Raw genomic sequence first — 71598 nt, forward strand, 5'->3', positions numbered from 1 at the left:
CAATGTGAAATCTGCATGTCCGCTAATTCGTACTGAGTTTCTGTCAAACCTCCGGAGATGCAGGGCATACTCAGCCATAATGAAGCCTAGCACTAAGGGAAGTACCAAATAGAAAGAATTAGTACAGCAAATAAGTAGTTGATAGGACAAATGCACCGCTAAAGATAGAAAGAATTAGCACAATATCAACTCGCTACAACTCGGACGAAAACTTCACAATGTGAAATCTGCATGTCCGCTAATTCGGCTGAATTATATACCTAGATGAATCCACGAACATGCCCAAATTCACCTTTTAGGAACATGCATGTTATATACTCATGGTAGTCAACCCCAAGACTATATAACTATCAACTCCATTACGCATAGTGTGGACTACATACTACGACACCCCCACTAACGTCATCAGTGCCCAATAATGGATGTAGAACTCTGTATCAAGATATGCTCTCACACACGCACTCCACACACACACACACACACACACACAGACACATAAGAGCATATATTCACACAAAGCTCTTCATACCGAGTTTCTGTCAAATCTCTGGAGATGCAAGGCAGACTCAAATAATGAAGCCTAGCACTAAGGGAAGTAGCAAATAAAAGAATTAGTACAGCAAATAAGTAGTTGATAGGGCAAATGCACCGTTAAAGATAGAAAGAATTAGCACAATATCAACTGTTGCATCATGTTTGCAAAAACTCAAAACCCTAAACCACAAAATAAAAAACCAATTCAAGGCATGTGTCACTCGCATCTGTTGTGCAAGTGCCTGTTAGCATTCATGCTACGAGGATGGAGCATGTGCAAAGAGAGATTAGGGTTTGCTGAAAAGGCTATGGTGGATGGAGGATAGCCATGGTGAGTGTGTGTGGTGAGAGAGAGAGAGAGAGAGAGAGAGAGAGAGATGTCACAAAGCTTAAGAGAGAAAGATTGCACAACTCAAATGATACTCCATGTTATTAGAACCTCCCAAGTACATGCCTTTATAGGCATCAAGCCTTATCTTTTGACCAAAACCTAATACGGGTTGTTCACACCCAAAGAGGGTGTTCACACAAACTAACTTCAAAACACCCAACAAACCCCCCTTCGGAGCGATGGAGCTGATGCCTCACAAACCTCCATTAGTCATGGTGATATTGTCTCTAAACTGCAATCACATGACACAAAAAAACACATAGATGCCAAAACCCAAACTCTCATGCCGAGCCTGATATAAGAGCTTGACCACTAGATGACAGCCTAAATCAGTCTATCAAGACAAACCCCCTTCCTCTAAGTAGGGGTAAAAAGGGAGTGATGGAGCATTACAAAAGGAAATACACAAAATATTTGATTCAAATTTTCGGAGACTTCCTGGGCAAAGAACCCTTGACTCGAACATAATAAGAAAAAGATAATTTGGAAGTTTTAAAACTTCCCCTTGAACGCATGTTGATGAAGAGTAGTCTCTTTCAACAACGTTTCCATGCCAATGTCAATGCAAATTTTGTTGCGGGAGGCAAGAAGGCCCTAATTCACATGCTTAGAACTTCCATGGCACAGTAGAAGCTCCAATTTGATGTAGAAGGCTTGATTTTGAAAAAAAGCCCAAACTTACGCGGATGAAGAGGCTTCAATTCAATGATTTTCTCCATATTTAAGAAAAGCCCTTTGTCCCCTTTCACATGATGCCTATTGCTGTAGATGAATGTAGGAAGTGACTTCGGGCACTACAAACCTAATTGTATTCTGACCAAGATGCATTCAGAAGATAGTGTGGAGGATTGATTTGCAAGCCGATCGGGTCCTCCTGGCAACTCCTGAGCCTTGCGTTTTTTCTCCTACACAAGCTAAGATGATGTGCATTTTTTCATAAACGTTGTGGTGGGACCTGATTCTTCTGCTAAGCGTTTTGCTGCCCAAAGCAGGCCGCCCTAGTGCACTAAAGATGGGCTGCGTTTTTGCTCTGTTGGTTGCCTTAATGATGTGCGTTAATCTTGGCCCTTTGCTTGCTGATCAGGTCACCTCCTTATGCAATGCTTTTACCTCCCTCCCTTGCTTAGGCCGAGAGGTATACGTCAAAATGGGCAGCGGAAATGGAAGTGTGATGGAAGTATGGGCAAGGCTGTGGGCAGTCTATGTACATCAATTCAGTTCCCATTGACCAATTCATGAAGGGCAATGCCTGTCTGGTTAAAGGCACCCAAGCAAAAAGAGGAAAAAAAGCAATTAATGATTTATCTTCCCTCTTTTCCATAGTCAATCATCTCAAGCATATTCGGCCCCACGGCAAGTCACAGAAGAAAAACGCAAGCATCTAGAGGTCTTGCAGGCATCATCATTTTTCAATCCTCTATGAGAAGAGGAAAACACAGATCTCCTTCAAGTCAAGAAAGAAAGGTGATTCTCTGCGGGAAACCCTGATTTCAGGTTAGTCTGGAGTCACCAGTGGGGGCAGATTCAGCCCATTCATTGTACTCATTCAATTGCAGCAGTACAAGCAAATACTCTCTTCGGAGGGGAGGCACGCAAGTGGGTCCCAATCGAGTGTACTATGTGCTCTCTCTCTCTCTCTCTCACCATAATCAGCAATTAAAACATCACCAACCAAAAAGAATTCTGCTCTGCCGCATGTAACAGTATATTTGAGCTCTCAAGTGCTCTTCCAAACCGTAATAATTATACTTGAAAACCATTCAGGCCATATGATGGTTATGGCAAAGCCCTTGAGCTTAGAAGGAGCTTCGAGCGCAACATTTTATACTTCCAATCTCAAGCATCTAGAAGAGCTTAACAGGGCATCGAATACCTCGCAGCATTGGCATCCCATACCTTATGGGCCAACAAAAAAAAAAACCACATCAAAACCCTTACCTTGAAAGGCAAAAACTTTGGACAATGACACACAGAAAGAACTATCCTCTACATCATGTGTGCAAAAAATCTAAACCCTAAACCAATGAAGAAAAGGCAAGACTTGAAGGTACTTGTGACTCCCAACAAGTGCTCTAAAACTCTGCCAAACCATAATAAACATCAATACCCTAAGCTTAGAAGGACAAAACCCTAGAAACCGTCACCTTAAAGCATGAAGGCATATCATGCCTAATGATGCTGCATAAACCCCGCCAAAACCCCACAGGAAGGTATGGCATCCCAACTCCGCCGAAACCCTAAAAACCTTCAGCTTTAAAAAATAAAAGCCGTTCATCCTAGTGTTTCTGCGATTCTCCGCCAAAACCCTAAACAGAATTCTTGAAGACAGGAGAAAAACCCTAGAAAAAGCAGAGAGAGAAGGCATATGGTCACCAAAACCCTAAAAAGATGAATGTTTCAAAACCATAATCGAAACTGGTATCAGGAACACACGCATAGAAGACTCTTACCTCATGGTGACCTAATTCGGAAGCTGCTGCGAGAGGAGGTCCAACACGGTTTTACAAGAAACTCGCACTATTAAAATACAAGGATGCCCAAAAGAACTTGGCTTCACTTTGATTAACCTATAGCCTAGGTACAACTTAAAAATACATCACTTGAGGATCCAAGTGGGAGGATTACTTGAGGGGTGGTAGAAATTGGACCACTACGAAACATGGGAGAAGGTTTCTAAAGCCACATTCACAAATCGAACTCACCCAGAGGGTTCCATAACCCACCAAATCCAAGTGGGAGGATTACTTGAGGGGTGGTAGAAATTGGACCACTACAAAACATGGGAGAAGGTGTCTAAAGCCACACTCACAAATCGAACAAAATGTACCATCCATAACAAAGCTTGTCCGTAGCAATAACTGTGCAGTTATTCTTTAAACACCAAAGTTGATAGAATTACAAGTCTCAAGTAGTCAAATACTATGACAAGCGTAAAGTTATGGATAGTAGAGGAGCTCGCTTTAGCATAAGTGAATCCAAAGAGCAAAAAATGGCTAAAGTTTGAGCAACCTCCAAGGAAAGCAAGTACGTAGCCTTTCGCAATGGAATGGCCCTCATCTAGGATTTCCTCAAACTTCCAAGGTAAGCAACTCCCAAGTTTGAGCAACTTCCAAGCTAGGCAAGTGTGCAACCTTCTAGGATTTCTTGAAACACAACGCAAAAGACCCTCAATATTTAACTGATATATCTCTCGACCATGAAGTCTCGCAAGCAAACTTGTATGACTCTTTCTCCTCTTTTAAGTGTTACCAACTTTCAGGTCACATTGGCCTCAACCTCTCTCTCTCTCTCTCTCTCTCTCTCTCTCTCTCTCACACACACACACACACAAACATGGCGAGGGCAACCCTCATTTTGAAATTAAAGACCACGAATTGCATATTTCCTCAAGCAAAGGTGTTGGTTTATGACGTTAGAGAGCTTAGGGTGGATAGAAATGATGATTAGTATGATGGTTAAGGATGGTACATGCACTAAGCAAAATGAGTAACACCAATTAGAAATGATTAAGACTAATGACTCAAATGATAGCATAGCAAAGAGAACTTCATTCACTGATTCATGGTCTTAAATAGGCTCCAAGTACAAGCCACTATGGCTAATGATCCACAAGTTTTTAAGGATGGTACATGCACTTAGCAAAATGAGTAACACCAATGAGAAATGATTAAGACTAATGACTCAAATGATTAGCATAACAAAGAGAACTTCATTCATTAATTCACAGCCTTAAATAGGCTCCAAGTACATACTGGAAGCTCAGGGTTGGCTCTTTATAAAAATAAACTTGAAAGGAATACTCAAAGCTCAAAATAGATGAAAAACTCATGCACGCGACACAAGAATGGGTTAAATCTCCCCCCCATGGGAGTGGCTCACGTCCTCTTCATGGTGTATTTAAATATATTTCCTTGTACAAAAAGCAAGAGCCAAAATATACAAGTAGCCAAAAATATGGATCTCCAATTTGGAGGTTCACTCATGAAATAGAACTAATGTATATCAAAATGTTGCACACTAATGTGCACATAAAATATCACTGCCATTGTCAATAATAAATAATCGTAACGTGCCATGCGTCAATAAATTTTCGTCAAAGCAAGCCCATTGGATCCATGCACATCTAGCACTGCTACTACTGATCTACACTGACATGCACAATATAAGCTCAAAATATGTGACGATTTAGAGGTGATCAATCTCGCTTGCACATAAAATAAATGTCCATAAATGTCAAATAATTCTAATAATTCCACCATTCCTCCCTGCTCTGATAAGCAACTGTCCTCAATTGCTTAACATGCAATACCTCAAAGTCGGTACCTTTGTGTATTTAGATAACTACGTGCAATACCTCAATTCGGTGACCTTTGCACGAAAGAAAAGGTCAAGTTCAAAATATCCATCAAAGAAAATTTGATTCCGCAATACTAAAACCTCGTGTAATACCTCCATTCAATGACCTTTGCATGGAAAAATAACCATGTGTTATACCTCAAATCGGTGACCTTCCCACATACCAATGCCAAATATCAAAATAAACTGCCAATCATGTGATACCTCAAATCGATGACCTTCACACGACTACATCAGTCTCAATACCAAGTGTAAAATTCACTGCAGCTGTCTATGAAAGGAGTCAATCAGGGTAGAGTGTGTCGCAAGGGCATGATCTGGAATCCACTGAGATTCTTTGACAGGATGATTCTTTTACTTAACCAAATATCTGACATAAATATTACCATTGTGAGTTGTAGTTTGCTCACAATCAAGAATTACTTCAGAAACTACAATTTATGTATCAGCCTCTAAGAGAGGTGGGTCATCATAAACGGGGGTAGAAGTGGTGTACCTTTGAAGAGTCTAAGTAGACTAATGTGAAAGGAATTATAAATATTCCAATGGTCAGGAAGGGACAAACGATAGTCATTGTAATTCTAAAGGGCCCATAAAATCGTGGAGATAATTTAATGGCTGGATGTTTCTCAACAGACTTTAATCTGTGCTTTTCTATGCAAAGTCAAACTAAATCATTTTGCGCTCCTCCAAAGTAGGGGCAGGAAGAGGTGACACATTCGAGAGTGTTGGTAGTTGAGTGCCATCATCGGAATCCATGGCTGAAGATGCTTTGAAGAAATCGGAGATGTTGAACCAAACAAAGATTTGAAAGATCTTTGAAAAAAAAGACCCCTTCAAAAAGATGAAAGATATATATATATATATATATATATATTTTCTTCTTCTTCTCTTTCCCTCTTCTCTTCTCTCTCTCTTTCTTCTTCTTCTTCTCTCTTCTTCTTCTTCTTCTCTTCTTTCTTCTTCTCTTTTTCTCTCCTTCTTCTTCTTCTCTCACGGCCTCACCAGAGGCTACCACGCATATGCCCGATTATCCCATATAGCATGGAGGATACTAGGTGAGCAGGGTATAAAGAGGAGACGAGACATGAGTTTACCCTTGTCTCTTAGGAGACATCCACCCTTGAGTTGTGGGGGAGGTGAGGTACGCTGGTCCGTTCCGTTCGTTATCTATGCTTATTGCCGATTCGTCCCCTTATGCTTGCCAATGTGCTGGCGGTTCTGCATGTGCTTGCTAGTCAGCGCGTTGGCGGCCAGTGTGTTTTCTTCTACTCGGGTGGCGCTCTGACAAATTACTGTCTCACTGGGTTTCGTGCTAGTGTTCCTCACCTTCACGCAATGGACAATAGTCCCGGGCCATCTAAGTGCCCAATTCACGAACCTTTTTTTATACAAGAAGGCACGACAGCTAAAGTACAACAATTCTCCCTGATCCTAGCTCTAGCTCTGATACTAATGCTGGAAGCTCACGGTGGTCCTCCATAAAAATAAACTTGAAAGGAATACTCAAAGCTCAAAATAGATGAAAAACTCATGCACGCGACATAAGAATGGGTTAAATCTCCCCCCCATGAGAGTGGCTCACATCCTCTCATGGTGTATTTAAAAATATTTCCTTGTACAAAAAGCAAGAGCCAAAAATACATGTAGCCAAAAATATGGATCTCGACTTTGGGCTTGCATAAGCCTAAATACAAAAGTGTGAACACTCCAAGGTTCACTTATGAAATAGAACTAATGTTGCACACTAATGTGCACATAAAATATTACTGCCATTGCCAATCATAAATAATCGCCAGGCGCCATGCGTCAATAAATTTTTGTCGAAGCAAGCCCAATGGATCCATGCACATCCCGCACACTAACCCTGCCCACTGATCTACATTGACATTCACAATATAATCTCAAAATATGTGAAGTTAGAGGTGATCAATCTCGCTTGCACATAAAATAAATATCCATCAAATAAATCCATGAATGCTAAATAATTCTAATAATTCCAACAGTACAAGCCACTACAACTGAGAATCCATAAGTTTTTGAGTAGCTAAGAATCAATTCAAATGATCCCCATTCCCTCCATAATCATCTCCTTGAATATAGAGAATAAGGTGGTTATCCTTGGCATGAATGTAACTAGGGAAAACTTGAACAACCTATTTGCTCACTCTAATGATGTGATGGATGATTATTTGCTTCTTCCAATATTAATTATCCACTTCACTTTGGACATGTGTGGACTTACTAAGCTCTACTAGGCTTTAGTTTCACCACCTTGGCCTAGACATGTTTGGATTTACCAAGCTCTTTTTGGCTTTGGCTTCACCATCTTAGTCTAGTGAGGTTTTTACAAAAGAACAATGATATTTTGTTGAGTGTCTTTGGATCAAGGAGGCTTTAGAAAGCCAAATCATTTTCAAGTACAAGGTTATGGCCTCTTCTTTGGAAGCCTATTCTTTATTGCTTGTTGCAAGATGTGTTGAGGATGCTCTTTTTTGAAGATGCAATCCTTTTCTTCATGGTTCATTTTCCCACAAAAGGTACATTTCTTTTTGAAGTAGCAATATTTTTCTTCATCGTTAGGTTCACCAAAAGTTGCATTTTTAAAACCCTTAGCCTTGGATGACCCTTTGGAAAGACCTTTCTTGGAGAAGAAATATTGGTCACCTCTTTCTTTGTTCTTCTTTTTTTCTCCTTAGAGGGAAGTGATGATCCCTTCAAGTGTTGGAGAAAGAATGTTCTTGAGAAGAAGTAGTGACTAGATATCTTTACGCCTCACTTGGCATGCTCTTTAGGAGTACTGCCACCACTGAATCATCATCATCCCATGGTGCTCCAATAACTGAGAGTTTAGTCACGAGACTCTTCATGTGATTAACATGGGTAGCAAATGACTCGTGAGGGTTTGGCTCAAAGAACTCAATCTTTAATGCAATTTTAGAATTTCTATCCTTTACCCCAAGCAGTTGCTCTAGCTTATCACATGCTTTTAGAGATGACTCCATGTTAGAGATATGATAAATGTAGTTGTCACTGAGCGGCAATACAATGATGGAAAAATATTTATCATCTCTAGTGACCCATGTAAGCTCAACATATCTAACGGTAGGATTCTTTTCTTCCCCATTGACTAACACTTCAAATGCTTTCCTTCAAAAGATGGTACTTAACCTTCTTTTCTTTCCCATTAACTAACACTCCAAATGCTCTCCTTTATAAGATGGTACTTAACCTTCTTTTCTTTTCCATTAACTACACTCCAAATGCTCTCCTTCATAAGATGGTACTTAACCTTCTTTTCTTTCCCATTAGCTATACTCCAAAATGCTCTCCTTCATAAGATGGTACTTAACCTTCATTTGCTAGCAGGTATGGAAGCCTTGACCATCAAACTTGTCTAAATGCATGGAATGGGATGCCATTTTTAATGAGTAGGAAGGTCTTACATTTTAATGAGTAGGAAGGTCTTACCTTTTAATGTTTCATAGTAAGACAATGTCTAATCTTTAACAATAGAGATTAGGTGCTTAATGGCGTTGCTTTAATGATAATTAGTGTAATGCTCCCCTTGAATGACAATTTGTAATGACCATTAGTACAATGCTCCCCCTTAATGACATAGGCAAAAATCGAGTGCGTCCCCACAGATATTACAGGACCTTTTCTCCAAGTACAAGATTTCAACAAGTTTTACAAATCACTTTAAATAAGTTAACTACAAGTTAATACATCAACCTTAGAAGAAGAATTAAATGAAAAACTTAAATGAAAAAATATTTATGAACACAAGAAAAAAGCATTAGGTCCAATCTGCCCCCCCCCATATGTAAGACCCATGGTCTCACATTTGAGTATTTCAATGATTTATTAGGTATGAAGTAATTTGATACAATCATACATCTTCTCATCAGAGGAGAAAAGAGAACATAGAAAGAAAAGAGAGCCTCATCCAAGGAACCTGCAATTCTTACAAACCATGTTTAATCTCTCTCTCTCTCTCTCTCTCTCTCTCTCTCTCTCTCTCTCTCTCTCTCTCATGAAATAATTAAACCATATAAGGAAAACAATAAGAGAATTAAGTTTGCATGTCTCAGCCTGTCTTGACTCCCTGTGTACAAGTACAGACCTACAACTTGCAGCCACTGTATCTCTCTGGTTTTTCGTCTTAGAATATAGTCGATTTGGTACTTAAAATTATGAAAATAGGCATGGTCTACAACTGTGCATGGGCCATTTTACTAAATTCAATCATATGCAAAAATCGACCTACTTTTTGAAGATCTTTATCATAAATATGCTATTTTTATCATAAATTTATTTTCTTTATATTTCTCTAATTGTTTATAGATATTCATGTACTCTCATCTTTAACTATAATTTTTATTGAATAAATATAATTAAATTCTCAAGAAAGTTCATTTACATAACAATGTAATAGTGATATCAGAGCTACAGGCCAAGTACAAGATCTTTTCACATCCTTAGGGAAAGAAAATCAAAGATGTGGGTTATGGACTAACCTATTAATAATTGGACTATAGTGCTTTTGCTATTTTGTAGAACATCATTGCAATCAAATCTATGTAAGGTGCTACCTTTCTACTCTTAACTCAATCTTATAATTGCCAAGTTTCATATTTATTATTCAAGTTTATTTTAACTTCAAATAGGAATTAATCTTTTCATCATTATCTCCTTTGACATTAAGGTAAGCACATATATTTAGACTTGTTGATTTGAGCCATTTCAAACCTAAGGATTGCTTTCCTCAAATTTGAGAGATTCTTCTTATAAATATCTTATAAAGGTATTTATACAAGCCTCATTGAAATTATGCCTTACATTTTGTATAAGTTTATTTTGTTCGGCTTAATTTGACCTATCTTTCTCTTTATGTCTTGAACTTTGTTATTTTTCATTCATAAGAGTGAGTTATTATTAAATAGTTAAATTCAAGTTTTCATTTTATTAATCAAGATTGTAAGAATTGTTGCTACTCATTCATATTTATATTTGTATTTAAACTTTCAATGTATTGAAAAGTCATTTCTATCTATTGTTTATTTATAATCTCACATTCTCTTAGATAACTTTTCAACACTCAAGATTAGTATCTATTATCTTGTATCGATCATCAATTTATTTTTCATTGTTATGATGTTAAGTTTCTCATGAATTATGTTCAAGAATTTTATATGCTTATTCATAGAAACCATAACGATCCACATCTCTTAGAGTGTTAAATTATTTTGACAGATAATTTCAATCACACCACAACAATGGAAAACAATTATAATACTCTATTTGTTAATTCTTAAATGGATACCTGAACGGTTTTGTCCCACCTATCCCAACCTCACCCAATCTTACTTTCAAACACGGGCCAGTTGATATGATGCAACTGAGGACAGTTGCTATCCAGGGCAGGAGGGATGTCACGGTTTGTCCATCCATCTTTCTGTGGTTAATTGTTGGGGACGCCTAATTACCACTATGTTTGTAGCATGGCACTTGGGTGATTCCAAATATTCCACGTGTAGGACATATGAAATTAGGGATAGCTGGAACTAAGTATTGGATTTATTACTTATGTGCTGTCGTGGACTTTTAGCATGTGTTGCTAATTTGTAGTGTGTTTGAATGGACAACCTTGTGTAGGTTGGTGAGATTGACGAGCTTTGTGCTCGTAAGCTGGAATGGCTGGGACACATGATGGTGGTGATATGGTGTGAGTAATTACCGAGAAGGGTTTTCTCAGCCACACACTGGACCACAGTTAGTTTCTTAGGAAAGAGGCACTAATCTGATGTGTTTGATTACCCTCTGGGGTCATTGGAGATACCCATGGCTTAGAGAAAATTGGACTTGATTACGGGTTAGTACTCATGATTGCTGTTGATGTATGTAGTTGTGAGCTGCTAACATTGTGTGATGGTGGACAACTAGTATAGTTAGAGAGAGTGTGAGCATGTGTTGCTCATTAACCAGGGTGAATATGGCATGAATATAAGATAATGGGTGGTTGATATCTTAACAACAATATCGGGCTTTTGGTATGACGAGTATGCTTCTTATCAACTGTTATTATTTTTTTGAAGAAAAAAAGAAATAAATTTAATAACATGCATAGTTTGTTATTGATGGTTTTGGTAGGACTTGCCAAACACATTTTATTGGTAATGTATGATCTAATGTACCATGTGTACAACCCTGCTGGTTTATTGTACTTTTCTTTTGTCAAATTTCTAGGCCAGGTTTTACAAGCTACGCAACTAAGGACAGTTGATTTCTTAACCGGGAGGATAGTTATGTGAGTGAACTTTCTTGAGAATTTAATTATATTTATTCAAAAAAATTATAGTTAGAGATGAGAGTACATGAATATCTCTAAACAATTAGATAAATATAAAGAAAATAAATTTATTATAAAAATAGCATATTTATGATAAAGATCTCCGAAAAGAAGGTCGGTTTTTGCATACGGTTGAATTTAGCGAAACAACCTGCACAAAATTGTAGACTAGGCCTATTCTCGTAATTTTAAGTACCAACTCGACTATATTCTAACGAAAAATCAGAGAGATACAGTGGCTGCAAGTTGTAGGTCTGTACTTGTATACAGGGAGTCAAGACAGGCTGAGACAGCAAACCGTCTATAGGGAGTATTAATTCTCTTATTGTTTTCCTTATATGGTTTAATTATTTCATGACAAGTGAGAGAGAGAGATGAAACATGGTTTGTAAGAATTGCAAGTTTCTTGGATGAAGCTCTCTTTTCTTTCTATGTTCTCTTTTCTCCTCTGATGAGAAGATGTATGATTGTATCAAATTACTTCATACCTTAATAAATCATTGAAATACTCATATGTGAGACCGAAGGTCCTACATATGGGGGGTAGATTGGACCCAATGCTTTTGTCTTGTGTTCATAAATATTTTTTCATTTAAGTTTTCTATTTAATTCTTCTTCTAAGGTTGATGCATTAACTTATAGTTAACTTATTTAAAGTAATTTGTAAAATTTGTTAAAATCTTGTACTTGGAGAAAAGGTCCTGTAGTAACAGAGCGACCCGAGAGTAGCAAGCCGAAAGCAAAAATCACACATATAGCAAAAATATTAGTTTCTTAGAGCGAGCAGATATGCTCGGGATGTCTTGATGGGCGAGCAATGTGAGAAAAATACATTTAACGTGGTTATAACCAAATCTAAAAAGTGCCCTCAAATTCATTAAAATTTTAATATTTGACTAGCTAGGATTTCTAGCTTGGTAATATTAAAATGTCTCACAACTTGAAATGAAAATTTCTAAAGGGCAAGCTTGGACTGTACCCATAAAGTTATAATATTAATAGTTGACTACAACTTATAACTTTCTATAACAATTTCAAATCAGATATAACTTTTTGCCCTATAAAAAGGCTGAAAGCTGCTTGATATCTCCACAAAAACTAGCAAGAATGGGCAAAAACAAGAGTACTTGTCCTTTTTTCTATGAGTAAGTGTTTCTCTCTTAGTCTCTCTATCTCCTTGTCTCTCTCTATTAAACATAATAGAGATTTTTTTTTCTATTAGCAACTGTTTCTCCCTATCTCTATGTCTCTTTGTTAAACAGACTATTAAGCAAACATTTTGTATGCAAAGACTCTTAATTGAAGATAAAACAAAAAACTCTCTGTTAAACAGACATGCAAATAGTTGAATGAAGAAACTTGAAATATTACTAATCTTCGTTAAACAAACTGTTAAACAAACATGCAAAGACTGTTGTTAACAAAATTTCTCAATGAGTGACATTGGTAAGCAAACTATAATGATTTACTAATTTCGCCTTCATGAAATACAAAAAGCTGAAGCTTATCGAGATTCTCAAAACATTTTGAGAGGTGGCTCTCTAAAGTACAAAAAATATGAGATTCTCAAAACATTCTAAGAGATGTCTATAACTACTGTGGGTGGCTCTCTAACATACAAAAATATGAGATTCTCAAAACATTCTAAGAGATGCCTATAATTACTGTGGGTGGCTCCTCTGAGATTTTGTGAGCATCTCTTTCACTCAGAATATAATTGGGGATCTTAGCTTGATGGATATGCATATTGTTGTTCACATCTTGCCCAAGAACCATTAAGAAAACAAAGTAGATGTGTTTGCACGCAAGATATGGCCTTCTTTTTACCAACCTGTCTCATCGAAATCTACACATGAACATCGTGGGTGGTTTTGTACGGTTACTTCAACTGGCAGTACTTCTTCATTACATATTTCCTTCACATTGAATACTTCCTTGTTTCCTTCCTTCTGCACATGTCCCCCCATAATTTTTGCATTCATATCTAGTGCAGCAGTAATTTGAGCATGTGCAGCTTTCGATATACCTTTTCGCTTCCTCAACACTTTTTTTTCTTATTTTCCTCAACACTTTTTTGCTTATCTTCCTCACAGTCTTTCTGCAAAATATTCTAAAGCTGTATACCAATCTCAAATCTAGCTTTTATCAAATTGCAAGCTTCCCCGACTTTCAATTGTGTACCTCTTACTATTAGCCAAACATCTGGAACACTTGCAAGTGGATGTAAGATTGTCTTTGTAATCTTCCAAGTATGTCGTACATCAGTATTGCAGAAATAGCAATACTTTTCCTTCCTCCAAGAAGATAACTCACAATCACTCCAGAAACATGGTGCCACTTCTCTCCCTCGTAGCTTTATGCTGCATTTTTTTACTCCTACCCAATGGTTACATTCTACCCTGTTGACAATTGGTATCCTGTGTAATGCCCACTTCGTCTCATGAATATCTGTCTCTAATGATTGAAGTGCCGCATCACCTTCTTCTGGTATTACTGATCCTTGCCCTTTCTCATGCTTGTCCATGGTCACATACACAAACTCTGGCTAATGGCTAGAGCTTCCTACATTCCCCTCTTGGACTTCGTGAAGTGGACGTTTAGCTCAAATAGTCTTTTTCTCACCCTTGAAATTTATCCTGTTAGTAAACATTGGGGTGCCCATCATTGCATCATCAATTGCCCTTGAAGTAGCAAAATTGGAGAAGGGCCTGAAGTCTGTCTGGAAAGAGCTCCCTCAATCAATATCTCTAGGTCAAGCCCTCCACCTATATATTTACCTTTCATAAAAGAAATTTGACAAGCACACTAGAAGTAGGCATTGATGAGATCTGACACACATGCATCGTACAAACTAATTTTATTTTTATATCCTTCTCCTGCAAGCCAACTAGCATGCTTGACTTCAGAGAGGTTTGTTTGTGGTACCAAAGCATTGACAATAGGCTCACCATCCTGTTCATTGAAGACCATAATATAATTGATTGTATCCAAAAACTCATTGCATAAAGACAAACTAGTAGGATTTCAACTGCTATTTAATTAAGTATCTTAAAAATACAATGACCATAACATACCTTGATAATAAAATGACCCCGACTTGATCTATAGTGCCATCAACTTAGACAGCTATCTAGCTTGGGTATGTTTTTGTTTGTTGCCTCTCCTATTGCCCACCATACACGTATCTTGCGAAATTGCACTAGGGCATCCTCTTTGGTCGGTGTTGTCCTCCACCTCTCACACATTTCATTGTGTTTTTCCATATACTGGCATAGATATACTTTTGTGTATGGATTCGAAGATTGTCCTTCCAATGAAAAAGACAGGATCTCTCCTTTCCTACCATCTCGTTTCCATTGTTATATACTGACCTAACAGCATTCCAGTTTGCACCAGCTTCATCGGCCCTATGAAGCTAAAAAAGTTTACTGCTTTCCTAGTATGCTCGATCATAACCGCATTTAAATTCTCCCAGAACATGATATGTGCTTGCTCATCCTCCTCTCTAAACTCACAAGTTGCAATTGTCAATAGCTCTCCAATCCTGCCATAAGTATTTGGAAGATTATTATACTGTTATTATAACAACTTAGGCAATCACTTCATTTTAAAAAGTGTTGAAAATACAAGTGAATAGGGTGTGTGTGGGAACAAGCTCTCGGATAGAGTCTGTAAAAGAGGAGATGTAATTGTGAAAGAACCTGTGAAAAGGTGAGAAGAATCTACTGGGAGAGAATAAAGGGTAGCATGAGAGAATTTAGGAGTGTGGAGTTATTCTGGGAGATATTCAGGGAAAAGAGAAGAGGTGGAGAGAATCAGGCAAGAGGTGGAGATATTCTGGCAGTGAATCATGGAGAAATCAATGGGATTTGATGCTTGATGTGAACTCTATAAATTGAGGCATAGCCCTAATGAGAATTTGCTGGTTTTTGAGTATCCATGCCTGTAACATTAATCTATTTGCTAATTATTCTCACTAATTATGTCTTAATCATTTGCTAATCACTTTGTTAATGATGTTGATTCTAGTGTTTGATCCACCATAGCTCATCATTATGCTCAAATTTCAACATGGTATCAGAGCCATGCCTAGAATCAATTAGGTTTATGAGCCCATTAGTTAATTAATTAGGATTAGTAGATAAAAAAATCAAATTTTTTAGTGAGTTTTTCACTTCCCCCTTTACCCCCAGCCAGTGGAGGATTCCATTCTCCTTGCACACATAACATTAGGCTAAGCCCTTTTAGGTACTCATAGTAGACTCATAGGGCTACACACACCTCAAAGCATGTGGGCCAATTCAGCGCAGAACTGCCGATTTTCGCTAATTACTGGGCACCGTTTTTCTGAAGCAGATTGGAGATTTCTCCTTCATCAAGTCAAATCCTTCTAATTCCTCTTAGCCCAAGGTGTAATCAAGCATGCTCTACAAGCTGGTGAAGACAGAATTGAGTTTCATCAAGTCTACAGTGAGATCCAAGCTCTTCATCAAATCTGCAGGTGACTTTGGTAAAACAGAGATTAAGCTTTCAATATTTGGTCAAATCTTGTGTTTCTTGGCTTAATACTCTACTAGAATCATTGCTATTGATGCCTTTGAAAGCATTTGAGCTCATTTGAAGTGGAAGGCACCAGATCTGGACTCCCCACATACTCTGTTTTTTGCACACAAAACAGAGCATTAATTTGCTAATCAGTGATTAATCAGTGCTAATCACTGTATTTTGGTACAATTGAGGGTTCAAATTAACCATTAGGTATCTGATACAGATCCCTATAACTTCAGATTGTAATTCGGAGTTGGTTTGATACTCCAACCATCCCGTACAAATTGGCTACCCTCGATTTAATGTAATTTCTGGTAAAATTATGCTGATAAAATTGTGATAATCATCATTTTGCATTTAACCCTTAGTTAATGCCTGTAAATTTCACTCAAATTCAGGATTATTCACAGCCAGAGTTGCATTTGGAATGTGCATGAGAATGAATGCTATACGCATTATGTATTGGGCACATTACATCAGTGTAAAAATGGGAACAGACACTGCCCTTGTCCAGAATAAGGCAAGAGGTAAGACCTCCCGCATAAGTTTGGGTTTGCATTGCATAATGATACAAAATAAACATAAAAAGCCCAAAGGAACTCTCAGCAAAACATTGAAACATGTTACTCACATGGAGCAAAAAGACCTGACGGACAAGCTCATGGCCCCAACCATGAAAGAAGAAGAATATCTCTTCCCAAGAAGAGGATCCACACCAAGAAGAAAAGCTGAAGGAAGACATGGACACGAGAAGAGAAGCTACCACGAGAAGAGAAGCTGCCCCGAGAAGACTGAAAGAAGAGACGGACGCGTGGAGAGAAGCTGCCACGAGAAGAAGACTGAAGACAAGAGAAGATGTGAGGCTCCAAAGAGTGAGGAGCCATGTGAAAATCTCAGAGAGAGAGAGAGAGAGAGAGAGAGACCCCACAACCCAATGTAACCTGCCCCAATAAAGTAAAACCACCTCTGAGCCACCGATGATGTAGGCCACGTGGTAGATGTATGTGTGAGCACTTTAGTCAAGGTCATGGGCACTTATAGTAGCCTTGGACACATAGAGAGAGAGAGTGTCAAGGACTATGGAGTTTAGGGGAGGAGTAGACACTGGTCACGGACTACCAAGTAAGGGGAGGCAAACTTGGTATAGGGTCTAGGTGTACTAGGAGTATTCACTTGAGGGGAGGTGTTGAAAATACAAGTGAATAGGGTGTGTGTGGGAACAAGCTCTTGGATAGAGGCTGTAAAAGAGGAGATGTAATTGTGAAAGAACCTGTGAAAAGGTGAGAAGAATCTACTGGGAGAGAATAAAGGGTAGCATGAGAGAATTTAGGAGTGTGGAGTTATTCTGGGAGATATTCAGGGAAAAGAGAAGAGGTGGAGAGAATCAAGCAAGAGGTGGAGATATTCTGGGAGTGAATCATGGAGAAATCAATGGGATTTGATGCTTGATGTAAACTCTATAAATTGAGGCATAGTCCTAATGAGAATTTGCTGGTTTTTGAGTATCCATGCCTGTAACATTAATCTATTTGCTAATTATTCACTAATTATGTCTTAATCATTTGCTAATCACTTTGTTAATGATGTTGATTCTAGTGTTTGATCCACCATAGCTCATCATTATGCTCAAATTTCAACAAAAAGAGCATAAAAATTAAAACATACATGTGATCATACACATGTGCACCCATAGTATGCCAATCATTCTCTACTCAGTGGACATGATCAAAACAAACCCATGAATGTCGGAGGTCTCCATCACCCACGCAGCATCCATTCTATGGATAATATCAACCCCAGAGAGCCAGGGCCAGTTGTTGACATCTTGAACACATAGCACCTCTCGTCACTTTTGTTTGCTTGCAAGGGAAACCTTGACCCATGGAAGAACTAAAAGTGACATTTTCTCTTGAGCTCTAGGATAGCCTCAAATCCATCACCTAGTGGTCAACTTGTCTTTCGACTTTGCATTACCATCTGCTTCACCTTGCATAAGCAAGTTTGGTTAGGAAATTGCATACAGATATCACCTACCATCTAGAAAAGAACTTACTTTGAATTGAAAAGAACTTACTTTTTGTTGTTTATTAGAGATATTAGCTCTTGAGACATCTCTTGCAATTCCCTCTCAGACATAAACTCTCCAGGGGACTTATCTTCATCAGTGAAAGCCTTTAACACTAGCTCCCTGGCAAGAATCATTTGCACCTTTCGTGGATGTGCATTATGGTCCATTTGAACTACACGAGCCACCAAAGCTTTAATGTTTCACATAGATGCTCGACACATGCCTGTAGGAACTATGTGTGTATGTTTTTCATGGGGTGAAGAAACAATTGATTGTGGGAGGGCTCTTTAGCCATAAAATAATAGGTAGACACTGGACACTGGACATGTTTGTAAGCACAATTGATTGTGGGAGGGCTCTTTAGCCATAAAATAATAGGTAGACACTGGACATGTTTGTAAGCACATTGGAAAACATGCTTACAAAAAAAACACTCTAGGTTTCCATAACTCCCCATTGCCAAACACCCGTCTTTTGGGGCTTTTAATAATTGGGCATTCCAATGGAGCTTATTAGGTGCATTTTTTCACAATTTATAAGTGCATCTCTCATTCATGCACTGGAAGGTATCCCCCACCAAAACTCTTCCTCAAAATAAAGGATTTAATATTTCTTGTCTATGTCTAGGGTTTTGTCCATGGGTTTCCCTCATACTTGTGCTCCATACCTTCCATGCCCTTCCCATCTATAAGCTCATAAATACAATTTTCACTGTACACCTTAGGAAGCTCCTTTACTTTACCCTTGTATGTGTAATCATTTATAATTTTGTGCAAGATGTCATTGGGTGGCAATGTACAAACAATTTGGAAGGCAGAGACAACATTTTCAAATGTAGGCTCAATTTCAATTATATTATCTTTATGCACCAAATTTACCATGTCCTCTAACTTTGTATCATCGTCCAAGTCACTGGAAACAAAAAGTCAACACTTGAAAGTCAACAATTTAAATCTAAATGCCAAAAGATCTCTATTTTACATACATTAAAAAGGTAAAAAGTGACTCACATAGGTGAGGTTTTGCTGCTAGAGAGCCAGATGGAATATCTCCTCGGTGGTTATTGGTGTTGAGAGGATAGCTTCCAATTTTTCTACTTTTGCAACATAAAATGATGACAAAGTACTATCCAAAATATAATACCCATCCCCACTAATCCCATAGTGCAAGGGAATTGCACCTATGCTCTGAAACCCATCACTATTCTTCAGTAGACCTTCAATTAAAACTACATGCTGTGTACCTATCTTTTCTTGCACTAGCTGAGCTGATAGTAATGATTTTCCATGTGAAAAGGGAATTGTCAATAGATGGCCTCCAACATTGTGCAAGAAAATATTAGTTGACTTGGAATCCCTACAAAAACACATGTGACCGACCTCTAGTTAAACATTACCACTAAACATTCAAACCAAATGTAAATTCCATATTCAAAGGTTTTATTGCATTTGTTTAATTTGTCTAACTAGTTGAATGTCTTCTCCTAAGTTTAAAATTTGAATTCTCTAAAAATTTCTATCTATATGGAGCAAAATATTTGCCATACTCGTACCCGTTTTTATGTGATGACAGTATGCACTTTCTAGCATACCATTAATAAGTAAGGAATTCTTGCATTTCTTAGACTTAACCTTTGGAATCACTATTTTTGAATGAAAGTCTATTGAAATGACAAGATGACTTTGAAAGGACTTTGTAGTTTCATTACACTGAAAGACTACAATGTAGAGCCAATTGATAACACTAAACCAATCACTTCACAAATAAAATATAGAAAACCTATCTAGTCCCTCCTTGTAAGCATGTGTTCTTCTTTCCCTAATACTCTCAAGATTTCTTATCATTTCTCACTACTCTCAGTTTAGTCCACTGCACTTGCTCTCATAGTTCACTACACTTGCTCTCAAGCTCCCCTTTTACTTTCTCTTGAATGCTTTCTTAACCTTTCCTTATTACTTTTAGAATGGCAAATTTTCTAGTCAGGTTATATGTTTTGCTTATATTAGTATATACCACTTTTGAAGAAAATTATAGTGATTCTAAAAATGAAAACAGCGATTCTGAAAATAGTGAGAATTTTTCTAATTATATGAGTCAAGCTGAAGAGAGTTGCCACGATGGAATCGCGGATAGCGATTCCACCAATGAGATGTCAAGGGTAGATTGGCATAATCTCCCTGACACGACACTAAGGAGGAAGAGGAGGGGGAGGAAGAGGAGGAGATGCCAAACATGGAGGGAGATGACAAGGCGGAAGGCAACCCCGAGAACGACATGCGGGATGGCAATGATGGGGATGATGAGAAGACTGATGAGGATGAGGATGGCAAGAGTGACAACGGGGACGATGACCACGGTGACAACAATGATGGCAAGGAGTAGATAGCCTTAGGATTAGGGTGTTTACTTAGCCTCCAAAATTTCCAGTTGTGTGGTTTTTTATGTAAGGCTTGCAATGGTTTTTGTATGGCTCTACTATGTATATAATGCAATGATTTTTGTTTCTAATGTGTGGCAACATATTTCTCATATAGTTTTATTGATATAATTTTTTTTAGTCTTTAAAGTGAATTAAGGTTTTTGTATGGTTCTACTTTTTAAAGTGAATTAATCCTACACGACTCTAGAAAGTAAAGGTCACTTTCTAGACCAGCAGTTTTCTTATTTAAGGAACTACACTACCAGTTTTCTTATTTAAGAAATCGCTAGTTTCTGCAAGTGCAAAGAAGATGAAGTGGTCTAAAGGGCTCATGTATGATCATCCCACGTAAAAGACGACACACACCATCCCCAAAAGAGTAAGATTTAGCATTTCTAGTTGTGGTTTTTTAAGTTTCTAGTTGTGTGTTTTTTGCAGTGTTTAGGGTTGTATTTTTGTCAAGGTGGATGCCTATATTGTTGCGTTTTTATGTACCTTTAGGGTTACGTTTCTATGTGCCTTTAGGGTTACGTTTTTGCCACACGCAAACCATCCCCTGCTCCTTTGCTGACACACTTTGCAGCTCCACATGGTCAATGTAGAGCAGGCTTCACATTGGAACTTGAAGCCAATGTAGTGGCTCCACAAAGCCATCCCCTGCTCCTCTGCTCCACATGGTCAATGTAGAGCCTCCAAAATCAAGTGTGCTCATCGCACTTGATTCTATAGGCTTTACATTGGCATTTGAAGCCAATGTAGTGGCTTCACAAAGCTATCCCTTGCTCCTCTGCTGACACATTTTAAAGCTTCACATGGTCAATGTAGAGCTTCTAAAATCAAGTGCGCTCAGTGCACTTGATTCTGGAGGCTTTACATTGGCATTTGAAGCCAATGTAGTGGCTCCACAAAACCATCCCTTGCTCCTCAGCTAACACATTTTAAAGCTCCACATTGCCACTGTAGAGCCTTCAGAATCAAGTGCGCTTAGCGCACTTGATTTTGCAAGCTTTACATTGGCATTTTAAGCCAATGTAGAGGCCCTTCATGGCCATTATTGGCACCAAAACCCATTGTAGAGCTTTATTGTGACTACAAGGCTCTACATTGGTCTTTTAGTGCCTCCAGAATCAAGTGCGCAACACCAACCAAGGTGCGTACATACCAAAAATATCAAATTCCCTTCTCTGTTTTGAGAAAAACCAGTAAAACTAGTAGTAAAAGTGCTCTAATTCCTTTGATTCTTGTCCAAATTGAGAGACCACGCATTCATTAGCTTAGCAATGATGTCTACTAAATCCATGTAAAAGTAATTAGACTAATTATAAAAGTTGAGAGAGTAATTAGCTAATTATAAAAGTTGAGAGTAATTAGCTAATTAATGACCCTCTATTTCACTAATCACTGTAGACATCCTATTTAATCAGCTCATATAATGAGCTCCATAATGCATAATTGTTCCAACAAATCACATAGAAACCTTCTCAAGTGTGTGTACCACAAAATTGCTAAGCAAATTCTGAATTTAATCAATCACCAAACTAGCATTTGACCTCCACTTTTCAAAATATGAAAAATCTGCTCTGTTTCTTCCCTACAAGCTACGCCGCCTGCTCCTGAGGAGAATTGGGAGGTTTGTAGTGGCTATTGAAGGTATAGGTGAGTTCCCAACACTCTTAGGCATGTACCCAATCCATCAATGAGGTGATTTTTATAGAAAACCGGCTTTAATTTCATCCACAATGGACATCTCTTCTCTGTTTTTGTGAGGACTTCAAACCAGTGAACTTCCACTCACCAATATGCATCAATTTTGCTCCAAATTCAATGTAGGGATTGCACATGAGTTGCCAATACATTCCAATTTGCCAGATACATGATTCTTTGTCAGATTTGCAACCATTTGCCTCATACATTCACCACACTCAAGCTTCACTGGAGAGCTTGCAAAACTGAATTTTTCTTTGCTTTGGGCAACTCAAATTTGGTGTTGTTTGTGTTTTTGCACCTGCAATCCACTCAAGGATGTTTAGTAGTCCTTACCTGGTAGGCCAAGCTCTCAGATTTGATGAAAATCAGTGTGCTCCAAGCTTCACAGCTCCAATGGCAAGCTTCACAGCTTTTCTTCACAGCTTCTTCTCCCTCTTCTCTCACTCACACATAAACCCTAATAGAGAGCACCAGGCTCTGATACCATGATGAAAAATAGGTAGAGGGAGAGGAGACACACACACAAGAGCAAACCCTAACCATAGAGGGAAGCCATCTCCCTTCTCACACAATGCATAAAGCCATAATCTATAATCTACAACACACTACATGTGTTGTGTCCACACATTGCTAACCCTAGCTAATGTCCACACACTATGACCAGCTGGACGCGGTCATTTATGTCTCACACATGTTACACATCCAACAGCAAAAGCGGAGGCATCGATGTGGACATGAAAGATAATGTCCCAGTTAGGGGACCTAAGAATAGGAACACTAGCCAAGGCTTTCTTGAGGGTCGTATAAGCATGTTGGCATTCCTCCATCCACTTGAAAACAATCAAGAGTCCATAAAGAGGTCGAGCTATATCAGCATACATAAAAATGAATCGTCGTCGATAGTAGCCAACATGTTCCATGAAAGGTTGGAATCCCTTAAAGTTGGTGGGTGGGTAGCTCAAGGATGAGCCACACTTTGCTATCATCCGTGGAGATTCCCTATCTCGAGACAATGTGTCCCAGGATTACTCCATGCCTAACCCAAAATTGACATTTGAGTGGGTTTAATGATATGAGACACAACCTGCATCTTTCTAACACCTTACGCAAACAGTCAAGGTGGGCCTTTCATGATGAGGAGTTGACACAAAGGTCATCCATAAAGACCTCAAGGAATTTTCGAAGATATTCCTTATAGGTCGTGCACATTAGATATTGGAAGGTGCCACGGGCATGTATCAACCCTAAGGGCATGACACGATATGTGTAAGTGCCCCAGTTGGTGGCGAAGGCTATTTTGTGCTGATCCTTGGGGTCGATCAACACCAAGTTATAGCCGGAGAATCCATCAAGGAAGTTGTAAGCTTCCTTTCCCGCTACTCATTCTTACATATGTTTGGTGAAGGGTAAGGGATAATGATCCCTTATGTTGAAATATACAAGTGAATGGGTGTGTGCAGGAACAAGCCCTTAGCAAGAGATTGTAAAAGGGAGTCGGTAATTAAGTGGGTAGCAATGAAAAGGTGAGAGGTATCTGCTGATGAGAGAATCAAGGGTAGCATAAGTGACTATAGGGGTGTGGAAAGATTCTAGGAAAAGGTGCCCCCCCCAAATGTAAGGGAGGTGGCACAAATCAAGGAGAAATCAGTGGGATTAGATGCTTGGCATCTTGTGGATGTACAACCTATAAATTGAGGCATTATTCCCTCATGAATGGTTGCCCAAGGATGCAGTCATAAGAAACGGGCTGACGTCCAAAGTTCATCACCACAAAGGTGTGTTGGTGGATCTTTATTTTCAAATCCTTCAGTAGACCAATGGGTCTGGTTGTGCCTCCGTCAGTGAGTTTGGTTAGCAATGTGGTGTCATCCATGGCGGGTGCTCCCCTTTTTTCCTAGCATTGTTTTGTAATGATTCTCACTCCTGCTCCCCCATCTAGAATTGCTGTGACCTGAAGACCATCGAAGGTTATTGGCAATGCTGCATTCGATTCGTCGCCTTCAAATTATTGTCCAAGCTTATTTACTCAAACTGTGCGGGTGCCAATGATTTTGTGGGGTATAAAAAGTTCGCCTTCCTCGGACTCTCATTAGAGATGTCTAGCTCCATGGATTCTTGCATGCCTGCCCCTAGGTGTCCCTCCATCCAATCCTTCAGATCTTTCCATAAGCTTGGGCTACCTTGAAGCAAGGTGCCAATAGGGATTTGGATCTGAGAAGAAAGGAAGGAAGAGAGACCAGCAATGTCTCTTGTTAGAAGATTTACATTGCTAAGAGCATGCTCAAGGTCGAGTGGAGGAGAAGGAGATAAAGGCTCATAACCACACAAAAAACAAGGAGAGAATCTCACACGTATACAAGAAAAAATCTTGCTTATTGAGTTGCTTACACATACAACTTAGCTTATGCACCATACAAATGCCTTTGGCATGTGCTTTTAAATAGGCTTGCTAGTGGCCTAGGGTTAGGTGGCTCCCTTAGGACCATTCACACCCACACACCTTCTACACCCTTGGTCACTAAGGCTCCAAGGCCTATATCTTAATGCCCCCCCTCAATACCAGCCATGAAAAAATGTGCTTGGAATGGGTGGTATTAGACATATGAAAAAAAAATGTGTCTTTATAACATTAGGCTTACAAGAATGTTCATGGTGGTGTGGTTATCTAGGACTTACAACTATGTTCCTAGAGCCTTAGAGGCTAATACAATGATGCCATCTAAGTCTTTATTTGATGTCGATGAAGATGTACACCTTAATGATGGTGTATCCCACTCTTTGTGCTTGCTTGACCTCTTGTAGTTGACATGCTTGGGACATACATGCCATTGTTTCCACATGCTTTCCACCTTGACCATTCTCACACAATGATCAAAACAAGGCTACCACTCTTGCTTAAGTGGTTTGCACATAGATGTTCCTTCAACATGCTTGATGCTTCTCTCCATACCATACCTCCTCCATGGGCAATGAGGGCATTCCTTATAGTAGTAAAGGGTCTTACCACTTGCCTTATAGATTAGTCAAGGGCAGTGTCTACTCCATAATTACAACAAGAGCTTTTGTGCATGTTGGTTACATGATACCCATTAGGGTTTGAAAGTACAAGCTTAATGAAAAAGAGTAAGTGGTGGCTAAGGTAAATGATCAAACCAATAAGGTACATCGTTCTTGGCTCAAGAAGGTGAGGGCATGGCTCATAATGTTGCCTTTGCCTCTTACAAAGACAATGCCAAGAGATGCTTATCAAAAACATGACAAACAACAAGGTAGAGCACTTAGAGATGCTATGCTCAACCTTTAAACTCATCTTAGAAGATGAAAATGCTATGCTTGCAGCAGAATAACATGCCTTGGGCTTGAGAAATGAGAGCATATGGCTTATGACATGCCTATGCTTCTTACAAACAAGAGCCTCAAGGGTGATACACAAAAACATTAAAGATGAGCACCTAGTGTACATGTGCCCAACTTTAGACCACTTAAGGAACTGAGTTTGATGATGTGATGAAAAACCAAAAAACTTCAACCTCTTTGGCTTATGGGATGAAGACAATGGCTTATGGTTGCACCATTTCTCCTTGGAAGCTTGCCAAGGTAAGCATAGAAGCAGGTTGATGATGAAGACTTATAATGTTGCACTTATGGTGTGTGCCTAGCTTCCAATACTGATGAAGAAGAGCCTCCTTAGTGTTAAAGACCTCCTCCTTTGATGGTTATGACTACTATTAGTGTTAAGCAACACTATTAGTGCTTATAAGCACACTTTGAGAAGCCTTGTGCACTTGAAGATGTTGATGAAGCTTGTTTAAAAGCACTCACACAAGAGTGTCAAAAGCCACAACACAGTAAAAGAACTTGTAGATAAGATTACGTCTGATCAAAAACTTAGTTATTCATGGCTTACAAGCTAAGAGCTATGACTTATTGCATTGCCATACCTCTTATACATGCCAAGGAGTAGATAGTGTGGCAAACCTTGATGTGTGTACCGGACTTCCAACAAATCTGATTAGAAGGCTTCTCCTTAGTGTCAATAGACACTATCTTGGTACGTGCTGATGTCGAGGGCTGTTGATAATGATCTTTGAGTAGAACATTCACCACCTCAACCAACGGCTCAGGCCTTTAATGTTGCAGGTCATCGCTTACACTTCAAGCTCGTATAGGAAGAAGCTCAAAGGTTCATGCAAAGCATGCGACCAAGAAGTTCTCCACCGCTTGGCTTCAATTGCGCACCTTCTTTAGTTTGGCGTTCAGATCCGATTTTATCGGAGAAAGCGGTTGGCTCACCTAATGGCTTAATTAATGCCTAAACTCAATGGCTAATGTTGTTAGTGCTGGGGTTGCAACTCCGCCCACACTCAGTTCAGATCTGCTGATTTACGGACCTCTCAGCTGAGGTGACAGTAGTAGTGCAACACCTACACTTAACGTTGAGCAAGGAAGCAAAAAACCAGCAACCTAGAGACCCTCATGAGGCTCTGATACCATGTTAGAAGATTTACATTGCTAAGAGCATGCTCAAGGTCAAGTGGAGGAGAAGGAGATAAAGGCTCATAACCACACAAAAAACAAGGAGAGAATCTCACATGTATATAAGAAAAAATCTTGCTTATTGAGTTGCTTACACATACAACTTGGCTTATGCACCATACAAATTCCTTTGGCATGTGCCTTTAAATAGGCTTACTAGTGGCCTAGGGTTAGGTGGCTCCCTTAGGACCATTCACACCCACACACCTTCTACACCCTTGTTCACTAAGGCTCCAAGGCCTATATCTTAATATCTCTAGGAGCGGAGGTTGTTCCATGATGAAGATCGCTTTGGCTTAATCTTAAGCTCTTATTAGTATACGGGATGTGGATAGGGATTTTTATGTCCGTTTTTTTAAGATGGTCATCCCCTAGATTTCTGAGATATTTGACTACTCGGTTGCCCTAGTGGGGGTAGCTACTGCTGGAGTGGGTGTTGCTCCTTATGTTGGCCTCTATGGGGGGTCACTGGTCTAGGGACTCTCTAGAATATACCTTAGCTTATTCAGCAGGTCTCATGTTGGAGATCGATGGACATGGCTCAAGGTAGGCAGTAGGAGGCTCATCTTCTATTTATGCTTGGTAGTCCCTGACCATTTCTTGGGCTGCCAAAAGAGTCTTTATTTCTCCTCTATGGGGTTAGGATATTCAGCAAGCTTTTTTGGGAGCTAGTTAGCGTCAATCGGTTCCCAAGCTTAGGCGGTTGAGTTTAGCAGATCTTCCTCTCCTCCTGAGACGAAGAGGTTGATGCATGTGTTGTCGTGCTATCTTTAAAACCACTTTTGATAACTACCTGGTTGTCTCCCTTGCCGATCTTCGTGGTTTTCTTTCTTGAGTATCTAGTTGCTCATGCTTATTCAAGTACATTCTTTGAGGATAAGACCTTTTCTTATCCTTGGTCTCGTGAGGTTGATGCCTCTACTACAATATGAGCTACGGCCCTCTATCTGTTTTCTAATCTGGTTACGACGTTGAGAGGGACCGTGTGGATGAAGCCGTCTCTTACACTCAGCAGGTTAATGTTGGTGCTAGGATTAGCTTCATAAGCCTTCCCTGTTGTTCCAGGTCTCAGCGACAATATTTATGCATATAGTCAATTCCACACCCAACGCATAAAGGGGTTGATGCAGGAGCACCTACAGTGGTACTTGCCATCCCTTTCTTGATAGGACACTCAGCCACTCATTGAGGTTCTGCACAATGATAGCATTGCATAAGTGGTCGTTTTGCCATTGTATTCATGTCTCGGCCCTATGGCAGCATTGGGGTGGCTTAAGTGCACTAGATACATTTGGTCACCCTCCATCACATAGTGGCTTAGAATTTAAGAGGGTGGACTGGTTGGCTCAAGGTTCTGGTAGTTAGGACCTTCTAGAATTTCCCCCTCATCCGCTTCTTCAAAGATTTCCATCAGGGTTAACCAAATGAACTGGTGTGATTCGGCAATGGGGGTTGAGGTTGGAGAACCAAGGGTGGTAAGGGAATTTCAGGTGCCCTAAGAATTCCTCTTTGGGCCACTTCTTAGCCTAGTTGACGTGCATTATGGAGAGGAGGTGCTAGCAAGGCCAGTGGTTGCCTTTGGTTTGCAGGCAAGGCTTGAGATAGAGTCCGGGCTTGAGCAGCCCTTTACTGATAGTAGTTCGTGACTTCGTGGTTGCCCCATCTTTGGCAATATATGTAATAGAGGGTGGGATGGGGTCGTAAATGTGGACACTCCATGCTGGTATAGCTAGCTGGACAAATCGCGCACCATACAAGATCCCTCTTTGGATAGAGATGGGGTTGGCTGACCCGATCCCGGCCTTGGCCAGTTCTCCAATGTTGGGTCATCTCCTGCATTAATGCAATGACTAACTGCTCAACCTTTGTCAAAATGTGGACTCTTTGCTCTTTCTGTTAGATTTTATGCTGGTGGTCTTGAATGAGGCTTTTGATGTACCCTCTCATGGAGTTCTCGGGAACGTGTTCCCTTCTTGAAGTTGTCCTCAAAGTCCATAGCACTCCTACAACATTGCTCGAAGGAGGGATGGGCCAAGGCATACAATGAATTGTGTAAGAGTATGTCATCCAAACCTTCTAGAAATCTCTCTGTTAGTCTTTCATCAAAGAACTTGTCTCTGGCACTATAGTGGGAGTGGAGATATCTGACTCTGTTGATATAGTCTCGGATGGTTTCACCATCCCTCTATCTGATGTTATGTAGATGTTCCACCAGGCTCCATCTAGTACCTTAGCGAGAATATCCTACCTTGAAGGCCTCTTTCAAGGCTTCAAAGGTGGCCTTGTCCTCGTCTTTAAGGACCTAAACCATTGGCATGCTTTACTGTCTAGGGTGAGACGTGGCCAAAGGCTTCACAAATTTGGTTGAACATCTCCAAATGTGGGATGGGGTCTCCCGTCCCATCAAATTTAGTGATTAGCTTTGAGATTTTTATGGGTTTGTTCCGCTCTAATATGGGTCCTGGTGCAGGTTGCACTGGATTTGGGGGCGTGATGCCCTCAGCCACCCCCTCCCTATTTCCATGGCTAATCTTAACATTTATTAGGTTAGGTTAAGGAATGATTGGAGGAGGAGTGGGGCTATGCGGATAATAAACCATCGGAGGTCCCCTTGTCTTATGGGTGGGTTAGGTTATGCCCCTTGTGGTCCCATGTGGTAACCTGGGTATGCTGCTTGTGGTGGGTATTGTTGATATACCGGCGGACTGGGCTGATGTGATGGGCCCGGGTAGACCCTTTCTCTCTGGTATTATGTTTTTGATCCTTGGGAATATGGACCTAGCCCTAGGTTTTGTATGGGTCTTTGGGCCCAATATGAATCAGCCACTCCTGAGATAGGCATGGCTCTCCAAACTGGTGGTTGGGTTTGGGCCTAATGGCTTTTGCTCCTACTCTATTTCCGCTCTAGGATCTAGAGATGACGTGGGCTCACTTTCTTGTGGATGTTCCACACCTCTTCCGATTGTGTTTTTCCCAGGATAAAGTTGCGGAGCCTCGAAGCAAGGCTTCTCTATGGATGCGTGGGAGAGGTAGGATCTTGCTCTTGGACAGGTGGTCTGTCTATACACCGAGCTTCAAATTCTCCTGTCTCGAGGTCAAGAGTTTCTCGTCCCATACTGGGATGGTCTTTGCTCTCATTGGTGATGTTAAAGACGAGCACCATTTGGCTCCACGAAGTATTGACCAATGGGTAAGTGAGGGAGCTTTGAGAGAGTTTAAGTCGTCAAAAAGAGGGTTGTTTCACACCAATTTACCCAAACATAGGTGCATGGAAGTGTGGAACTACTGAGCAACAATCTGTGTTTTTGTTTTGAATGGTATAGCCATATGCTTTGGGATGGTACGGGCGCATGCTTTAGAAGGGAATGGGTGTACGCTTCTCAGGGAGCAGATGGCATGGGCATACGCATTCTAAAAGACACGGGCGTGGCTTCAAGAAGGAACAGGCATGCACTTTTGGGCAAAGAAGGTACAGGCGTGGCAAGTTTGCCACACGGGCGTACATATTAGGCAGAATAACTAGTCCAGGCATGGCACAAGTGGAACGGCCATACACTTTCTAGAGCAGGGACAAAAGAGAATGACATGGCATAGCAAAATTGACACTGACGTGGCAAATGAGATAAATACTTTGGAAGAATAAGCATACCCTTTGGGAAGGAACGGTCGTGGCACAAATGGAACGACCGTGGCATTGTCATTTTTCATAAAATTTAAGGCTGCAAGTCTGACTCCCACCTACTCTTCCCTGACACTGCAGCAGTACCCACTTGGTTCAATGCAATTAAATGCACTTTATGCCCACTTAACGTAATTATTCTATTTTTAATGCAAACTACCACATTCAAGGCTGGAGATTTCCCTAGATTTGGCCAGAGAAAAAGGAACGAGCGTGGCACATTTGCCATGACCATGGCCTATGAAAGGAATGTCCGTTTGCTTCTTAGAAAAGTCTAGAGAATGGGATTTTTGCCTTGTTTCCCCCTCAGATTCTTGCAATTTCAAGTATCTTCCCAATAATTTTTAGAATTTTTTTTATTTGATAGAGAGCTAGAGCTAGTAGTCTTAAGCTATCTATTGATGCCTACAATGCTTAAAGAAATCTAACTAATTAAGATTAATTTACTAATTAAGCTATGGTGTAAACTTAATGAAAGAAGAACAAAAATTCAGAGATTTGCATGAATGTCAAGGGTAAATATTGAACACTTACTTGCTTCTCCCGCACTCAATGAAGACCTCAATTCTCCAATGCTCCGGTTACCCTCCATAGCTCCATGGAATCACCATAAAACAAGCAAAAACAAGCTCAAAGACAACCAAACAACCAATGGATTTGCACAGCAAATAAACTAAGTGGAGGACCCTAAGCTAAATGCAATCCCCAGCAGTAGCGCCAAAGATGTTAATCCTAACATACTACCTTGCACACACAAGAGAGAGGGAGAGAATAAGAGATACAACATGCAAGGGTCGAGTTCGGAGAGGTGCACTTAGCCAGCCCTAATGAGGGTTAACTCCTCGATGTGAAGCTGCTAGGGGCTCACTCCACCTCTACTTGTGTCACCCAAGTAGAGATTTCAGAGCTAGGTAGAGAGAAAGAAGGAGGGAGCTATGGAAACCTCAACCTTCACTCCATGCCACATGCAAGAGGGACCTTGGTACAAAGCAAAGAGAGGAGAGAGGAGAGGAGAAGCTATATCATCACCATCCCTACAAGCACACACAACAACAAACAATCAACCATGCAAGCAAACAACTAGCAATCATACATCCACAAGCTCATAAGAGAGAGAGAGAGAGAGAGGCAAAACTCAAATGAGACTAATGGGATTGTTCCTTTTCATATTTTATAAGATGTCTTATATACGAGAGCTCTCAGTTTACAATGGCCGGCCGCCCATTTACAATTAGGGACCCAAAACTAGTCTTCCTAGCTCTATGTACAACTCTTTCCTATGACATACATTACACAAGTTATAAGCTCAGTCATCCCATGTCTCTTTTATCATTAAGCACTTTGCGCGGTTAAAAAAGATACATTACAATGAGCATAGCCACGCTTCAAAAGTAATGTTAACTAGAGTGGTTAACAATCCTACAGGTGCCAAATTGATCTTGGCCCTTGTAGTAGATGTGGTTCATGAAGCCTTGCACTTACCTCGAGCTACATAGCCTTACTAAAAGTTGAGCAAAGCACAAGGTAAGTAGAGACATCATCTAGGGCTCCATCAATAAAGATGGAGTAAAATGGGAGGACATCACTCGCCCTGATCTATATATGCATATTTGTGCATGGCGTTGTTATATTCCTAGCACATATGCTAGAAGAGTTGTAATTATTTACACTTAGTGTGTGAACAAGCTCTAGTGTTTGAGCTATTTTTGTAAAAAGAAAGCTTGGGCTAAAATAGCCATGTAACCTATTTTTGATGGAATAAAGTATTATAAAAATACACAAGCGGGTATGCTTTTGGCACACGCTTGGGGGGGCAGTTAGAACCCATTCTGGTGTTTTCTCTTCAAGTTTTGTATTTCGGTTACATACGCTTTCCGAGGTCTTGGTATTCTTATTTCATTTTCTAATGACACTTGACCTCTGTTGGCCTTGCTTTGAGGCTTGCACGCTCATTTTGCAAGCTATTATTGTGGGCCAAGGACATGTTATAAGGATGCTCTCATGTATCTCTTTATCTTGAGGTAGTCCCAAACACTAGCTCTTTATCCTTCCTCGTGTTTCGTGTTCCTTGTCCAAATGGAAAAGAACTGAAACTTCGTTTTATGGTGAAGGCATCTCTATAATGAGCTTCTTTGGAGAGTGTTACTTCTTGCACTGTGTGTGCTCTTTTTGTTGGGTATATTGAGGAATACTTATCCCTAATGGTACAACAAAAGAGTAGCCTAAGTCCTCACCATGCTGACCAATCTCCGATGGGACGACAGTAGCACATGTAACCTCTCCCTCCTTACCCACCTCAAGCAAGGTCTTCCACTAGACTGGGCCAACCATTTTCACAATGAACTCTGGTTGGCAAGTTTAGAGTAACCATGATCATCACAAAGGTTCTCATTTATGCCACCAGATGGGAAGAGCTCCCTAGACCCTACAGCTACCAAAGTGGACTGGGCCAACCATTTTCACAATGAAATCCATAGCATCTACACAAACCTGGTTGGCAAGTTTAGAGTAGCCATGATCATCACAAAGGTTCTCAACTATGCCGTGGTGGATGGGAAGAGCTCCCTAGACCCTACAGCTACCAAAGTGCCACCAATCGACCATGCCTTCTTAGTAGCAAACCTCTTTAGCTTCCTCCGCAAGCAGGTGACTCTCCTAACCCTAATAAGCAAAGGTTATATCAAGAGACCACTACCCCAATGAGGCCTTTGTTGATTTTTCGAAAAAAAAGTTGATGGATACCCCCACACAGCTAGGAGCAAGCACAAGTGCCAACCAAGACCTTCATGTGCTAGCACACTTAAGTGGCCCCTCCCACAGATCTATCCCCATCACTGAGGTAGTATTACTAGGAAGTTCCAAAGTGCACAATTCACTTTGAGGGTACACAAGAAGAATAGTACTCAAACCCATAGGTGGATCCAGGATGGAATCTCACCTCTGCTGAAAGCTTCTCCTAGGCCATACTGAACTCTCAAGGTTGCCTTCCAAATTTTATTATTGCCTTCTCTTCTATGATCCACAATATTTCTGGGCACAAATGAGCAATTCCATGGCGTGATAAAAGTAGCAAGTGGATGCGGCCCAGCAAGCACTCCTCTTAATGTATGCCCAACTAGAAACTCAAAAAAATGCCCCAAGTGCCCTTAATGATAGACTACAACACTCCTCTTGGAGCATGCCACCATTTCCCCTTATGCAAACGCAGCAAACTGCCAAAGTTCAAGTAACCAAAGTGTGCATGCCACAACTTAGCATCACCCATTGCCTTTATGGGTAGAAACTATACATACAGCATGTCTTTGTCTTTCATATGCATCTAGCTTGTAAAGGCCATGAGACAAAGTACTAGAAGCAATAATTTTTTTGTTGTCTCACTACGATCATGAATAATACATCTATCATCTTCAAACTGAACCACTAAGCCAGCCTTAGTAATAACAGAGAAGACAGATAATAAGTTCTTCTTGATTCCTGGTACATATAATACATTTTAAAGTGTGATTGTTCCACCATTTGCAGATGTGAAAACAATTTTACCAACTCCTTCTATAAGATACAAGGAGTTGTTTGCACATGTTATAGTGTTTCCTTGTGGAGCATATTCAAGTGATGAGAACAAACTATGATGAGAAGTAATGTGCTTACTAGCACCACTGTCAAAATACTAGACATGTATATTTGTAACAACCATGCAAACATCCTTATTCGAAGGGTCATAACTACATTGCACACAATGAAAGCCCAATCATCATGTGCATAGTTTGTAGATTCTTTGTTTTCTACATTGGATGTTGATGCATCAGTAGTATAGCCATACCTCAGTCTTTCTTTTCCTCCTTCTTCAGTCATTTCCTACACTTATTAATGTAGTGATGAGGTTTCCTGCAATAGTTGCATTTTCTCTTTTTCTTTGGCTTGTCGCCTTCCTTGTCTGGTAGGCTTACCTGATGACTCTGATTTCGGCTTGTAACTACACTACGGAAAGGATTTACCTTTGCCTCTTTGTTGACTAGCAGCAAAAGCCAAATCTGCTGTACACATGACAAATCTACTTTGCCTAGATTACTCTTCTTGCAAGAGCATAGAAACCAACTCCTCAAACTTCAAGGCATTTGGATTGCCTTTCATCATCATGAGTTTGATGGTAGAAGCAAAACCTTAATAATACGAGTCCAGCAACACATTCAAGATAGTAGGTACCAATGAATTCTCAGAATATATTTCATCAACACTAGCCAATTACTCCTTACAATCCTTGATTTTGTTAAGGAAACTGTCCATTTAATCTCCCTCATCCATATTCTCTAACTCTATTTGCTTGCATATATAGGTAACACGTGCGACATTACGTACCTGGTACAATGACGCAAGTGCATCCCAAGCATGTTTAGCAATCTTGCATGATCGAATGTGAAGAATGATACTCCTCTTAACTAACAAAGCAAGCAACGCATGTGCTTGCGCATCTCTTTCATCTCACTTTATTTGTTCTTGCGTCGTAGGAGGTATGCTATGCTATGGTAATGCACCATGTGAAATTGAGTCCATGTCTACAAATGTGCCTTCTACATCATTTTCATCAAAAGAACCAGGATGTTTCTTAGTGCCGACCACAACATTCCACAACCCTTTGGCTACCAATACATGCCGCATCATATAGGACCATAACGTGTAGTTAGTCCCATCAAGCTTATCCTCAGCGGGGATAACATCCAAAATACATCACTATCTGCCATTTTTATTAATACCCAAGCAAGTAATCACACAAGCTACAAAGTGTTGAGTTCTCTTTGATGCAACCAAGGTGGCTACAAATAAGGTCACTAACAATGAGACCTGCAAGATGTATGAAAGAAATGCAGAGTATAGTGAGTAGAAATTTTACTCGTAAGATGTAGAGATTGATGTCCCAAAAGTGAAGCCCGTTAGATGCGTTCTTATGTATCTGCACACCCGTCGAGAGAAAAAGTGGCCCAGTTGGTCCTAGTGTGTTCACACACATCACTACCAAATATGGCTACAATGATGATGATGCATCTGGTAAAAAAGACATGTCCAAAGAAGGCCCCCAAGAGGACCTGTGGCCCTAACAAAGAATCTGTTAATAAATACATGTCCAAAGAAGGCCCCCCAATAGGAAGGTGGCCTTGGCAAAGCTTCCCAAGGCCCTGCAACATCCGCCCCCTCTTTAGCTGCACATGCTTCAAGAAATTTGGCCAAAGGTAAGGAGAAAAAACATGCCTTGACACCCCTTCCCTTGGACCAACCGTCTACATCAGCTCCTGCTCTCCTCGCCTTCACCTCACCACCAGCCACTCCTCTCTGGATTTTCCCACCTGCATCCCCAGCACCGCTATCACCCCTCTCATCTCCCAAGCCACCCCCACCACCACTGACCTCTCTCTTAGGGATGTCCTCAATGGACTCACCAAGGACTCAACCTCACAAGCCTATCACCCCTCTCTCCAATAATAAGTCTTGGAAGAAGGTGAGATCCCAAAACCCCCATCTCTTGTTGAAGAGAAGCAGTAAATAGCATAGGCAGAAGATGCATCCCCCTTACCACTATCGTGATCCTCTCAACGGGATTGATATTGATAGAGCCCTCATAATCCTAGACCAGTAGCAATGCCTGGACCCTACCCTTCCTTATATTTACACTTTACCATGTATATTCAACATTCAGTTTTAGGGAAAATGATTGGTAGATACTTGCCAATGTAGTTGTGTATGTTGTAGAGTATCTTGACAAACCCCAAGGGATAGTAAAAAGGGTTATATCTTCCTAGCAAGCACTGGTAGACATTACTCACTTTCTGTACACCATATACTTCTAACCACCAAACACTGTCTTCAATCCATGTTGAGCAGCTTCGATAATTGTATAATTCAGGAGAAGCTAACAATACTAATGGTCGATCACTCTCATTCCATACCTATGTTAGCATAATGTTCTTGGCCCAAGCTTTGAAATTGAGGACAAATGGATGCATAGGCAAGAGCAAATAATCTCTGACATCATGCAACCTGTAATCACCAAAGAATAAACCAAAGACTAGAGTGGGCACAGCATGATGTGGCAGATATGACTTTAAGGTCTGCATATTTTCCCATGTCAAGTCCTAAAATTTAACTAAAAGGTGATTTTAGTAACACATTGAAGCAACTTATCAGCATTTTAATTGATGTGTAAATGTTTGGGTGCCACTGATGCTGACTAAAGAAAGTAATTGTCCAACAAGCCAATATTTGAGATATTGCAAGGCCTTTCTTCTTTGGTTCTTTCCAAAGTGCATTCCAAATTTAGTACCTCCTTAGCAGCCACTTCCTTCCTACTTTCCCAATGCTCTCTTTCTTGATTAAAGATATCCTGAGTGCCTAGCATCTGTTGCTCCATGTTGGTGAAGAGAATCTGTATATTTCAGTTCTAACCTTTTTGGTTTGAATCTCACATTCTGAATTAGGGGCACAATAGCTGTTGTAGATTCTACATCAATAGCAAGTGCTTCTTAGGCTACTTCTAGGCTGGCCTTCAATCTCCAGAACAACTGCTCTAATTTATATACTACCCACCATTAAGCACTATGTGACCATTTTTTTCTTTCATTTGCTAAGTATTCCTTCTCGAGGTTTATGTGCTGCTTTTTGGTCAATAGGTTTGTCTTGTTTACTTGGTTGCATATGGTATGCAAGTATAAAGACCATAACATCAGTGTGGGTTGCCGACAGAGAGCAAGCTGTGACTCAAGCCGCAACATGCTGTTTAACTTCTGATGGCCAAGTAACCCTCACAGACAAAGGCAAGACAGTATGGGCAATTGGAGGAAGTGGGCTCAATGTATCTGCCTTAAATCTAATGGATACAGGCAATTTAGCATTAAAAACCTCAAATTCTAGTACAATTTGGCAAAGTTTTGATCATCCTGGGGATACATGGCTGCCCACTATGAGCCTTGGCCGTGGCAAAAAGGTTCAATCTTGGCTTACACCAAATGACCCTTCACTAGGTATGTATTCCTTCCTTATGGGCACTGACAGTAACTTTGTGTGTAAACATACCATGTAAAGCCAGAGCTGTTAAAAGGTGAAATTAAAGATAATGTTAGCTGGCATTGGAGAAAGTGTTTCCATTCCAAGGCCCACTATCCCAATATTGGATAGAGCCATTGTACACACCCTGATGAGGGTGCAGATTACAATATATCATGCTTTGTCATGGCATATGATGGCTTAACAAAGGAATCAAGCTTCTATGCCAGCCAGGAGACTTGGAATGATTATTATTGGTCTAAGCCCAATAATCCATGTGATGTGGTTAGGCTATGTGGGCAGAATTCCATATGCAACAATAATGTGCAGCCCATTTGCGAGTGCCCATCAACTGGATTTCAGCCTGTAGATCAACAAGAGTGGGGGAAGCAGGGTTGTGAGAGGGAATCACCTCTTAATTGCACCTCAACCAGAGGTAGCAATGATGGGTTTATCTCCATTAATCAAACCAGCTTTGATGGGAGCTTTACGGCCTCGATGGCGATGGCGGATGAAGGGAAATGCAGGGATCTGTGCCTTGCTAATTGCTCCTGCAATGGTTTCTACTTCAATGGAGAGGGATCAGGTAACTGCTCTCTCTTTAATCAGTCTTTGTATGATGGCACTGTGTCTCCCTCAGCTTTGGGCACCTACTACCTTCGAGTTTCAGCAAAAGATCTGGTGTCTGAGCAACCTGCAAGTGAGAAGAAAACCGGTCCTGCTTATCCAGGTGGCGGACCTACCACAATGCAACCTGTTGGATTGATTGTTGGCATAGATGTCGGCACCCTGGCCATTTTAGGCATGGTTAGTTTGGCGGTCTTTCTGGCGATCACCCCCGAGGCTTTCTCTTATGCGAAGCTGCAAGCAGCCACAAAGAGCTTCAGGGAGAAGCTTGGCAGTGGTGGGTTTGGCACAGTTTATAGAGGGGTGGTGGGGGGCGGAGAGGGCGGCAGTTCCAGCGGCGCCGCAAGTGTGGCGGTGGCGGTGAAGAAGCTGCACAGGCTGGATGAAGGTGAGAAACAATTTAGGGCAGAGGTGAGAACCATTGGCACAATCCAACATGTGAATTTAGTCAGGCTCTTGGGTTTTTGCTCCGAGGGCAAGCATCCCTCGTCTCTAAATCACACGGTGCATTTAAGAGGGGGTTCAAGTGGGATCGACGGCTGAGGAGGCCCGATTTTGGGCGGGGCCGATCCGGGCCGTCGGATCCCTGAAAGCAAACTAGGACCGAAAAAAAACTCGGCCTGTGAAGTAAACTAGGGATCCCTACAAAAAAAAACTCGGCCTGCGAAGTAAACTAGGATCCCTAGTTTACTTCACAGGCCGAGTTTTTTTGTCGGGGGCTTGCCAAAATGCCTAGTTTACTCCAGTTCCCGAGTTTGGACTTATAATTTTTTTGCCTAAGTCTCAAATTGCAAAAAAATGGATTTGAACCCACGACATGCCGCTAGAGAGGCCGTAGTCTTACCATTAGGCTATAATTTCTGCTAGCTAGTGTGTTCGGCCTTTATTAATATATGTGTGCGGCAGCCCTAGTTTACTTTCGGACCCTAGTTTACTTTCGGGGATCCGACGGCCCGGATCGACCCCGCCCAAAATCGGGCCTCCTCAGCCATCGATCCCACTTGAACCCCCTCTTAAATGCACCGTGCCTTTTAGACACGAGGGCAAGCACCGCTTGCTTGTGTATGAAATGGCTGACAATGGCTCCTTGGATTGGATGGGCTCCTCTTTCACGATAATGATCGCGCCGCCGCCTTGACTTGGCAAACATAGCACTTGGGGCTGCGCATGGCATCGCCTACTTGCATGAGTCATGTCGACAATGCATCATCCACTTCGACATCAAGCCCGAGAATATTCTTCTTGATGCCTCCTACAATGTCAAGGTCGCCCACTTTGGCCTCACCAAGCTCATAGGCTGCGAGTTCAGCCATGTGCTCACTACCCTTCGAGGGACATATGGCTACCTTGCCCCCGAGTGGATTGCAGGAATGCCCATCACTGCCAAAGCCGACGTGTATAGTTTTGGGATGACCATGTTTGAGCTTGTCAGTGGTCGACGCAACATCCACAATGATCAAGATGCTCCACATATAGGCTTCTTCCATGTCTGGGCTGCCCAACTTAGCCACTAACCCCATGTCGATTTGACTTTGCTTCTCGATCCTCGTCTACAAGGTACTTTGTGATTCATGCTTATTCCTTTGCATGGATATGCTCATTCTAGTAATAGAGCAATATGTGTATGCTCGCATGTGTGTGTGTGTGGGGGGGGAGTGCATGCATGCGCATGTGTGTGTGTGTGTGTGTGTGAGAGAGAGAGAGAGAGAGACAGAGAGAGAATTGAGATCTCATGTTCTTCCTTGCAGTTGAGTGTACAATCTCGATCATAATGGTTGACTTGCTTGAGTCCTCTCTCTCTCTCTCTCTCTCTCTCTCTCTCTCTCTCTCTCTCTCTCTCTTTCTGTGCACATGCACTATATGCAAGCCCCCACCCGAGAGAGAGAGAGAGAGAGAGAGAGAGAGAGAGAGAGAGAGAGAGAAAGGGAGGAAGGGAGAGAGCTTATCTCTAAGGTGGGGCTTGCTTCATTCCAATAGGTGTGTAGTTTCATCTTGTGAAAGTTTGACAATTTTGAGGGCACAAGGTAAACATGATGTTTTAAAACAAAAGCGAGAAAATGACATTTCAAAATCGAAATCAAGCAAGTGTATCTAACTTCTATAAAAGAGTGTTTATGCTTTACTTTGATGCAAGGCAGGCATTTGTAAGTTTCTTTATTATAGTTATGTAAGTTTCTTTATTATAGTTATGATAGGATAAGAAAAGAAAGAAAGATGTGTGTAGAGTGTGCTAATGCTGAGAATAGAACCTTGGGCAAAGCAAGAATGTTCCACAAATAACCTAGCCCTAGAAAAGAGTATTAGGGCAACACACTCAAAAGCACTCGTGTCATTAAAATAGTATTATTTTAGAGCTTTAAAGGACAACACAAGCAATTAAAGAAATAATATTTTGAGTAAAATGTAAGATCTAAATGTTGAAATTGTCAATGGTTTAACCATGCATTTCTTTTCATTTTTGCATTTCTTTTCATTTTTGCATTTGTAATTGTGGGTGCATTTCTTTTCATTTTTGCATTTGTAATTGTGGGTGCTTTTCTTCATTCCCTCCTTATCTAATGTTTGAACTATCTGCTGATAGTTTATGGTTGAGTATTACTTTTTTTGTAATGTTCATTTATGGTGCATCACAGTCACAGTACCTTGGGGCATTCTTTTACTTAGCCTTTAAATTGACAATGAAATGACCTCGTAGGAAATGCTAAAGTGGAGGAACTCCAACGAGTGGCCTATTGTGCTATTTGGTGCATCCAAGACAACAAAGATTCGTGACCTTCAATGGGAAAAGTAGTCCAAATCCTTGAAGGGAGTATGCTAGTAATCCTCCACCTATTCCCACATCATTGCAATGCCTAATAGAAACTGACAGCTTTGCCACAAACCCTATTTAGTAAAAAGTAAGATGTGGAACTTCATTGTGATCTCCACATGTTTGAAGTAGGCCATGAATCAATATTCTTAAATATAGTAAAACTCAAAGGTCACATAGGTGTAAAATCTTCTACATATATTAATGGATATTGATGTAAATGTACTGTCCATACTTGTGTAAAATCTATGGAAAATACACTTTCTCCATATTGGAACTTTGATACAACAAGGTTATATTTCATAGCTACAAGAATTTCCAAAACCTTGTTGACTTTTATCATTGCTTTTTATGGTCTTTTTTAAAACAAAAGTCCATTAATAGCAAGTGCTTTTCTTGCATGTGACAAAAATCTAGTAATAATGATCCTCTATGATCTCTTTTCTTGCATGTGAGAGAAAACTACTAATAATGATCCTTTATGATCTCATTCAAGGTCCATATATTTTGTGAGCATTTTTAACAAGCCATTGGAAAATGATGAGAAAATTCTCTCATAAGACCTACTATATCCTCCCCCTCTCATTTCTAACAAGGTTGTCAAAGTTTGTCATATGCTCAATAAAACAAAGTCATAATCCAAATCTTTTTGCACAAACACAATAATTGCTACATTGTTCCCTTAATTCAATGTTTTCTTTTCATCTCTCTCTCTCTCTCTCTCTCTCTCTCTCTCTCTCTCTCTCTCTTTCGTGCACACATGCATGTGTGTATGTCTATGTGAATGGATTTTCATCGCACGTGTGAAAACATGCATGTGTGCATTTTTTCCCACACTTTCCCAATGGCTTGGCCATAAGTTGGTATAGTTGTGTCGATACTAACATCTTAGAGCACTCACTTCCATATATTTATACATGAATAAGTGCATTCTTATAAATAACTCGTGTATTTGTAATCAATATATACATGCAAGGATACTTAACACACATTATCCATTTCCACACTTGGTGTCTTTATGCACATCTACATGACCCCCGGGGCCACATTACATATATGTAGTAACATTGCACATTTTTGCATGGAGGGGGGTTTCTTTAATGGAGGGACTTACATGCCATATACATGCAAAAGGGGACTAACCAAATAGTTGTTTGATGTAATATATAGTTTCTTGAAAAAATTTATAAATATGTATCCAAATTTATATACTTACAAGATGGGGCTAAACAAATGTGTAAGAAAATGTATAAATAAAAATGTTGGAGGCATTGTAGATATATGCATGCCACATGCTATATGGTTTTTACAAAATGATACATCTGCCCCCCGCCCCACTTTGCGACTCCTCGGCATGACTCCGCATATATGCCATTCCAAGCTTTTGATTTTTGAGAGCTAAGATGTGCAAGCATACTTTCCATTGGAATCTCATATAAAGTGACACCACATCTGATACCATGTATATGGATGCGAGCATAATGCGTGCCTATATATGTTTGCAAAAAAATGAGGCGGAATCCATTTTGTCTTTGCCCTTAGCCAAAATATCCATTTTGTCTTTAACCTTAGCCAAGATTTCCTACAGCTTTTCATCTCCTCCATGATGGTAACATTATCGATAGCGAGTCTAAAGTGCCCTATGCATTCCTTTAGCTTGTCATCCCCTCAAGTTACCTAAGTACATACACAATACTAGTTGGGGAGTTAACAAAGTGCATACACAATAAGTGCATCTTCAAGTGCATCTTCAATTGCATAAGTGCATACACAATAATAGTTGGTGGGGAGCTAACAAAGTGTTATGTATAGGTTTTAGTGGTAGTGGTTAATAGCACTACTAGATGATATGGAAGATTTATTTCTATTGTCACATTCTTTTTGGCCTTGTTTTCCCATGCTACCTGAGGTAGAAATAGCCCAATTTTTACATTCCCTTCCTCTTTTTCAATTGCTTCAGAAAAGACACTACCTTATGCCACTGGTGATCAAAGCCATAGTTTACTTTTCTCATGTTGTAGGTCTTTGTTTAGTAGTAGCTATGTGTTTTCACAGCACCATATTAATATTAGACTTCATATAAGCAAGCTCCTATGCTATATTATGATGTTTCTATCGTGGTGAAGCCTTCTAGAGCCAACTAATGCTTCAACCCACGAGGTGCTCTATCAGCTCCACACTTTCTTCCTCCATTTCTCCAAGGAGCGAATGGTTTGTAATGTAGCTAGAGCTCTACCTTAATGTTGTACTTCAACATGTCCCAAGGTATTTCTACAAGTTTCTTCAAATCTATTTTTGTAGCCATTATTGATGTTGTGGATCGGCTATAGAAATGAGGTGTTGTGGCTGGGACTCTTCATGCTCACAGACGTGACATAGATAAAAGATGGCAAGGGCGTAAGAAAGTATAAGCATTAAAAAAAAAAAAAAGCAAATTCACATATCAACAATGCAGTATGGTGCATGCAAGGGTAACTAACTAGCTATTAGGTTTTTCTTGTATATTTACAGAAACATTGGGGATCTCTTATTAGGAGTTAGGGTTTGGTAGAGATTAGGGTGGAAAAGCCCATTGTGACACCTAGGGAGAGTGTGCATCTTAGAAGAAATATTTGTGTAAGGCCTAAAAGGGTCTTTATCAAAGGTTATTTGTTTGAGATAACTGTAAGAAGTAGTAATAAGGGAGATGCAAAGGTGAAAGGGTTAAGTCCCATATGATATAAGCAATGATGTGTAGCAGTAAGTCCCATATGATATAAGCAATGATGTTTAAAGACATGAGGACATTTTGGAGGTCATTCGTAGGGGCTTTTCGTAGTTAGAGAGAGAAAAAGGAGCACATCCAATCAAGAAGAAGGCAACGTTACGTTGAAAAATAGGTTATTTCTTTTTCCTAAATCCAAAAATTCTTCTTTTTCACCTCAAAATGTATTCTACTTACACTTGATAGTCACTTTTCACATCTGAATGCATTAAACACACCTACACTTTTGTAGAGAGGGAAACTTCTATTCCTATCCATATATTAAATACACGTATCTTTACAGAGGAGGAAAAATTCCCTGCTTCTCAAACTTCCTCTTGGGCTTAAACAATTTCTCGTGCTCTTTTCATTTCCTCTACCTTCTGCACTCCATTTCCCCAAGCTTCAACATTTTGCACTCCATTTCCTCTTGAAACGATGGGTAGCAAATCTTGTTTTATATCATCCCGGTTTTGCCCCACTAATGCCATCATAGATGATTCAATTCCTAGGGCAAGGAGACCAAGATCATCAGTGTTTGTCATACTTGTATCCAACTCTCTCAATGCGCAAAATCAGTGGACTGAAGTGCTAATCACCAAGGGCACTGGGTCCTTATGCAGCCAAGAAAGAGAAGAAAGACAAGCAACAAGAATATCTTCAGGGTGTCATGGAAAGGAAAGAGTGAAAGACTTCAAGATAGAGACTGGAAGGACAACCATCAAGGAGGTCGTAGTGTAGCATGTATATATGCATAATGAGCTTGTGCTTGAGAGTCAAGATGACATATCTTTGCCCTTGCATAGACCAAACTATAAGTTAATCTGTCGCTTGTCAATCTTCCATTTTCTCATAATGGTCTCATGAACCATGTAAACCCTCCATCTCTATGGTTGCAGATGTGTATCCCTCATCCTATGAGGAGTCGGAGCCAGTTGAGTGCATCATTGGAATTATGAATGTGGTTCATACACACATTGGTTGGCTATAGTATGAGGGGAGGAGCAACAAAAAGGTATCTTTTTCTATGATCATTTCTATCGTTTTACTAAACAACAAACACAATTGTGGCCACTTGGAAGAGGTACCTTTGCAAAGCTTAGTGGAACTACATGGATTGGCCTATCCCAGACTCCTCAGTAACGGAGTTAGCAAGGAGCAAGCTCTTCAAGGATGTGCAACGCTCTCTATGAGGGAGCATTCCAACTCGTGTAGTGAAAATTGTGGTTTACCTACCAATTACTGTGTTTGTGGAGCTTTTTAGCTTATTCCAAGTGAAGATAGCAAGAACCATGCTCATCTGCAAAGATTTGGATGATGCATTCCTCTTAGCAAGACTTCTTGATGAGGGATGGTAGAGTAAAGTTTTTTGACGATATCCAATGTAACATTGCACTGGAGACAATAGTTGCAAAGTACATGATTGCAACTCAAACTTTTATCTTGTCCTTCTAGTATAGTAGGCCCCGCTACATCAATGGAGAGTTGGTGCCAATGGATCAGGAAGCCGCAAGTGTAATGGACAACAAAGTCATAGATATTGAAGTGATTGATGAAGCTTCAACACTGGTGACAATTGTTTCTATACGTGAGAAATGCAATCTACAATAGCTAAGGAAGGATATTGTCGAAGAATCCTTGCAAGACATGCCAGCACACTTTACTTTCATTCACAATGGAAGAAAGGTCCTCCTTAGAAGGGAGCAACTAATACAATGTAAAGAATTGGGTAACACAGTCAAGATCATTCCTACTTGACTCTACCCATTTCAATGTACTCTTTTCACATAATTAATCAAGTCTATCTTGTTAATGACACTCCTACTTGACATTACCCTTTTGAATGTACTCTTTAACATAATTAATCAAGAGCCTTTTGTCTGACTTTTATTTTCAAAAAACAAGACAATGTATACTATTTTTCAGGACACATTACTTCAATGAAAATAGGACAGTTGGAGACATTACATTACAAAAATGGATTTCTCATTACATAATCTTGTGCATAGTCTTTTGATTTGTACAATCCATCTAAATATGGAATCAATTGTTCTTCCAAATAAACATCATCTAGGTTACCTTCAAAAGGAAGGGATAATATCCATGTTCCAATGGGACTATACATTGCCTTTTCAGGGGTATCATCAATTAATAATGTATTTATGGGATCATAGTGATGTTGGATATCCTCATAGCGCTTCATATGCAATAGTTCCCCAGGTTTGTTGGGGATGACAAACACCTGGGTCAAGATAACAGTTCCTTTGGTCATATACAAAATATAATTATGTCTCCTCAATCTTAGATTCTCTCAAAACTAGCGTTGACAAGAGGCCTCAAATTATGCGTCATTTCATTGAGGACCAGATGGCCAATCTAAAGTCCTTAGTTACAAAGTTGATGAATTGATACAGTTTGGGCCTTAGCATGACATGCATGGCCCCGACTTTTTAATTCCCTACAACACTTGGTCCAAAGCTCTTGGGCTATCTTTTGAGCAGCAATCCATTCATATCCAAGATGATAAGCCTCCTTAGCATCTGGGACCATTATTAACATGATTTATGTTGAAATTTGAGCATAATGATGAGCTATCGTGGATCAAACACTAGAATCAACATCATTAACAAAGTGATTAGTAAATGATTAAGATGTAATTAGTGAATAATTAGCAAATAGATTAATGTAGGCATGGATACTCAAAAACCAGCAAATTCTCATTAGGGCTATACCTCAGTTTATAGAGTTTACATCAAGCATCAAATCCCATTGATTTCTCCATGATTCACTCCCAGAATATCTCCACCGTTTGCCTGATTCTCTCCACCTCTTCTCTTTTCCCTGAATATCTCCCAGAATAACTCCACACTCCTAAATTCTCTCATGCTACCCTTTATTCTCTCCCAGTAGATTCTTCTCACCTTTTCACAGGTTCTTTCACAATTACATCTCCTCTTTTACAGCCTCTAACCAAGGGCTTGTTCCTGCACACACCCTATTCACTTGTATATTTCAACACCTCCCCTCAAGTGAATAATCCTAGCACACCTGGACCCTATACCAAGTTTCCCTCTTACTTGATAGCCCGCGACCAGTGCCTCAAGTCCCTAAACTCCATAGTCCTTGACACTCTCTCTCTCTCTATGTGTCCAAGGCTACCATATTGAAGTAATGAGAGTGTTAGTGTAGACAAAAACAAGGTAAGAGTTTGAGAAGGGGCCCGAGGAGTTATTGGCAATTGTCCCGATTCCAAGGCACGCTCAAGGAGGGTACGTAAGTCATCTGTGGGCTCCGGCCTTTGACTCCTTTCATGTGTGGCCAGTTGGCAGGCCAGTTCTTGCATGCGGATATTAGTGTTGCTGAGCTCTATGAAATGGATGTTTCTCTGATCATCCACTCAACATCTAGTGCTTCGAATCTTCTTGTTGCCACTTCTTGTGCTCTTCTGGCAGTAGCTTCTCTTTGATTGGCTTCAGTAATTTGAGTTACATGTTGTGTTGCCAGCCTTTGTGCATCTTGTAATTGGTTTTCTAGTTGTGATATTGTCTCTTGGCTTCTTTGCGCCACTGTTTGTTGGTGATGATTATTTCATTACAAGCCTTGAGTTTTTCCGCATGCGCTTTGTTAACCTGCTCTCGTTCCTGTTGCAATCCTTGTACTCTTTCTTGTTCTTCTTTGAGGTTGGCTATGAGGAGCTCTATTTGTTGTCAAAGCATATCCTCATTATGCTTTGCACTCTCCTAGTACTCTTGCATTTCCTTGGCATGCCTAGTGTTAGGCTCTGTGTGTGAGCTATCTCCTTTTGTATCTGCTCCTTTGCTTGCTCCAGCCTTGCATTCAAATCAGCAAAACTAAGTTATTGCTCTCCAATGCGTTGTATCTTGTTTCATGTTCTTCTACAGCCTGTAAACTCTTTATGATTACTTCTTTATGAGTTTCTTCTACTGCCGCCAAAGTATCTTTCACACTTTGTACTCATGCATTGGCTTCTTCTAGCTGCTTCCATAGGCTAGCGCTCCTATCATACAGCATGTGTGTTGTCAACAAATGCAATGCCATGCCTTCTGTTCATGTTCCTCCGAGTTGGTACTACTGGCAACATTTATTCCTGTAAGGGGATCATGGAGGAGTGTGTCAAGGCCTTCCAATGTATCCTAGAGGAACTATTGAGAATCCACATCCTTGAAAGAGCCAAGATGTGGTAGTGGCTCATCTTCATCCAATGTATCCTAGAGGAACTGTTGAGAATCCACATCCTTGAAAGAGCCAAGATGTGGTAGTGGCTCATCTTCATCCAATCGTCTTTGTTTGCTTGGCATGGACGTCTCTAGGGAGTGTGGCCTCTTACTAGATTTTGCTGGCTTCTCCAATTCTTGTTATGCAACTGATACCCCCTCGTGTGCTGGTCATTCCAAGGTATGATCTTTCTGTGTTTGTTCTTCAGCTCCCTCTTCTATGGGTATCTCTGCTAGTTGTGAATCCTTGAGCGGGGAGAGGTCTTTAAATATTAGTTGTGTGCAGGGCTCGTTGGAGGGGAGAGCTGTTGGTGTTGTTCCTGTACAGTAGGGCTTTGTAGTTTTTCTTGGAGAGCCTCTTGGTATATCTTGATCTTTGATCTTTGATCTTTCTTGGAGAGCCTCTTGGTATATCTTGGTATATCTTGATCTTTGATGCCACAGGCACCTCCAATTGTTGAGATTCTTTGGTGCCACATGCACCTCCAATTGTTGAGATTCTGTGGTGACATCCACTAGTAGCCCTCTCATCCTTTTGTTAGTCTTCTTCTTTCGATCTTTCTTGATTGACTTTATGAGCTGTTGTGTCTCCATTAACATTGCTTATCCTTCATCCACCCTTTCAATAGATTCAGTAGGTTTACTGGGGAGGATTAGGGCTAGCGACAGGCTTTCCTCTGGTTCATCTTTGACTGGCCGTCGCTGTGCCACATGGTTTAGTATTTATGTTAACAGGTATGGGTTGCTGACCTTGGACTGATGTGCCTTGAGATAATTTTCCATTTCTTTGTGCATAAAAAAGGCCCAATCGTCCTCCTTCTCTTCATGAGCTTTGGCAATCCTGTTAAGGCTAACCCTGTTATACCTGTTAACTGGTTTGATTCGCATCATCAACGACATTGCTTTGCAAGCTTTCTCCGTGCCATCATCCTTGATGTTCTCGTACTTTGCCCCATTGGAGTTATAAGAATCTCTCTTTAGCATCTCCTTGATGGGCATTGTATCTATTGTGTGTCTGTGGGCCTTGACTGTCGCGCACACGGGGAGCTGTAAAGCATCTCTAATGAGGTCTTCTGTTATAAGTAGCTCTTCCATGGTACCATCTGCCTTTTTAATTTTCTCTCTCTTTGTCTGCTTGTCATATGTACGGAGATATTTTGCACAGAGGTCTGTGTCGATCACTCTGGGTAGCACTGCAGCCATTTTGCCAAGGTCGACTTTTTCCAGCTTATCTTTTACTTCCACATCCTCCAATAGGTGGAGGCACTCCTTACTGTGGCACTGCAGAGTGATTTTCCCATTTAGTGTAGTGACCTCTTTTCTGATGAGATTACCTTGGAAGGACTGGGCGTAAGCGCCCAAGAAGTTGGTCCTTAGCTTGTTGGCACTCTGGGATCGTGTGGCACTGCTGGCTTGTGTCGTAGATGGTTGCTCCTGGGACTCAGATTCTGACATAGACATCTGTACAACCATATATGGTCAGTCGAATGACTGGTGGAAGCCACCTTTTTTCTTTTATTTTTCTTTTTTCTTTTTTTTGGTTTTTTTGTGTTAATTAGTGTTAGTATATGAGGGAAAGGTTCGTGAGGGCCTTCCCATATAGTAGAAGGTGTGAATTTGAAGGCGTGAAAGGTTCGTGAGGGCCTTCCCATATAGTAGAAGGTGTGAATTTGAAGGCGTGAAAGGTTTCTCCGTGAAGCAACAGACATGAATGTGATGCATAAATGTTAAAGTCTCCCGTAAAGATTGGGGACATGAAACTCTCACGTGAAGATTGGGTACGTGAAAGTCTCCCGTGAAGATTGGGGACGTGAAAGTCTCCCATGAAGATTGGGGACATGAAACTCTCACGTGAAGATTAGGGACGTGAAAGTCTCCCGTGAAGATTAGGGACGTGAAAGTCTCCCATGAAGATTGGGGACATGAAAGTGATGCGTGAACGTGAAAGTCTCACGTGAGATTGGGGACGTGAAAGTCTCACTTGAAGATCGGGGACGTGAAAGTCTCACATCGTGAAGATTGGGGACGTGAAAGTCTCCCGTGAAGTAGCAGACGTGAAGTCTCACATCGTGAAGATTAGGGACATGAAATTCTCTCGTGAAGTAGCAGACTTTACCAACTTTTCGTGACAATGAGGCTAGATTTTTCATTTTATACACCTTATGTATTCATGCATGGAAGGTTGATATCTTACGTTTTTACATTTGCATTTTACGTTTTCATTTGTTGATCAGTCCATGAATCATGTAATAATAAGCAAAAGAGATATAATTTCAACACCCGCCCCAAAAAATATACACATTCAAAAGAAACAACAACAACAAAAAACAAAGAACAAAAAAAGAAGGAAAAGAAAGGTATAGCTCCCACCTTGAGAGGTCGGGAAAGCGATGTCGCGAGCAAGGAGTCGAATGCATGTAAGGAGGGACTCGAAGAAGGAAAACGCAAAATCACCAGTGAAAGTGACGAAATCAAGAGAGCAAATTGAGTTCATAGCGTAGCCGTCGGACAAGGCGGCTACGTTAAATGAACAATCCACGTGTCATTTTGTGATTGTTCCGCAATTCTTACCATTTTACGGCGTGAACTTCTTTGTACTTTTTCATGGCATGAAACATTGTGATTGGTTCCGCAATTCTTACCATTTTACGGCGTGAACTTCTTTGTACTTTTTCATGGCATGAAACACTAAAAAAGGTTCATGTCATGAAACAATTTGGGGTACTTCACGATGTGAAACACCAAAAATAGTTCATATCGTGAAACATTTTGGGTACTTCACGACATGAAGTATTATTCTGTTGTTTCACGTAAAGTTTATAAAATCAAATTTTTGTGCTCAAACACACCCACATGCACATGATGATGCATTGCTTTTCTTTTTCTTTAAATTTTACCATGGAAACCAAAGGTTTTCTCTCGTACTTCTAGGCATTTTTTGATGAAATCTTTTTAATTCTAATTGGGAGATTTTTAGAGTTCCTTCCATCCAATTAAATATTTTTGTTGCAGTGTCTAGTTGTGTATTGCTTATGTTGGGGACACCCTTGCTTTTTCCTTCACACTTCTTGTTCAATTTTGTATTTACTGTGGGTATTGTTGTTGCTTGAGTCATTTTCAACTCAGGTTGCTGAATTTGCTTCCTTCTCCACACAAGTGCAGGTGTGGGGTTTGTCCTTTTGGGGAGTTGATGCTGCTGAAAGCTCTTACCCTCTTTTGTCTATTGATTCGAACCTGTTGTGGTGTCTGTCATAGATTTTATTTTGGGTAGCCATATTGTTGTATTGCCTTGATAGTAGCCTTGTGCTCGCAGTAGGTCCTTTCGGATCCATTGTTGACAACAGTCATGAGACTGCTACAAAAGTTCTTGACCTTCTGCCACTTTGTAGGTGGTGTCAATGGTTGACTTTTGAACTGGGTTCTCTCATGAGAACGTTCATCATTCATTAGTTCCTTCCTCTTAGGTTGACCCTTTGGGTGAATCTTGGGTACCCATTTATAAGTACTCTTGTATGTTGGGCTTTATGTAGGTAATTTAAACACGATGGATGTAGATTCTGTTTTCTGAGGTACTGCCTCTGCAGTGATTTGTTTGCCTTGATTTGTCGAGGTCCATAATGGTATGGACATGACTTTTTCACCGATGGTTAGCGATGCTATTCTGTCTTCCCATTGGATATTGTACTTGTTGGCACAGATCCACGATCGTCCTAAGATCATATCCTCTTCCATTGTACCTGCAGGCATTACAAACACCTTTCCAACCAAGGGATTATTACTGATGGAAATGTTAACATTTAAATATCCAATGGCCTTTGTGGTTGTGCACACTACAAACTTTTGCCTTCGTGTGTTCTAGGTTTGGTCTCCCTAAGGCTATCCAAGTATCATATGAGATTAGGTTGTGGCTCAATCCCGTATCTATCAATGCAATACTTGTTGCAATGCCCTTATTTGTGAGTCCCAACTTAAGTCTTGCTGGTTCAATGTTTAGATCCTCTTCGTCCACCAAGGTTATGGATGCCATGTTGACATGAATCAGGCCCTTCTGCATTTTAGCTTTTACTTGCCTAGCTTTAGCCTCGTCTTGCGCTTGCTAGATCTTTTCTTTTGCTAATTGCTTCTATTGTTTTAAGAGGTCTTCTTGGAAGAGCATCCCCTGGGTTAATGGTCCAAAGTATTTTTTTAGTTTACTCTTGCATACTTTGGATTCTTCTCGTATGGTTTTTTCATGGGCAAGCTGTGATCCTTCCATAATTGGAATCATACGTTGTACCACCTCGGGCAATACCCCTTTCATTTCCTTATAGTTCCGGGCGAAACAATCCTTGTATTCCTTGAGAAGAGCAATAAGCTCTACTTCCTCTCTGCAGAGGTCAAATCTTTGGTAATATATACGGGCCTTGCTTCTTCCCCTGATCCCGCAATATCAACCTCCTTGACTTCGTCAGGCCCTTCCTCTTTTACCCTAGTTGGCTGTTAATCGGACCACTCTTTGATCATCAATTGTATAGTTCTTGAAATGGTCAAGCACTGAGAGCACATCTGTTTTTTCCTCATTATCCTTTTTGGTTTTTTCCATGATTTTCTTGGCCTCATGTTATGCCTCTGCCAAGGCTTTGTTGCGTTTTTGGCATCCCATTTTTGTAAGTTTGGGTGTATGGGTTTCCTTAAGGGTGATTTTCTCTAGATTCCTCCCTTCCAACGATATTTTACTCAACTCTTCGCCCCAATCCTTAGAGAATTCATCATGTACCCTTGTAGCCTCAAGGTATCTCAACCACTGGGCATCTGTTGGTCTGCTTCACAGCAATGCGTTTCATCGGGCTAGGTACCCTTTTTGTCTACGCTATTGCCTGATGCACTTACTACTGGTACGAATTTACGCCACGGTACCTTCTGTACTTGATGTCTCTTCCCCACTGACTCCCCATCCATGGTCTGCCAATCAACCATGCAGATAGAAGTCGTAGGGATGTTTCCAGATTCCAAATACTGGGTTCCCTTAGGTTGCATCCTTCCCTTTTAGGTTGCATCACATCAATTGTAGCCAACACATGCATCCTTCTCACTGAAGTCTGGAGGAGGTAGTGATGCATACATCCCCATATCATCCTCATTCTTTGTCTCCCCCTCTGTGGGTTGGCATATCTATAGGGATGTGGTTCGCTCCGTTGTTGTGACCGAGTCATTACCGAACAATTACCCTTCCATGGGGTGTGCCCTCCATGCTCTTAGATCAATCTTCAATATTTGTGAGTCCCTGCGTACATATACATGATCCAAAGCCCAATCATGCACCAATTTGGATTCCCTCATGAAAGGTCATCCCAATATTATGTCATATGTATCAGGTTGGCGTAGGAAGTCCATGACCACAAATGTATGACGATATTGAAACATAAAGAGTCTGAACTTCACATTTTCCAAGAACCAATTGGGTCTCAAGGATGTTCCATCAGCCATCTTAATGATTAGATCTGCTCTTTTTAGATCCGGCTTCCCCCAATTTTTCCCAGCAATGTTTGGTAATGATGTTGACACACTTGCCCCACCATCCAGGATGGCCAATGCCTGGTATCCATTATGATGAATCGGAATGGTAGCGTTCGTGTCATCACTCTCATAATAGCGTCCCAGTTGGTTAACTGGTATCTTAACCACTCGCATTTCCTTTGTATGCCTCAAGGGTCTTTCTACCAAGGGTGGCAGAGCCACATCCATATTCTCTACTGGCCTTAGACCTCCTTTGACCCATTCTTTTACATATGTCCATAGGGTGGGTGAATTGCATAACAACTGACCCAAGGACATCTGGACAAGCGTGGCTAACACAGCTGCTAGGCTTCCTATATCCCTGGGTTCCTTGGATATAGAGTGTTCTTCCCATCGAGGTGTCTTGTATTCTTCCATGGGGAAGGAATGAATGGACCCCCCCAACTCATTCTAAGTTAGCCATGTGTGCACAAGAGAGAGGGTGGTTTTGAGCCACCCCCATTTATGAGAGAGAGAGAGAGAGAGAGAGAGAGAGAGAGAGAGAGTTTACAAATCATAGGGATTAACAAAAAAGATATCGCCACCTTCTAAAGGGCATGTGCAGGGGGTTCACAAACTAAAAGGAAGCTAATGTTTGGAATGGATCAGCTGTATGACATGCATTACTAGACCAAACCTATGAAGGCCCATGTGAAGTTCCCACACATTGTTACAAAAGAGAAATTCTGGAGGGGTCTTCAAATGCACCGCCAATGGCATGTGCGAAAACTTCGAGCTTGTAGTAGTCATGACAAGAAGAAAAAAAGGGGACAACGGAAAAGTAACCCCACTAGAATTAATAGACTTACTTCAACAAACAGACCTACTAGTTCTATATATACAAGTCTATTTAGAATGTTTAATTGTGGAGCCAAACTACTTTGTAGGAGAGTACTTCCTTTTATATATGTACTCTTATCTTTTAGTTATATGGTTGTATAGAAAAGAAGATAGAAGAAAATTCAACCATCCATCCCTCTCTTATGTCTTGCACTCTCTTGTGTGTGTGTGTTTTGCTTGCAAGGTACTCAAGCTCTCTCTCTCACAGACATTCTCTTTATAGTATCAGAGCTCTGATTTGTGTGAGAGCTAAGGAGGCAAGCAAGAGGAAAGAACAAGGAAGCAAGGAAGTGGTACATGGGTAAGAGCATCGCCATCTCTTTCCTTTCTTAGTTTAGGTACAACACCCCTCGGTAGCTGCAGGAGCTACATATCTCTAATTGAGGAGCTCTCTTCGCAAGCTTGGAGGTGTCTATGTGGTACGTGGCCAGAAATGCATTTTGGGCTTGTCTTGGTCTTCATTTTGTCACGGTAAGTTATTTTTGGCAGTTTCGGAGGGAAGTTCCAGTTGAGAACTGTCTCTGGTCAAAATCTGGTTATTGCAGTGTAGTAGTGCATTTTGAGAGTGCATACAATGTTTGCACATGTATTGTTGACATTGGGTGTATGTACATGTACTCTAGTCAGATCTGGTGACCTACAAGTTGTGCTAAAGTACTACTGCAGTAGTCACAGAAGATACTACTGTTTCACATGTTGCATATAGAAATTGTTTGTTGTCTGGTGACGAAATCAATCAGATTATTAGTGAGAATCTGGACAATAACAACTTCCATGCTTGGAAGTTTAGAATGACCAATTTCCTTATGGTGGGTAAAGGATTTTGGGACTATATTGAAGGAGAAAATGATGAGCGTCTTGAGTTGTCTAAAGAGAATGCCACTCCAACAGACATAAAGGCATTCAAGGATTGAAACCACGGTGCAAGGAAAGTCATGTATTGGCTTTCAATTAGTGTCACAGACACGATGATAGGACACATATAGGATGCTAACACTCCAGTAGTTGCATGTGGTAGAACCTGGTGCAGATGTTCCAGACTAACACAAAGGCAAAGAAATTGTAGCTAAAGCAAGGGTTGCATGTTGTGGAAAAGAAAAGCATGTCTATCAATGAGTATACTTTAAAGATCAAGGGAATTGTTGAATCCCTTGGGTCCATCAATGTATCGGTGGAAGATGATGATTTGGTGAGTGTCTATTTGAATGGACTTGGCAAAGAGTACAAGCCATTCAAGACCTCCATTACATTTAGGGAGAATATTTCCAATTTTCAGGACTTGGCGTCTATGCTGAGATCATATAAGAAAAGTCTTTAGGTGAGGACTCTTCTCTACAAAAGCAAGAACACATCAGAATAGGCCTTCTACGCCAATTCAAGTAGAGAGCAGAGATAGAGGTCGTGGTCGAGGGCCAAGGTGGTGGCCGATGAGGAAATCAGAATTCTGGATAACAGTCCAATGATTCATAGCAAAAGTTTGAGATGAAGGATTTGGGTGAGCTACAATATTTTTTGAGCAAAGAGGTGGTGAGATCACCTCATGGCATTTTGTTATTGTGGAGGCAATATGGCTTAGACATGTTGTCCAAGTATGGTATGACAAACTGTAAGCCTATTTTTGTGCCATTGGAGTAGAATACAGGTGAGCTTTTGGAGGACCCCACTACATACAGGTGCATAGTGGTTGGGTAGCTTGATCTACATGAGACCATTACTAGGCCAAACTTGAGTTATGTTGTTGGGCTTGTGAGTCAGTTTATGCAAGTCCCTAGGAAGCCACACTTGGATGCGGCTAGACGGATTCTCAAATACATAAAGTCCACAGTTGATTATGGACTTTTCTATGAGGTTGGTATAGAGATACAGTTACATGGGTACACAGATGCTAATTGGGTTGGTAGTGTTGCAGACAGGAGATCTACCAGTGGTTTTATGTTCTCATTTGGAAGTGCTGGTGTGAGTTGGAGCAGTCGAGTACAGAGGCAAAGTACAGGGGTGTTGCTATGGCAACTTGTGAGGTAGCTTGGTTTCAGAAGCTACTTGGTGATATGGGTGAGCTCATGGATAGGTCAGTTGTCATTTATTGTGATAACATGAGTAGCATACAATTGGCTAGTAACACAATATACCATGCTAGAACAAAGCACATTAAGGTGCCCTATCACTTTGTGAGGGAGAAGGTTCTAGAGCAGTGATGTAGATTTGGTATATATCAGCACAAAGGATCAAGTGGCTAACATCTTCACGAAGGCATTGGGCACAAAGAAGCTCCACAAGTTTAGGAGCTTACTTGAAGTGCAGTGTGTGGAGTTGAGCTCAAGGGGAAGTGTTGAGATATTGAGCTCAACTAGTGCTACGGCGGACATTGATGACCCGCTTGGGTAACAGATTCCACACTTATGCCACTAGCATAGTTGATGAGATTATGGTTGATATACCGTTAGTGGTGGATGATAGGTTGTGTGACAGCCACTTTGGAGTGCTAGAGTTATGGCATATTTATAGCGTCAGCTCATATAGTCGGGTTTACACTATAGACCGACTACTTTGTATGTTGTTGTAGGAGAGTACTTTTCTTTTATGTATGTTGTTGTAGGAGAGTACTTTTCTTTTATGTATGTTGTTGTATGTTGTTGTAGGAGAGTACTTTCCCTTTATGTATGTACTCTTATCTTTTAGTTATATGGTTGTAGAGAAGAAAAGAAGATATAAGAAGATTCAGCCATCCATCTCTCTCTTGTGTCATGTACTCTTGTGTGTGTGTGTGTGTGTGTGTGTGTGTGTGTGTGTGTGTGTGTGTATTTTGCTTGAGCAAGGAACTCAAGCTCTCTCTCTCCCACACATTCTCTTTATTATTATCCCTTATATTTAATCCTATGTTTTGGATCTAGAAGTGTACACCTCTTCCATCATTTCAAACATTCTATTCATGAGAGGTGATCTTTTGTGACTCTTTCATGGAGTTAAGATCTTGCTCATTCCCTTTTATTCTTCGAATTGGCTCTGGGATTTCCAATTCTCTTTTTTATCTTAAATTTTTTGTGGGGTATACTGTCTCAAGGGTTTTATTACTTTTTAGTTTTTGCGCGTGTTTTTCTTTGGCTCCTCTAATCAACTCTTTAGTTGTCTCAAGTTTTCCAATTTCTAAGAAGATTCTCTTAACTCAACCTTGTTGACTCTCGACTTGACCCTATTGACCCTATTTCTATTATCCCTTTGTCACAACCATCCTGGATTAGGACCATTGAATTACCCTTATCTACCCTTTTTGGTCGCCGCCTCCTACTTTTTTAGAGGTACAAATCGATGACTGGTGAACATCCACATTTTGTCTTTGTTCATTTGGTGGGTATGGGCATGTGTTAGCATATTTATTAGTGCCACAATATTGTACTAAAGGATTGGTGGAAGTTGTCACTTCTTCCCCGCTTGTTCTATATGGAAAGACCTTGATTAGGTGGTCCATTCTACACTTCATAATACATGTAAACACTAGAGTTTTTACTACTTGTTGGTGAAGCTTGTGTTAAGTAGGAGCATGCACTTTTCTACACCCTATGAGGTCCTGGACAATGGAAACATTGTATTAGGGGCCTTTGAGTTGTTGCATTTATGTCTTTCCCTTCCATTAGATACATTAGGTGATTTTTGGACTTAACTTTGGGCCTTTTTCCTCTAGAGAGAGAAAGGCTTTGGACCAATAGAAAGAGAGCCACCGTAACGGAACTTTTGATGATTAGACATTTTTCATATATTCTTTATATGAATATATTGTTATTAAAGAAATACGAAATGCATTTGACCACACTTTATAATGTCATTTCTTTAATATGTATGAAAATTAGAGTGCTGTCAGCTCATTTAATAAATCTCAGCTCATTTAATGAACGATTTTCAATCTAAAAACTTCCCTCGTTCAGCTCATTTAATAAAAGTACTTTTTTCCTCTAAAAATTTGAAATGTTCTCTTCCAAGTTCCTAGCTCATTTAATGAATGGATTTCCCTCTAAAAATTTCACACGTTTTGGAGATTATCTCTTCTTCCATCTTCTTACATCTACTTTTATTTTTTATTTGCTTCAATGGAAACCACGCGTCATAGGCGTCCCTGCTCCTCTACTAAAGCTATTATAGTATACAACAACTTTGATATGGATAATCAAAGGTGGATTCCTACCACAATCTCTATTGGTAGTTGGATTATGTTGCAGACGAGGAAGTAAAAAAATACAAAGAATGAGTTCATCGACACTTACAAAGGCAGAGTTCAAGATTTCAAACTCTCTGACACAGGTAGAGCATTAAGGAAGTCCTTATACAACATGCCTACATGCACTTAGAACTGCATCTGCAACATTTACTTAATGGAATCCCACTCCATAGACCACTATAAGTAAATGTTTTTTTGAGAGATTTTTACATTATGTTTATGTAATGTGTTTCATTTCTATACTTATGCTTCTCTTGTATTCATCTGTATAGATATATATCCTTCAATCTTGGTTGACTGGCAGCCTATAGATAGTATTGTGGGACTCTTTGATGCTTTTCATGCATCTATTGGTGAGCAGCTATACAAAGAAACATCAAGCATGTCTTTAGTAGAGAGAGGAGTTTTCTTTAATAATGAATTTTAGATGGCACCTCATAATGTTATAGGTTATGGATCTTTAAAAGCATTACCATTGCCTTCATTCAACAGTCCAGAATGGCCAATACCAATAGCAGAAACAAGTGAGTGCTTCAAATTAAAGATATACTAAGAGGTGCAGAGGTGTATAGGACCAAATGTAGCAAGTCGTCAGGTGAAAATCGTTGTCTTTATGCCATTGCGTGTTTTTGTCAACTTCTTTTATGATGAGGAGGTCAAAAAAATATTTTCAATGTTTATCTATAAATCAGAGAAATGTTTGGATTTCTTAGATCAAAATTGAGATGTGAAAGAATTAAATGGGGCTACCCTACAAAATCTAGAGGAAATCTATTGTCTGTAAATATATGATTGGCTCCCAGAATTTTATTTTAGCCTTTCATTATATGAGATGGCATTATGTCAATTAAAAACTTGTAGCAATTGATTCACGACTTGGAGGATGACATTGAAAATCCATTCATGTTATTAGAGGTATGGTTTGAACATGAGCTCTTGGACAATACTCAATATAAGGTCAAACATCTCACTGCATCAAGTGAGAAACAGACTTGGAAAATGAGGATGACCTACAAGTGCCTGATGATTATGTGTTTAAGTGCAACGACCATAAGGTATGTTATTCAATCTAACCTCGAAAAAGTATTCATTTCAAAACTATGCCATAATCATTTTATTACTTATATACATTACTTTGATTTTTGGAAATAGGTACCAAGGAGAAAAGAAAGGACCATTCAATGTAAAGACATTACAAGGAAGCAAGTTTTCGTGGTGCAAACGACCATCTCATAAAGATAAATCATTAAAAAATAGAGATAAATGTATTTTTGACAGCATCTAGTCACATCAATCATGACAACATTTTGTATTTCTCAGAGCAATAGAAACTAAGACAAATATTCTACATTTTCTTATTGGATGTTTAAAACATTGATAGCATGTTCTTTCTTTTTCTATGAAGTGTGCTCTTGGGTGTGGGAAGATTCTTGTTATTGGGGCAATGATGCTTGTCATTGAGGGGGTGCTTGCTCTTCGGGACGCTCTTGGGGTGGTTGGTCTAACAGACGCTCTTGGGGGTCTTGGGGACGGGAAGCTTGCTCTTCTAGAACACAAGCTTGGTGTGTTGCTCTTCTAGAACATAAGCTTGTGACTTTGCGCCTGGGACAGTGTCGCAGTTTGCTATTGTTGGGATCTCGAAGCTTCCAAATCGACGTCTTCAGATCCATCAGATTCTGGAAGCTCCATAACCAACTTGTCAACTTGTGTTCGGTGTGGTACTACCGTGGTGGCGATGGTCCTGGTCATGGCCGTGGTGGAGGGGGCACAAACGCAACAGGGATATTAGGCGGCCGATCCTAAATGTTGATAATAATACGCTTAATGGTCTCTTGAGGAGGAAGGAAAGTAGGATATCATTTTTTTTAAGAGCATGCCTACATTTTCTGCGGGCAATGAGAGAACTAAGTGTAGCAGCAACTTTGCATTTTGTAGCACACCCTCCAACCGCAACTATGATGATCCTATTGCTCTACGGGACTCTGCATCTCACAATCCTTGTGTGCTCTAGCAGTGGGTCCTGAATTATGCCCTCGAGACCAGTTATTAGTTATCTAATTATTGAGAGGGAGGGGATCAGAGAGGGAGAGACACCTACAGAGACAGATTATAGACTTCTTTCGAACAAAGATTGAGCAGTCAGGCCAGCAGGCATTGCAGCTAGCCCGAGAGTATAGCCGCACTAGAGGTACATTGATTGGGCTATAGAGCTGGGGCGGTCCAGGCGCCCCAAGATGAGAGGCCCATCTCGACACCGACGGAGACTACAATAGAGGATCAGGACCATACTAGCACGGCATGGGAGACGTCCAGTCAGAGTACTCACCACCATGGAGGACATTGAGGATATCCGCCATCGACCGATGAGAGACATATTTGGATAGTGATGTGTATGATGCTTACCTTTGTTGTTGGAGTTTTCCTCCCAGATGTTATCCATTAGGAGCTCCTAGTACCATACTTTTCCTCATAGTTGTTTCAGTTTCAGTTAGTTGTTTAGTTGTTTTTAGCTTTTCTTACATAGACATTGTATCAGATCCACCAATTGTTGTAACCTTTTTGGTCTCATAGGTCATTTTGGCCTTCTGAAGATGTTAATATATCATTTCATTTCTCCCTACTTCTCTCTCTCTCTCTCTCTCTCTCTCTCTCTCTCTCTCTCTCTCTCTCTCTCTCTCTCTCTCTCTCTCTCTCTCCAAATTGTTACGATATATGAATAATGATTGTGTGGACTTACTGTCTCACGGTGCCATGGAATCCTTCACTTGAATTGGCCAAGTAACAAGTCTTGGATTCCATATCGTAAAGGATCAAACTCCAATGTGAACTACAACATGCAATTAGGAGCATAAAATTTAACATAAAAAATATACAGTAAATTTAGGTCACAATACTAAGACTATAAATGAGATTGCATGTCACTTACTCTTCATTGTATGCCAATAGAATTACTTGAGCTACATCAAAATTTATTGGACTAAACCATGGACATATATCAACCATTGAAGTATGATGTGAAGTTAGAACCGAGGAAAGGAGGGAATCTACAATATATACACGATTTTGAACATCGAATGGGAGATTTGATATGCACAAGAAAATTACATTATATCGGTTACTTTGGACAAGCAAACCACTGTACAATCAAGATAATGACAAGGACGTAGCAAACCTTAGAACTGCTATCATAATTCTATCGTTGACAACCCTTAAAACATTGGATAAAATAGCAATCTCCTCCGCATCGACGAAAGGGAAACATTGCACGGTGCCTCGCACACCAGAAGTCTAACGTGAAATGAGGGGAAAAAATAACTCAAAGCTTTAACATTCGACTTATGCATTTTTCGAATAGCCACTTTCTTCATCTACAATTCTTGGAGCTCCTGCATCCTGGCTTGGTCTCCAATCCTTTGTGCATTGAGCCTTGTGTCACAAGAATGACTAGTCTCTTGTTGCTTCGGTGATCTTAACTTTTTTCGTCAAAGAAGGGATTTCCAAAATTTCTTTCATTATTTTGTCACTAAGTAGAATGGGCTCCAGCGTACTATCATATCTGAACCTGAGCAAACGAAGAGAGTTCATGTCTTTCGGTATCACAGTGATTTGACAAGGACGTAGCTATCCTGAAAAAATTCGACAAGCCAGTCTTTCGAAGCCTCTTGCAAACATCCTAAGGAAGAGGCCTACCAACGCATATTAATGCCAAAATCCTTGCATATTGGCCTGACTATAAGCTAGAATGGCAACTTTGGAACTACGCAATGCATATGTTTCTCCACCTTTCTTATTTCAAGAAGGACACATCTATGTTGCTCGTATACCTGCGTCTCCTCATTGATTGCAGAGTGGAGACATTTTCTTACCCAAAACAGCTTTTTTTACCTATTTTAGGATCATTTGTAAATGAGGGCCTTGCGGTCTTCTTCGTACACGCCATCTGAAAATAGTCATAATGTTACATGATAAGTTTTCTCAATAAATATATAGGACAATAAAATAGCAACAAATCACTACACGTGATATGGGAACATCAAATACAATCACAATACAATCCTCGCGTTGTAGTGATTTATCATGCATAGCCCTTCAAAACACAAAATAAGACAAAAACTACTGAAAATGATAACTTGGATATAACAAAATAGCTTCAAAGCACTACAATGCGATATGGGTACATCAGACAAAATCTACATCAACTCCTCGTGTTGTAGTGATTTCTCACATAAAGGCTTTCATTTGACAAAATAACACATGAACAATACACCCAACAATACCTATGACGATAAAATAGCTTCAAATCACTACAACGCGATATAGGTACATCAAACCTAATCATCATACCCTCCTCGCGTTGTAGTGATTTCTCACACAAAGCGTTTCATTTCACAAAGTAAGTCATGCAAATAAGTGATACATAACATAGACGACACAAAACAATGTATAGGACAAGAAAGTATGTCCAAATCACTATAACGCGATATGGATACATCAAAAAAAAATCGTAATTCATTCTTCGCATGTCGTAGTGATTTGTCAAACATTGCCTTTCATTTTACCCAATATCTAATGAACGTAGGTGAAACATGACATATATGATTAAATATAACATTTAGGACCAATAGTGATTTCTTGATAACTCACCAAGGAAAATGTTGAACAGATGTACACTTGCTTGATGAATCGCAGAGATGGCGTAGATGAAGCACGACAGAGGAATACATGCAGCTGAAGGCTGTCCAGAGGAGGCAAAACAAAATAAGGGCAAAAGACAAGGACACCTAGGGAAAATACAAAAAAGGGTACAGAAGTGAAAGACGTCAACCAAATTTACCGAGGACAAATACGACATTTACTGAGAATGATAACAGTGATGATACATGTCAGACACATATGCGGAGGAGTACGATACACGTGCGAAAGAGCATGGCAACGGTGACACGTGTCAGTAACACATGCGAAGGAGGATGTGGGGCCGTACTCATTAAATAGATGATGATCACAACCAATCCATTTTTGACACCTATCATCAACACGTGCATAGAGTACGTGGTCTGCCATCATGCATGTCTGCCACGTGTACAGACTGTTAGTTTTCGTGGTGACCCACATTCATTATTCGTTTCTTCTTGCTCTCCTGCAATTTTTCTCATAAAGTCGTGACCGGCATGTTGCTTCTTGCTCTCGTAAAGTCAATTTCGTTGCTTGCTTCTTATTCTCCTAGTGAATTTCGTGGTATGTTTTCAAAGATTTTCGCGTTTCAATTTAGCCAAAATTGTATAATTGTTTTATAAATATTCCATCAAATCACTTCAACACGAACGCAAATCTCAATAAGAATTCTCCCACGCATATCGCGTTGTAGTGATTTTGCCTATAATTGTAATTTTCTTGCAAATATTTTTTCAAATCACTACAACGCAAGAAGAGGTCTCGATGCGAACTATCTCGTGCATATCGCGTTATAGTGATTTGTCCTATTGTCCTTCTTTTTTTGCTTTTTCAAAGATTTCTGCGTTTAGATTTTTTAAGAAATTGATTTATTTCTTACAAATATTTCATCATTTTCTTTGAAATATTGCATCAAATCACTATAACATGAAGAGAGGCCTCGGTGGGAATTCGCCCACACATATCGCGTTGTAGTGATTTTGGTACATTTTTCTTTACATTTTCATTTTCTCACTAATATTTCATCAAATCACTACAACACGAATAGAGATCTCGGTGAGAGTTCTCCCACCCTTATCGTGTTATACTGATCTTGCCTGATCCTTTATGTTCTTACACAGAACTTTCATGGTTTGTGACATATTTCCTAGCTTGTAGATGGATCCTTTCGAGATTGAGGTCAAGTCTAATGCTGGCATTCAAGAAGAAACCCCAGATGAAAAGTTGTTCGATTTCTTTTATAAAGTTCGACACCATCATCGCCATCATAAAATCTCACGCATGTTTAATTTCAATTTCCTCAACGAAGACATGATCATTTTTGCACGTTCGTATCTTGAGGAGAAAGAGCAACAATTTCAGCAGATCACTTCAAATGGTAGAGTCATGTTTGACGACATTCAGTATATGCACGTGAATGATATTGAGCCTTCAACAACCCTACGACAAAAGTTAAACAGGGATGTTTTAAAGGTGCCAAATGATGAGAAGAAGACACACAATAAGTGCCCCATTCACAATCGCAAGTGTCATCTCGTCGCCTACCACTATGGATTTATCTACTACATGTATGTGCTGCTTGAGGATGAAAAAGTTACAAATGAAGAAATTGAGGAGAAGGCTGAGGAACCTCCAAGATCAGAAGATGAAGTTCAAGAGATTGTGGAAGAGATAAACTTAGCCTACGGAGAGGGACTTAAGTGAGCAGTTGGATATTGACGCGCTCAAAAGAGAAGACACTTTAGTGGTTATTACAGGTGACGAGCAGCCCTCTACAATAGAGGAAGCAAGGGACGTTCCAACCCCACTCATCCTCCCCACATTTCCTATTCGTGACAATGAATATTTGTTAACTTACAGATATTCAAGCTGTGTTTGACATAAGGGAAGACTACTGTTTGGCCATCATCGCACAGAATCTTGAGGAAGATGAAGATTTTGTCGATCCAGATTTGGATAAATATATCTTGTTGGATTCAAATGTCAAGGACCGTGAGTTCCATTCTCATGCCGACACATTATCTATGTGATGTATAAGGATGCAATTCGCCCTATGAAGCCAACCTTCCCACTAAAGAGGAATTTCAGGCTATTCAGCAAAGACTTAATATTTCACACATGGGAAGGGAAGGGGCATCCTCATCGGCGGTCTAGGACACCAACTCAATAATCGATATATGGACAAATGATTTACTTGTTGTAACTGATGAAAATCAGAAGGTGTGTTTACTTGTTAATGACTTTTTATCATGCTGAGTAGCTTATTCTATTTGTTGTGCTGACTCATCAACAACATTGTTTTGTAGCTGGTTGTGTTTGAGGATGAGTTTCTTGGACACACAAGAGCAGGCAAACGTGTGGGAGGACTCGAAAATGGACTCAGCACTGGGAGAGTACATAAACTGATTGAATTTTCCACAATTCATTATATTCCACAAGCTTTGGAACTAAGTGATACATATATCCATCACATATATGGAAAAGATTCATCTAATAAGGCATGGAATACTCTAGATAATGTATTTGGGACATAGTCCAAAAATTCTAAAATCATCCTCTTAATCAATTCTTTAAGCTTCAGTTAAAATCATAGTTGTGCTCTTGAAGAACCTACCCCAAGAGGAGTTTGGTAACATTGTTACCACTCTCACTAACTTGCCAGCACCAAAATTGATGGATGTGGAAGCATCCCTTCTAGAAGAAGACACCAAAGTCAAGCAAAGGCAAGGCAACTCGGAAGGAGATTTCTTCAACAAAGGAGGCTACAAAAAGTTTGGTAAAGTGTCCTTCAAAGGAACAAATCAGAAAAAGGATTTTCGTAATAAGTCTTGCAACTTCTGTGGGAAATCGGGACATGAAGAAAAAGTTTGTTTATTTAGAAACAAAGCACAAAAAGCTCTTCTTGCATGTGAAGATAACTCAAGTGAAGAAGAAGCAAAAGAGAAGAATAAGATGCCTGAGTCGAGGATAACTACGTTGAAGACCAATGGGCTTTCTAGACCAAATAGAACCTACCACTTGTAGTCATTCCTCTATCCTAAATGAAATGTAATCATAACTAGATGTCTAGCATATGTCATCATAACTCGCATTGTAAGCATCTAGGAGTAAGACCTATGGATGGTCATCAATAACCAACTTTGTAAATAGTATAACTAGAGCTAGCATTTAGATCATATTAGCCATGGATATTTTTTTGAGAGAGGGTTTTGAAACAATACACCAAAACATCATAACCACCATTGTAAATATTATTACTAGAGCTAGCATTTACATCATATTAGCCATGGATATTTTGTTAAGGGAGGGTGTTGAAACAATACACCAAAACATCTTCATATGACATTGGGAACATGGACATATGGTTCACAGGTCTTATAGCCTTAATGCAAATGGTACACCATGGTCAAAGAAGGATCCACAAGGGAATATTCTAAGCGCCTATTGCAAGTGGGAGATGGTTCAAAATTGCACCCAAATCTAGGTATTTTTGGAGATCTTTGAGGTGCTCACTTCAAGAGATAATTAGGGTTTTGCTTAAACATTAACCATGCCCTAATCCATTGTACTCCAGTCTATTTAAAGGCACTGACCTAATGTAAGAGTACCCACTATTATCATATCTCATTGAGTCATTATGTTGTTCATTTGATTAAGCATGTAGTTAGTAATAATCTCTTTCTTAATTATCTTGCTTCCATGCTTCCACCATGAGTTTAATCATCTCTTTCTTAATTATCTTGCTTCCATGCTTCCACCATGAGTTTAATCATCTTCCTCATGCCACCATAATTCTAACATATCCCAAGCAAACCATGATCGACAAAGTAGCCCAACAACTGTAGTTTTACAAAAATGAGACATGTTTCTTTTGATGTACCATCTGGGATGGATGCCCCATGTAGTACATGCAACACCAAGTACACACAATGCAAGCAGGAGTCTCACTCTCCACAGAATCCCATTATAGTTACCACAAAACCGAGTTCCAGTTCTTCTCCATTTGGATGAGGAACATGGAACACGGAGAGGAGCGGTAAAGCAATGTGGTAAAGTGGTAAGGAACCAATGTCAGGGACTACCTAGTCACAAAGGGATCCACAACTTGTTTTCAACTATAGAGCTAGCCTGCTCAATGACAAAGCGATCCTATAGCCTCAAGGCCAAGTTGTTCAAGGATAAACACCATTGGAAATCGCACATCCCAACCCATAGGATAAGAGATCTCATACCCTGAACACAATGGATTTTATGTAACCACCTTCTTACGTTCCACCGCCACGTGCATAAGCAGAAGATATGCTTAGAATGAAGCTTGAATGGGAGGGGGGTTGCAAAGGAACATAGGACCTAAATTTGGGCAAAACCAAGCCAATCCAAATTTTAAGGATGATGAATAAATTTGATGGAACTAGAGATCCCATTTAGTACCTAGAGAAGTTCAGTCAAATTTGTGAGGTCATGGGTCGAATTGATAATCCCACCAAGATCTGCTCATTCGGACTTTCCCTTGAAGGTAAAGCACACCAATGGTTTAGGTCACTAAAAAGGCTAGCTAGAGGTCTTGAGACACACTTTCATAATGGTGTTCTTGCCTAGTGGAGCTAGATGAAGCCCCATCGAGTAGATCTATAACCTCAAGGAGGAGAAGGGTGAAACCATGTGGGAATTTATTGCTAGAACCAAGTATCTACACATGAGATGCAGCACCCATGAGAGACTAGATGATCTATCACTCATCGATTAAATTATGATCAATCTCAAGAGTAAGAGGCTTCAAGGCCATCTTACATGATCAATCTCAAGAGTAAGAGGCTTCAAGGCCATCTCTACATGTCTACGCACTACATCTTTTATGAGTGTTGCCACAAGGTAATAGATCTGGTAGGTAACCTGCAAGATAAGGATGTAGAAGTCATCCACCCAAACTAAGAGATAGGGAACACAACATCCAAATCCTTGAAGTCGCGAACCAAGGGTGCCCAACAACAAGAAAAGATGAGCTAGCAGTTGGCAAAGAATCTACTAAATCGTTTAGGCCAGTAGTGGTGGCAAGGAGAGCCCCATGGGGCAACCTCAAGCAGGATAACCACATCTGTGCCCACGAAGAGATATGGTTTGGTGCACAATTTGCCACCAAAATTATACAAGTATGAGTGTCCAATGCTAAGGCCTACAATTTTGTGCCACAAGAAAACCATGATACAACCCATTATTGGTACCAAGGAAACTCGACACCACAACCTATTCTCCTGGTGCCAAAGAAACCATTAGCCCTACCACCCATACCAAATTCTTCTCAATCGGCACATAATCCAGTGCCCATTCACCAAAACCCTATTGCAAGACTATGTTCAAACTACCACCAATGTCATACCCACCTTCCATAGTATTACCACCCTAACTAGATCCTCTTAGAAAAATCGTACCAGTATAGTATTACTTGGTAACTTTGCCAATGAACTCAAACTATCCAGAATAGGAGAGCTATGAGTCATATGAGAAATGTGAATCATATGGGTATCTAGAGCAACCTCCATAGACTATACCTCTATGTTCAAGGCCATGGTGCAACAAAGATCAAGAGACCCCAACAATATGGCACGTAGGCCATTGATACAATGTTTCCATTGTAAGGGCCTACACCACGATCCTGAGTGTTCTCATAGAGCCACCATCACATCTAATTCCCCAAATCCATCCCTAAATCTAGTGCCAAACCCCATGTCATTCCATACAGAGGCACATGTTACAAGTGTGGATTCAAACATGACAAGCTCATCGATGCACAATCTATGTATGAAATCTAGCACACCGAGTGGGTGTCGATAGTGATCGTGTCCAAATAGAACGGAAAGCTTAGGGTATGTGTCAACCTCCAAAAGGTCAATGCCACCACCACATTTCATGATCACTAGCCCTTGTCCTACACACACTATATGTTGAAAAGAGTCGCCGCCGCGGAGTAGAAGCTTACAGCTTCCAAGATGGCTTCTTTGGCTATAACCAAGTGACGACCGACCCAGCCGACCAATACAAGATGGTATTTGCTAAGAAATGGGAAACCTATGCATATTGCATCATCATGTCATTCGGCCTGACAAATTCCCTCTCCACTTTCCAATGCTTGATGTGTATAGCCTGCAAGTCTCTACTTCAGAAGATCAAAATATTCATTGACAACCTTTGCATGCACTCCAAGTGAAAAGAGTATCTTGCTCATCTCCTCTGGCTAGTCTTTGAAAGGTGTGGACTCTACCGCATCTCATTAAACCCACTCAAATGTCAATTCTAGGTTAAACATGATGTCATCCTTGGACACATCATCTCTAAGAATTGCATCTCCACTGATGAAAATAAGATCCGTGTGGTGTAGACTCTACGACATCTTGTTAAACCCACTAAAATGTCAATTATGGACACATTATCTCTAAGAACTACATCTGAACTGATGAAAATAAGATCCGTGTGATCGTAGAGGTTCTACCAACCATTAACTACAAGGAGGTGGAAAGATTCATGAGGCATGTAGGGTATTACAAAAGATTCATCTTCATGTATGTCATATATGCCAGACCTTTATGTATGTTGTTGATTATCATCAAATGGATGGATGAATGCCAGTAGACATACAAAAAATTAAGAAGGTATTAGCAAGTGCACCCATCCTGAGATCCCCCAACTAGGATATTATCTTCCATGTGTATATAGGCACTTCAACCTTTGCTATTAGATGTGTGGTTAGCTACCCAATTTGTGTTCGTGTTCTTTGTTGACCAGCAAGCATTGATATATTTGGTGAATAAGCCTTACACACGAGGCGCATCACCAGATGGTTGCCGTATGGTAAGCCCATAGAGAAAAGTGCAACTTGTGCTCCCAGGGCTATCCATAATGTTGGGAGACATGGACCTCGTTAGGCTAGCCACCCCTCCTCACACCATCCCACTAGCCATTATCACATTAACAATTCCTACTAATGCATAAGCATCAACTGTTTTGAACCAGAGTTTCTTATTGGATCTAAACTTGAAGTTTTATGTAACCCCTAGATACATTGAAAGAGATAATCCTCATGAGGGGATCGATCATTCCATGGATTGCATCGTTAGTTGGCAAAGAAGGATCGCGATGCGAGCTCCACTTGGGAATGGTTTACCAATGTGGTCACCCCGAACCTATCAACATCCCAAGCCTCGTCCCCACTTATAAGCCATCACTTATAAGTGGGCACACACAGGCACACCTTTTTCGCCCATTGCCCATGAAAATCACCTGCATATTTAGTTGGAGAAGTGCGCACACATGGGCACACCTTTTTCGCCCATTGCCTATGCATGTCACCTACATATTTCACTACGGGCATCATAATTTTTTCACTTCACATCTCAAGCACACAAACTCATGCACCTCTAACTACCCTCGTCAATGCCACCCCTCCACATACATCTCTAGATGGGAAGACCATGGTGGATGCAAGCTTGGAGAATCCTTGACCTTCACTTCAATTCAACACCAACAACACCTCCCCCTCATTGACATATTCGTCAAGCAACAGCCCCCAATCTCTAGGCGTCGTGCTATGAGATCCGAGCATCATACCTTATTGTGCCAAGTTGTCGTGGACCTCCATCTACCCATGCCAATCATTCCATGGAGTCTTGGCACTCATTCCACTACTCACAAGGTGCGGACAGCTTCTATCCACTACCTCATGTTGAAGGGTCCACACCACTTCCATGGAGTCATGGCACTCATTCGGCTACTCACAAGTGCGGACCGCTTCTACCCACTACCTCATGTTGAAGGGTCCACACCACTTCCATAACTAACAAAGGCCCGAGCATGAAAAACCTCTACATCACCTATCACTTTCCATGCCACCTCGACCATCAGAGTTGCCCAAAGCTTCACCTTGCATCGAATAGTTTTGTTGTGAGCTCTCCTTCTTCCCTCTTCTTGTTTGCTTGCATGCTATTGTATTTTTATGTGCTTGATGAATGCTTGTTTGAATAGGTGATTGTAAGTTCCCCTCTTGCATTAGCTTCTTCTTTTCCTGTTTTTTGTGTGAGAGAACCATTGCAAAGGACCACCTCTTCTTGCCTTCATCTAGGCATTGAGAGCTCTTCCTTCACCCCTTTGGCAAAGAGCATTTCAGTGTGACAACAGAGTGAGGACACGACGAATGAGCCAATGTACATACCTACAATGCAAAGTTGCATTTGCGGCTCGAAGGCAAGACCCAACAACATATGCTTCAACAAGGCTAAGGTAAGCTCTTGAGTTGAACATATATGATAACTACA

At 40.4% G+C, this 71598-nt stretch overlaps 1 protein-coding gene and 1 pseudogene across 2 annotated transcripts in view; one reads left to right on the forward strand and one right to left on the reverse strand.

Annotated features, from left to right (window-relative positions):
* Positions 1-3500, reverse strand: part of LOC147609249 (uncharacterized) — a 5887-nt gene extending 2387 nt beyond the window's left edge. The window contains exon 1 of one of the 2 annotated variants that reach the window (XM_086787561.1): positions 3376-3500. In XM_086787561.1, the coding sequence (XP_086643687.1) occupies positions 3376-3380 (5 nt within the window). In that variant the 5' untranslated portion in view covers positions 3381-3500. Of the gene's footprint in view, positions 1-3069; positions 3108-3375 lie in introns of those variants that run through there. The other variant, XM_086787560.1, reaches the window with a different exon arrangement.
* A 16981-nt stretch (positions 3501-20481) lies between these two features.
* On the forward strand, positions 20482-39763 carry LOC147609250 (G-type lectin S-receptor-like serine/threonine-protein kinase At2g19130; annotated as a pseudogene).
* The last annotated feature ends 31835 nt before the right edge of the window (positions 39764-71598 follow it).

This window comes from Cibotium barometz, chromosome 51 (assembly GCF_041138505.1).
Source record: "Cibotium barometz isolate CiBa-2024 chromosome 51, ASM4113850v1, whole genome shotgun sequence".
NCBI lineage: Eukaryota > Viridiplantae > Streptophyta > Polypodiopsida > Cyatheales > Cibotiaceae > Cibotium > Cibotium barometz.